Source organism: Helianthus annuus, chromosome 5 (assembly GCF_002127325.2).
Source record: "Helianthus annuus cultivar XRQ/B chromosome 5, HanXRQr2.0-SUNRISE, whole genome shotgun sequence".
Classification (NCBI taxonomy): Eukaryota; Viridiplantae; Streptophyta; class Magnoliopsida; order Asterales; family Asteraceae; genus Helianthus; species Helianthus annuus.
In genome coordinates this window covers 23,639,410-23,711,498 of record NC_035437.2, presented here as the reverse complement: position 1 = coordinate 23,711,498, position 72,089 = coordinate 23,639,410, and the positions used below count along the sequence as shown (strand labels likewise).

At 37.6% G+C, this 72,089-nt stretch overlaps 1 protein-coding gene, 1 long non-coding RNA gene and 1 other non-coding gene across 3 annotated transcripts; 2 read left to right on the top strand and 1 right to left on the bottom strand.

The window, feature by feature from the left end:
• Positions 1-20,874: 20,874 nt before the first annotated feature.
• Positions 20,875-21,695, bottom strand: LOC110940170. The gene is made up of 2 exons (XR_002592866.2): positions 21,366-21,695; positions 20,875-21,288 (listed from the first exon to the last, which is right to left on the bottom strand). It is a non-coding gene; the product is annotated as an uncharacterized LOC110940170 (long non-coding RNA).
• A 28,908-nt stretch (positions 21,696-50,603) lies between these two features.
• LOC110938639 (glutamate receptor 3.1) lies at positions 50,604-71,829 on the top strand. The gene is made up of 5 exons (XM_022180832.2): positions 50,604-50,811; positions 69,618-69,889; positions 70,172-70,487; positions 70,606-70,988; positions 71,240-71,829. The coding sequence occupies exons 1-5, from the start codon at positions 50,616-50,618 to the stop codon at positions 71,591-71,593; spliced, it is 1,521 nt and encodes a 506-aa protein (XP_022036524.1). The 5' UTR covers positions 50,604-50,615; the 3' UTR covers positions 71,594-71,829.
• LOC118492889 lies at positions 57,057-57,162 on the top strand. The gene has a single exon (XR_004894890.1). It is a non-coding gene; the product is annotated as a small nucleolar RNA R71 (small nucleolar RNA).
• Positions 71,830-72,089: the final 260 nt, after the last annotated feature.

Genomic DNA, 72,089 nt, shown 5'->3' with positions numbered 1-72,089 from the left:
GCAGTAGACGACCACCTATTGAACAAGAACACAGCGTAAACAATGGACCAATACTTCAAGTGCCCATTCCAAGAAGAAGAAGAACCATGTCTTATGGTTGTTCTTACAAAGAATTCTGGTCCTGTAAACCAATAGAATTCTCGGGCAATGAAAGAGCCATTGCAGCTCTACGCTGGATAGAAAACACTGAGGTAGTATTGAAAATAAGCAAGTGCGCAGAAGAGGATAAAATAATGTTTGCCTCCAATCTATTTAAGAATTCAGCTTTAGAATGGTGGAACACTATCCTCCAATCTAGAGGAAGTGACAGAGTCTATAATATGGAATGAGATGAATTTAAGAATATGGTGGAAAGGAAATTCTGTCCGCCCAATGAAAAGGAACAGATAGCAAATAAGTTCTTAAACCTTAGAATGACTGGAGTGGATAGTAAGGGTTACACTACTACATTCTTCGAATATGCTAGAATAGTGCCAACCCTTGCATCAACCGAACCAGTATTAATCTCACGTTACATCTCTGGATTAATCAATGAAATTAGGCATGTAGTCAAGGCAGCTAGACAAACTATAGAAGAAGCAGTAGAACTAGCAAATACCTTGACTGATGAATTAGTGCGTACCCAAGAAGAGAACCAGAGTAAGAACCTAGCTCAAAAGCTTACCCAAAAATTTCGCTATGGAAATTCCAACCGTGGGAAAAATGTAGGTTCTACTTCTGCTCCTTACTGCAAATATTGCAAAAGAAAGCATTCTGGGAGATGCTCTATATACTGCATTTTTTGCAAAATATCTGGACACAAGGAAGAAGACTGCAAGAAGAAACCTAACAACAGGATATGCTACAATTGTGGAGAGCAAGGTCATATCAAGCCAAACTGTCCAAAGCTAGCTCCAGCCACGAACAACAAGACTACTAAAAACGCTAGAGCATTTGTTCTGACAGCAGAAGAAGCAAAACTGACCCCGGACGTGATCGCCGATACGTTTTTAGTTAATGAAGTTTTTTGCTAAATTATGATTTGACACTGGTGCAAACCAAAGTTTTATTAATACTTCCTTTTGCAAACTTCTCAATCAACCATTAACTAAATTCCCACAAGAATGTCTAGTAGAAACAGCAAATGGGGAAACCATTAAGATCACCGAAATCTTGCAGGAAGCAAGAATAGAATTTTTAAACTAAAAGTTTATTGCAAACCTTTATCCAATGAATCTGGCAGGATTTGATGTTGTATTAGGAATGGATTGGTTAATAGCCAATAAAGCCAATATTCTATGTGATCAAAAGTCAATCCAAGTAAATTCACCAAAAGGTTAAAAGATCACAATTAAAGGAGATAAGCCGTTTAGGTCCACAAAATTCATCTCTGTGATGAAAACAGCAAGTTGTGTAAGAAAAGGATCATTAGTGTATATGATTTCCATAATCATTAACACTAAAGAAAAAGAACTGAAAGAGATTCCCGTAGTATCTCAGTTTCCAGATGTGTTTCCAGAAGAATTACCAGGACTACCGCCGGACAGGGAAGTTGAATTCAGAATCCATCTGGTACCAGGGACAACACCAATTGCCAAAGCACCCTACCGTTTGGCACCAGGAGAAATGCAAGAGTTAAAGAAACAGCTGGACGATCTTTTGGAAAAAGGATTCATATAGCCAAGTTCATCGCCATGGGGAGCACCGATCTTATTTGTTAAAAAGAAAGACGGGTTGATGCGTATGTGCATTGATTACCGTGAATTGAATAAAGTCACGATTAAAAATCGGTACCCATTACCTAGAATCGATGATTTGTTCGATCAATTGCAAGGAGCTCGATTCTTTTCTAAGATCGATTTACGTTCAGGATATCATCAATTAAAGGTACAGGAAGAGGACATTCCTAAGACCACATTTAGAACAAGGTATGGCCATTATGAATTTACTGTCATGCCATTTGGTTTAACCAATGCCCCAACTGCATTTATGGACATGATGAACCGAATATGTAAGCCATATTTGGATAAATTCATAATTGTTTTTATAGATGATATTCTCATTTACTCTAAGAGTAAAGAAGAACATGCAGCGCATCTGCATGCACTCCTAAATTTGCTGAGTAAAGAAAAGCTTTACGCTAAATTTTCGAAATGCGAATTCTGGTTAGAAGAAGTACAGTTTCTTGGACATTTAGTAAATCATGAAGGAATTCATGTGGATCCTACAAAGATCGAGGCAATTACTAAATGGAAAACTCCTTAATCGCCAACCGAGGTTAGAAGTTTCCTAGGATTAGCCGGTTATTATAGAAGATTTATTCGAGATTTTTCTAGAATAGCCATTCCCTTAACTAAGTTAACCTGTAAATCTGTTAAATTTGAATGGGGACCAAACCAAGAGGAAGCCTTTAGAATTCTTAAGCAAAGATTAACCAACGCACCCATGCTAGCGTTACCAGAAGGAATTGAAGATTTGTAGTCTATTGTGATGCTTCTATGTTAGGTTATGGATGTGTGTTGATGCAACGTCAAAAGGTTATAGCATATGCGTCTAGACAACTTAAGAATCATGAAGAAAATTATTCAACCCATGATTTAGAATTAGGAGCTACAATTTTTGCTCTAAAAATTTGGAGACATTACCTTTACAGTAGTAAGTTTACCATTTTTACCGATCACAAGAGTTTAAGATATGTTTTTCAGGAAAAAGGAGTTAAACATGAGACAAAGACGCTGGATGGAAATTCTTAGTGATTACGATTATAATATCCAGTATCATGCAGGAAAGGCAAATGTAGTAGCCGATGCTTTAAGTCGAAAGTATCATGAAAAAAAACAAAAAGAGTACGCTCTCTTAAATTAAATCTACAAGTAGATTTAAATGAACAGATTAGGAAAGCACAAGAATCAATAATCAAGGATGATACTGAAAAATTAAAAGGAATGATTAAGGAACTAGAACAAGGAAGATATGGAATATGGAGATTCCATAAGAAAAGAATGTGGATACCCAAACTAGGAAATCTATGCCACCGAATACTAGACAAATCCCATAAGTCTAAGTATACGATGCATCCTAGAAGTGATAAGATGTATCAGGACTTAAGAAAGAACTTTTGGTGGATAGGAATGAAAAAGGATATAGCAGCTTATGTTGCCAAGTGTCTAACCTGTTCACAGGTCAAAGCTGAACATCAGAAACCCTCAGGATTATTGCAGCAATTAGAAATGCCGGTTTGGAAATGGGAATTGATAACAATGGATTTTGTTACCAAATTACCCAAAACAAGAAAAGGTAATGGAACAATTAGCTAAGCTATATAAATGAAATAGTTTCATTACATGGAATTCCTTTATCACTTGTTTCTGATAGAGATAGCCGTTTTACTTCTCATTTTTGGACAAGTTTCCAAAAAGCGATGGGAACCAAGTTAAATCTAAGCACAGCTTATCATCCTCAAACAGATGGACAAAGCAAAAGGACAATCCAGACAATGGAAGATATGCTTAGAGCTTGTGTAATTGATTTCGGAGGAAATTGGGACGATCACTTACCATTAATAGAATTTTCCTATAATAACAGCTATCATACCAGTATCAATGCTGCACCATTCGAAGCACTTTATGGACGAAAGTGCCGAACTCCAGTCTGTTGGGCAGAGATTGGAGAAAAGCAACTATCTGGACCTGAAATAGTATAAGAAACAACAGAAAAGATTATTCAAGTCAAGGAACCACTAAAAGCAGCACGTGATCGACAAAAGAGTTATGCTGATAGCAGGCGAAAGCCGTTGGAATTTCAAGTAGGTGACAAGGTGTTATTAAAGGTCTCTCCTTGGAAAGGAGTGGTAAGATTCATCAAGAGGGGAAAGCTAAGCCCCAGGTATATTGGACCTTTTAAAATTATTAGAAGACTAGGACCTGTAGTCTATTAGCTACAACTGCCAGAGGAAATGGCAGGAATACATGATGTATTTCATGTATCTAATCTCAAGAAGTGCTTAGCCAATGAATCACTAGTAGTGCCTCTTAAGGATATAGAGGTAAATGAGAAACTTAAGTTTGTAGAGAAGCCACTACAAATTGAAGACAGAAAAGTCAAGAACCTCAAACATAAGAGATTGGTTCTAGTTAAAGTGAAATGGGATTCTAAGAGAGGACCAGAATACACATGGGAACTTGAATTAGAAATGCAAAGGAAATATCCACACTTGTTCCAGTAGGCCTCGAGGACGAGTTCTAAAACAAGGTGGGGAGGATATAACAACCTTCCAAAATTATTTCCGACACCCCTAATATATTTAGAATGTCCCAATATGCCTTAAAATGTACCCCGAATACATATAATGGCCCTAAATACCTCTATATAATTAAAAATAAAATAAAAACAATTTATGAGGATCGCTCGCGGGCCGCGAAGACCTTAGTGGTCTCTTACGCGGGGCGCGACAGCTATGGATCAGGGCGACACCCTGAGCTGCCACGTGGCAGCCTCGTGTCAAACCTAGTTCGACGAATTAGCACAGCTAAAGCCTACACCCCTCTGTCGCGGGCCGCGAAGACCCCTTTGTGACATATGTGCTTGTAATCATTGTAAACAGTTCAGTTATCAATGAAATAAAGTTATTTGATCCCAATGTTTGTTTGTTTATGTTTGATGATTTTCATGTTTTGACTTTTATTCGATTTTAAACTCTATATCACTTTCTAGAGAATTATACGCAAACTGGTGCGTAAACGTACTTAGTTTAATGTGACAAATACTCCAGAACATCAATTTATGCTTAACATACCTTAAATAACCTTTACATAACTTAGAAATAAGTTTTGAAGGTTTTGGTATGGCAAAATCAAGTTAATTCGCTTACAGGGACAAAAATTGACAAACTATGAAAGTATGCCAATTTGAACTGTAACAAACATTCTGGAACATGCCCGTAAGTTAAACACACCTTAAATATCCTTTACATAGCTTAGAAATAGGCTTTGATGGGTTCGGTGTGCTAAAACAAACTTTTGGGACATTTAGGGACTAAAAGCGTCAAAAAGTGCATAAGTTTGCATTTTCGCGCATAACTTACGTTCTAAATACATCCGTACATCCAAAAATTTATGTAATCATTAAAATATTATGATGTTTTAGTGATTGGCTTGTCAAAAATCCATTCGTCGCGCAATTTGGACCGTTTTTGCGTCCGTTACGACTTCTGTCGTAATCAACCGAACAACGCAATCGTACGGCCAAACAAACCGACATCCGGCATATTTTTGAGCATGTTTCATGTTCCCTTTACTTTAACATCCTTATAGAGCTTAAAAATGGGTTTGACGGGTGTTAGAAGTGCCAAAACACGACCTTACGCGCACAGGGACCAAAGCTGTCAAAATGAAAAATATGCTGGTCTGCAGGGTCCTTACGGACCGTATGGGTATGCTTACGGTCCGTAAGCCATGCCCAGATCAGTAGAATTGCATTCCAGCCATTTCAAGCTGTTACCCACCTTTGCACATGGTTTTGTTGAGTCTATGGCCTGGTTTAGGGGCTCCCCTGGTTTTCTAAAACTATGGGCTCGATGTGTACGGCTAGGATTGAATCTCAGATATCGAGGAACGATCTTAACGGTTCTACAAAACCTATAAACACCCCCACCCATTTCCTCACATTTGAATATGATTCTACACTCTCTAAGTGGAAGTATATGCTTCCTACCTGAGAGTGAATCGGGTTCGAAACTTGCGGGGACCTTCTGTAAGTATTCTTTGGCGTTTTTCGTTCATTTTAGTGTTAAAGTCAAACTGCATTTGACTTTCTGCATAGACCAGTTTATGGTCAACGCGAAGTTCATTTGAACTTCATAACGTGAGCGTAATCACGATGGTTATAGTCCCTAGTGACTATACCTACTGATTACCACGTTATCTAGGCTCAGTGACGAGTCGTAGTTTCGGCCAAAATACGTTTTCTCGCGTATTTTGTTACCAAACTACTCTAGGGTATTAAAACCATTTGTTTTAATACCAAACCTGTTTTCTAACTTTACTAAACATGTTCTAGCATGTTTAGCTCGTCGCTTTTAGATTTGTGCTTGTTTAGGATCGTAAAGGTAAGCAATCTAATCAATCGCTTATACTTTCGAACCCAACCCATTTGGTCGATCTTCAGGATTCGAACAAACACTTTAGGTGACCATAGTGTATAGGGAATAACCTTCTGAGGTTATATCTTATGGTCACGTCGTTTAAATAGTTGTATGATAAGTAGTTCTTATGCCTTAGGTAAATTACCAAATACTTTTTTTGCGCTAAAATTCATTTTAAGCCTATGTAACATAACTTTTGACATATAAACTGATTTGGCAACAATATTAAACATGTTAAGGCATATCTTACTTGTCATAGGACTAGTTAGGCATTCCGAACGCGTTTTACGCGAACGACGCGTTAAAGTGGCATAAGCTACCTAGACGGGTCGTAACGGGTCAAAAGCACTTAGGATAAGTTTCGTTTTAGTATGTAGGCTTTGTTAAACCATGTTACATAAGTTCCCACACTTATTTGGTTTACAAACCCTCGTACTACCCGATCCTCCGAGAGGTCCGTTTATTAATATAGATACCTATATTAGGTGCCATTTGTATCCGTGATCTTCTAGCTTTGCTTGGTGGATATCTAAAGTCTATTGAGCAATCTCAAGTGAGTACATAGTCCCCTCTTTTACTGTTTTTCAAACATTTTGGGGTGAAACACATGTGTCTACTTGTTACTTTCATGCTTTCCATGTTTTCATATCATATGCTTGTTATGTTCTATAGTACACATATAGTACATGTTTTCATTGTGTTTTTGCTATGTATGTCCATTGTGTACATACTTAGTACATCGTTTTACATGACATTTTATGCTACGTATGTTCGTTTAGCACATACTAGTGCATTGTTTTACATTACCTTTTTCATGCTATGTATGTTCATCATACTTAGTACATTTGTTTTACATCACATGCTATGTATGTTCATCATGCTTAGTACATTTTCATCACATGCTTACATTTTGGGTATAACATTTGGTTTGTTTAAGTGGGACCATATACATTCATTAACTTTGATCACATCGCTCGTTAGTAGGTAATGGTACCATAGGAATTCACAACTCCCGTTCCTGACATCCTAGGTATGTTTGGATGGAAGGAATGACCGAATTCGATTAAACATAACACAGATAGACCTTTAATTTGTTTAAGGGTTTATCACCACAGTCGCAAGGCTTGGATGTATGCATTTTCACAATACCGCATAAATGTCTGTATTCAGTATAGCATGCATTTTCACAAAACATAACATTGATTTAAACCACATTTTACTTCAATACATCGTTTTGTGCATTTTTACCTATGGTTTAGTTGATACATATTTCACTTGCCATACATGACATTTTGTTTACAAATTACATGATTGATATTTGACATAGACATTTTGATATTGATATACACATTTCTTGGACAACATTTTTACATAAACATTCTTACATGGCTTTTACAAAGACATTTGACAAATAGTTTAGACTTGGGCAATTTACATTGGTGGTTTGTTTGGGTAAGTGATTTAAGTAACGAGACGTGTGTAATGTGATACAAGCATGGTGGATACGCCGCTGATACTTCCTATATATAAGTGATAGTATTACATTACATGTCGTAGCGTTATTTAAATCATTCAATTTGGATTTATACATTTTTATACAAATAACATATTTTTCACAAGACTTTGTTTTACAAAACAAGTTTATTTTATACAACTTACTTTACTTGGTTATTCATTTAACCATACATATTTTTTTATTTATACATATCATCTGATTTTACCGCTTTTCAAATGGTTTACAAAACAAAACAATTTACAAGGTTCATGACTGAATTTTCTTAAACCTTTCCTTAAACTTAAGTGATGAACCCTATTTTCACAAAACCTATGTATCTCACAGGCATATTTATGCTGACATACCTATTTTCACATGTGTTTCAGGAGCAAACGCAAAGGATGTTCGTGATACACTAGGGTGGACTTAGGCCTTAGTGACATAAAATGAAGTTAGACTAGTTAAAACTTGTTATGTACTCCTTGTTACATTTTGTTTAAGACATTGTAACTCTTTGGTTTGATGAATAAAATATAAAACTTTGTATGCCATGGTTGTGAAACAATAATTCTGTTACAACACTCCCCGACGTTTCCGCCACGATTTGATGTTTTATGTGGTCGGGGTGTGACAAAAGAGTTGGTATCAGAGCCATTGGTTAGAGGGAATTAGGTTATTAGTAATGCTTTGACCTAGACTATAACCTTTCTAGGACCCCAACACAAGTTGTCTTGTGTTTAGATCTTAAAACATGCACCGCACCTATCCTTAGGTGATCACCAAAACAAGAACCCAATTTTCTGAAACGATTTTTGAAAAACAATCTTCTGTTTTCAAATGATTTATTATATGGTTTTGAACCCTTTGATTTTTCAAATTGATTTTTGAAAATTTATCATTTGTTTTTGAATGATTCTTTTGGGCCTTGTGCCTTCCAAGTTTTCAAAATATCGTCTAAGTTTTGGGTCCTAAAATAGTGTGAACACGTGCAAACTGGAAGGGTGAATGCCTGTACCCTGGGTTTTCTGTCTAAGGCTAGAGTGTTCGTACAAATCCACATAATCGGACAAGTCACTCTTACCTGGGAACTCTTGGGGTGAGTGTTCACTTATAGGCGAGCATGTCTTCGCTAAGCATTATTTATGGACCCATTTACTTTGATTAGTCACTGTGTGTCATTTGTTTGCTTTGTGATACAGACGAATGACCACCATCCTTGCTTTTGTTGATTTTGTTTCATCTCGTTCTTTTCATCTAATCGTCTCACTCGTTTCCTCTCATGTTTTCCCCTTTTTAGCATGCCTCCTCGTCGTGAAAACCCGTTAACCAATGCCGAAATGGCAGACATTCTGGCACAGCACATGGCTGCCGCACTACCAAACATTATCGCTCAGGTGAACCAAGCCAACAACAATCAGAATGCTCCTTGTAACTTCAAGAGCTTCAATTCGGCTAAACCACTCAAGTTCAGTGGTACCGAAGGGGCAACTGGGCTCCTTCAATGGTTCGAGAGCATTGTGAGTACATTTCGTCATGTACTGTGTCCTGAGAACCGGAAGGTCGAGTTCAATTCCAGCGTATTTCAGAAGAGGGCTTTGACATGGTGGAACGGGGTTATGAGAGACCGTGGTGCAGAAGTTGCTCTTGCACAAACATAGGCTGAACTGAGAACTCTTATGATGAGGGAGTTTTGTCCTCGTCATGAGCTGCGAACATTGGAGAGGGAATTTGATGATCTGAAGCAGGAAAGTGGTGAGCACCGGGTGTATACTGATAGGTATGAAGAGTTAAGCTTACTTTGCCCAACTATGGTTACCCCACTCGATAAGGCTATCGAGAGGTACATCGATGGTCTACCTGACTCTGTGCAAGACATCGTTACTGGTAGTAATCCTACCACTGTCCGTCAGGCGATCGAGTTATCTGTGACTTTGACTGAATCGCAGATTCGAAAGGGTAAGTTGCACATGAAGGGTGACAAGAAGGGTAAGAAGCAGGAGTCTGATAAGAAGGATAGCAAGAAAGGTAAAAACAAGCAGGGTAAAGATTCGGGTTCTGCAAAGGGTTCTAGGAAAGCGTAAGGCTTCCAAAAATTCTGTCGTCACTGCTCAACAGAACCAGGCAGCTGCCAATCAGATAGCGCAGCCTCCAGCAAAGAAGCGATATGAAGGGAATGCACCTTTGTGCAATAGGTGTAATAGTCACCATCATCAGCAACTTCCATGCCGTTTCTGTACCAACTGTGGGAAGTCTGGACATCTTGAAGAATTTTGTCGTTCTGCTCGTAATCAGGTTGCTCAGAATCGAGCTCAACAGGTAGCTCAACCACCTAATCAACAGCAAGTTGCACGACCTCACTATCCTCCTGGATCGTGCTTTAATTGTGGAGACCTGACCCATTATCGAAACCAGTGTCCAAGGCTGGTTAATGCGAATCCAGTTCAGGCTCAGGCTTGTGGACGAGCTTTTAACATGAATGCACAAGAGGCGCAAGCAGACAATGATGTGGTGAACGGTACGTTCTTTGTTAATAATCAACCTGCGTCTGTTCTTTTTGATTCAGGGGCCGATAAGAGTTTTGTGTCGTTGTCTTTTGAGCCTTTGCTTCGCGTGTCTAGAACAAAACTAGGTAAGCCATTGACAGTAGAAGTTGCTAGTGGTGAACCCGTTGTTCTTTATTTTGTTCTTCGCAACTGCCAATTGAACCTTAACAACCATCTCTTTCCTATTGACCTCACGCCAATGCAACTTGGAAGCTTCGACATTATTGTGGGTATGGATTGGTTAGCCAAGCATCGCACAGAGGTAGCTTGTTTTGAGAAGATCGTTCGTGTGCCGCTTTCGTTAGGTTAGATACTACAGGTTCGTGGTGAGAAACCTGTTAGTAGCCTCAAGCTTATGTCTGGTTTTCAAGCTCGGAAGTATCTGCGAAAGAACTATGTGGCCTTCTTGGCACATGTTACAGCAGATAAGGGCCAAGGTAAGTCTATTCAAGATATCCCTGTTGTTCGGGATTATCCAGAGCTGTTTCCTGAAGAGTTACCTGGTCTACCTCCAGCACGCCAAGTCGAGTTCCGTATTGATCTCGTACCTGGTGCAAATCCTATTGCCGGAGCTCCATATCGTCTTGCACCGTCTGAGATGCAAGAACTGTCTAAGCAGCTTCAAGAGCTTTCTGACAAAGGATTTATTCGTCCTAGCTTTTCTCCTTGGGGTGCTCCCATTCTTTTTGTCAAGAAGAAGGATGGATCTTTCAGAATGTGTATCGATTATCATGAGCTGAACAAGCTTACCATCAAGAATCGATATCCCCTACCTCGCATTGATGATCTCTTTGACCAGTTACAGGGTGCTACTTGTTTCTCGAAGATTGATCTTCGTTCTGGGTATCATCAGCTTCGTGTGCATGAAGAGGATATTCCCAAGACAGCTTTCCGCACTCGTTATGGGCATTATGAGTTCACAGTCATGCCATTTGGTTTGACCAATGCTCCTGCTGTTTCATGGACTTGATGAATAGGGCTTGCAAGCCTTATTTGGACAAGTTCATCATCGTTTTTATCGATGACATCCTGATTTACTCTAAGACGCAAGCTGATCATGAGCAACATCTTCGTCTTACTCTGGAACTCCTAAAGAAAGAGCAACTTTTTGCCAAATTCTCCAAGTGTGAATTTTGGCTTAAGAAAGTTCAATTTTTGGGACATATTGTCAACGAACAAGGTATTCATGTAGATCCCTCCAAGATCAGTGCGATTAAGGATTGGGATACGCCTACTACTCCTACTGAGGTTCGTTCTTTTCTTGGTCTTGCGGGTTATTACCGCCGCTTCATTGAGAACTTCTCGAAGATTGCAGTTCCCTTAACTGCTCTAACTCAGAAGAACAAACCCTTTGAATGGGGTTCTAAGCAAGAAGAAGCATTTCAGACCTTGAAGCAGAAGCTTTGTGACGCACCTATTCTAACTTTGCCTGAGGGCAATGATGATTTCGTCGTTTATTGTGATGCATCGAAATTGGGTCTTGGCTGTGTTCTGATGCAAAGGAGCAAAGTCATAGCCTACGCATCAAGACAATTGAAAGTGCATGAGAGAAACTACACCACTCATGATCTTGAGTTGGGTGCAGTTGTCTTCGCTCTCAAAATCTGGAGACACTATTTGTATGGCACAAAATGTGTGGTTTTTACTGACCACAAAAGTCTTCAGCATATCTTCAATCAGAAAGAACTCAACATGAGGCAAAGACATTGGGTCGAACTCCTAAACGACTATGATTGCGAAATTCGCTACCATCCTGGTAAAGCGAATGTTGTGGCTGACGCATTAAGTCGTAAGGAACGTACTAAGCTTCATTGTGTTCGTGTTCAAGCTGATATTCAATCTCAATCCGATATTCAAGCACGCATTTCTCAGGCTCAGCATGCTTGTGTTTCACAAGATTTGATGGGTAAGGAATTACCCTATCACATTAAGCCTAATCTTGTGCTGAAGGAAGATGGATCATATTATTTCATTGACCGTTTGTGGGTCCTAAGCCAAGATGATCTTCGCACCTTGTTTATGGATGAGGCCCATAAGTCTCGTTATTCTATTCATCCTAGCTCAGACAAGATGTATAAGGATCTTCGTACTCGGTATTGGTGGCCTGGTATGAAGAAATACATTGCCTTGTACGTTTCAAAATGCCTTACTTGTCTTAAGGTTAAGGCTGAACACCAACATCCTTCTGGTCTTTTGGAGCAACCAGAGATTCCGGTTTGGAAATGGGAAAACATCGCTATGGATCTCATTACTAAACTTCCGCGCACTAAGAAAGGTCATGATGCCATCTGGGTAATTGTTGATCGTCTTACTAAATCAGCGCATTTCTTGCCAATCCGTGAGGATTTTTCTACTGAAAGGCAGGCTAAAATCTATGTGAATGAAATTGTATCTCGACATGGTGTTCCCTTGAACATTATTTCTGACAAAGATGCTCGCTTCTCTTCTCGTTTTTGGAGAACCATGCAATCTGCTATGGGGACCCAACTTAATATGAGCAAAGCATATCATCCACAAACAGATGGCCAAACTGAAAGAACAATCCAGACTTTGGAGGATATGCTTAGAGCTTGTGTGATCGACTTTGGTGGTAGTTGGGATTCACATCTTCCCTTGATTGAATTCTCCTACAACAACAGTTATCACTCCAGCATCAACATGGCTCCTTTCGAGGCTCTCTATGGTCGAAAATGTCGTTCACCAGTCTGCTGGAATGAGTAGTTGAGGCTCAGCTTACTGGACCTGACCTCATACTGGAGACAACTGACAAGGTTAAGAATGTTCGTGATAACTTACAGACAGCTCGAAGCCGTCAAAAGAGTTACGCGGACCAACAACGCAAGCCCTTGGAATTTCAAGTCGGTGATCATGTATTACTTAAGGTCTCACCTTGGAAAGGTGTGATCAGATTTGGAAAGAAAGGAAAACTTGCACCTAGATACGTTGGACCATTCAAGATCGTCGAAAGAATCGGTAAGGTAGCCTACAGACTTGAATTACCTCCTGAACTTGGAAATGTTCATCCAACCTTCCACATATCCAATCTCAAAAAGTGTCTAGCTGATGAGAACCTCCATATACCGCTCGACCAAATTCGTGTTGATAAAACACTACATTTTGTTGAGAAACCTGCGGAAATTATGGATCGTGAAGTCAAATGGCTTAAACGCAATCGCATTCCTTTGGTTAAAGTTCGCTGGGAATCTAAACGCGGACCTGAGTTTACTTGGGAACGTGAAGATCATATAAAGGCGAAGTATCCGCATCTTTTCCCACGAGTTTCCTCTAAACAAATTTCGGGACGAAATTTCCGCAAGTAGGGGAGACTGTGACATATGTGCTTGTATTCATTGTAAACAGTTCAGTTATCAATGAAATAAAGTTATTTGATCCCAATGTTTGTTTGTTTATGTTTGATGATTTTCATGTTTTGACTTTTATTCGATTTTAAACTCTATATCGCTTTCTGGAGAATTATACGCAAATGGGTGCGTAAACGTACTCAGTTTAACGTGACAAATACTCCGGAACATCAATTTATGCTTACCATACCTTAAATAACCTTTACATAACTTAGAAACAAGTTTTGAAGGCTTTGGTATGGCAAAATCAAGTTAATTCGCTTACAGGGACTAAAATTGACAAACTGTGAAAGTATGCCAATTTGAACTGTAACAAACATTCTGGAACATGCCCGTAAGTTAAACACACCATAAATATCCTTTACATAGCTTAGAAATAGGCTTTGAGGGGTTCAGTGTACTAAAATAAACTTTTAGGACATTCAGGGACTAAAAGCGTCAAAAAGTGCATAAGTTTGCATTTTCGCGCATAACATACGTTCTGAATACATCCGGACATCCAAAAATTTATGTAATCATTAAAATATTATGTTTTAGTGATTGGCTTGTCAAAAATCCATTCGTCGCGCAATTTGGACCGTTTTTGCGTCTGTTACGACTTCTGTCGTAATTAACCGAACAACGCAATCGTATGGCCAAACAAACCGACATCCGGCATATTTTTGAGCATGTTTCATGTTCCCTTTATTTTAAAATCCTTATAGAGCTTAAAAATGGGTTTGACGGGTGTTAGAAGTGCCAAAACACGACCTTACGCGCATAGGGACCAAGGCTGTCAAAATGCAAAATATGCTGGTCTGCAGGGTCCTTACGGACCGTATGGGTATGCTTACGGTCCGTAAGCCATGGCCAGATCAGCAGAATTGCATTCCAGCCATTTCCAGCTGCTACCCACCTTTGCACATGGTTTTGTTGAGTCTATGGGCTGGTTTAGGGGCTCCCTTGGTTTTCTAAAACTATGGGCTCGATGTGTACGGCTAGGATTGAATCTCGGATATCGAGGAACGATCTTAATGGTTCTACTACACATATAAATACCCCCCACCCATTTCACCCATTTCCTCACATTTGAATATGATTCTACACTCTCGAAGTGGAAGTATATGCTTCCTACCTAAGAGTGAATCGGGTTCGAATCTTGCGGGGACCTTCTGTAAGTATTCTTTGGCGTTTTTCGTTCATTTTAGTGTTAAAGTCAAACTGCGTTTGACTTTCTGCATTGACCAGTTTATGGTCAACGCGAACTTCATTTGAACTTCATAACGTGAGCGTAATCACGATGGTTATAGTCCCTAGTGACTATACCTACTGATTACCACGTTATCTAGGCTCAGTGACGAGTAGTAGTTTCGGCCAAAATACGTTTTCTCGCGTATTTGGTAACCAAACTACTCTAGGGTATTAAAACCATTTGTTTTAATACCAAACCTATTTTCTAACTTTACTAAACATGTTCTAGCATGTTTAGCTCGTCGCTTTTAGATTTGTGCTTGTTTAAGGTCGTAAAGGTAAGCAATCTAATCAATCGCTTATACTTTCGAACCCAACCCATTTGGTCGATCTTCAGGATTCGACCAAACACTTTAGGTGACCATAGTGTATAGGGAATAACCTTCCGAGGTTATACCTTATGGTCACCTCGTTTAAGTAGTTGTATGATAAGTAGTTCTTATGCCTTAGGTAAATTACCAAAATACCCTTTTTGCGCTAAAATTCATTTTAAGCCTATGAAATATAACTTTTGACATATAAACTGATTTGGCAACAATATTAAACATGTTAAGGCATATCTTACTTGTCATAGGACTAGTTAGGCATTCCGAACGCGTTTTACGCGAACGACGCGTTAAAGTGGCATAAGCTACCTAAACGGCTCGTAACGGGTCAAAAGCACTTAGGATAAGTTTCGTTTTAGTATGTAGGCTTTGTTAAACCATGTTACATAAGTTCCCACACTTATTTGGTTTACAAACCCTCGTACTACCCGATCCTCCGATAGGTCCGTTTATTAATATAGATACCTATATTAGGTGCCGTTTGAATCCGTGATCTTCTAGCTTTGCTTGGTGGATATCTAAAGTCTATTGAGCAATCTCAAGTGATTACATAGTCCTCTCTTTTACTGTTTTTCAAACATTTTGGGGTGAAACACATGTGCCTACTTGTTACTTTCATGCTTTCCATGTTTTCATATCATATGCTTGTTATGTTCTATAGTACACATATAGTACATGTTTTCATTGTGTTTTTGCTATGTATGTCCATTGTGTGCATACTTAGTACATTGTTTTACATGACATTTTATGCTACGTATGTTCATTTAGCACATACTAGTGCATTGTTTTACATTACCTTTTTCATGCTATGTATGTTCATCATACTTAGTACATTTGTTTTACATCACATGTTATGTATGTTCATCATGCTTAGTACATTTTCATCACATGCTTACATTTTGGGTATAACATTTGGTTTGTTTAAGTGGGACCATATACATTCATTAACTTTGATCACGTCGCTCGTTAGTAGGTAATGGTACCATAGGAATTGACAACTCCCGTTGCTGACATCCTAGGTATGTTTGGATGGAAGGAATGACCGAATTCGATTATACATAACACATATTGAACTTTAATTTGTTTAAGGGTTTATCACCACAGTCGCAAGGCTTGGATGTATGCATTTTCACAATACCGCATAAATGTCTGCATTCTGTATAGCATGCATTTCCACAAAACATAACATTGATTTAAACCACGTTTCACTTCAATACATCGTTTTGCGCATTTTTACCTATGCTTTAGTTGATACGTATTTCACATGCCATACATGACATTTTGTTTACACATTACATGATTGATATTTGACATAGACATTTGATATTGATATACACATTTCTTGGACAACATTTTTACATAAACATTCTTACATGGCTTTTACAAAGACATTTGACAAATAGTTTAGACTTGGGCAATTTACATTGGTGGTTCGTTTGGGTAAGTGATTTAAGTAACGAGACGTGTGTAATGTGATACAAGCATGGTGGATACGCCACTGGTACTTCCTATATATAAGTGCTTGTATTATATTACATGTCGTAGCGTTATTTAAATCATTCAATTTGGATTTATACATTTTTATACGAATAACATATTTTTCACAAGACTTTGTTTTACAAAACAAGTTTATTTTATACAACTTACTTTACTTGGTTATTCATTTAACCATACATATTTTTTTATTTATACATATCATCTGATTTTATCGATTTTCAAATGGTTTACAAAACAAAACAATTTACATGGTTCATGACTGAATTTTCTTAAACCTTTTCTTAAACTTAAGTCATGAACCCTATTTTCACAAAACCTATGTATCTCACAGGCATTTTTATGCTGACGTACCTATTTTCACATGTGTTTCAGGAGCAAACGCATAGGATGTTCGTGATATGCTATGGTGGACTTGGGCCTTAGTGACATAAAATGAAGCTAGACTAGTTAAAACTTGTTATATACTCCTTGTTACATTTTGTTTAAGACATTGTAACTCTTTGGTTTGATGAATAAAATATAAAACTTTGTATGCCATGGTTGTGAAACAGTAATTCTGTTACAACACTCCCCGACATTTCCGCCACGATTTGATGTTTTACGTGGTCGGGGTGTGACACCATTAAGGATCTTACCCGGGCCGCGAGAGACTGGTCGGACAGAACTATAAATAGAGGCCATCAGCTTTCATTTTCAGTCGCTCACATTTCGATCTTTCTCTCTCAATTCTAAAGTGTAGAATTAATACCCGGGTATAATACCCCCCTAAATAACGAAGTTCTGCCTTGTTGTAAGTATCATAACCCCCGGTTACGTATTAGATACACTGCCCGATTAATTTAGGATTCCGTAACGGCTGTTGAGGCTCTGCCTGACGTAGTCGTTGGAGTTCTCTCTCGGGGAGGGTATAACTAATGTAAATATTGGGTTATTATACTAACGCGTGTGCATTGTTTAATTAATAGATTATAACCAGGAAAATCACAGGAAAAACCCTAAAGTTGCAATGTGAGTAATCTCCTTTTTATAAACCTTTTTGTAAACTATTTTTACAAAATCTTAAATCTTTTACAATGTGATTAGCAGTGATTGAGTCTTTGTAATTCTTCAATTACTGTCGCTATGTTGGGGTTTTGTATACAAAATATGGAACATGTTACCATTGGATAATGAGATAGCCAATGTGTAATATGACCCACCAGTCAGGATTGACAGTACTGAATGAGTAAGTGTGTAGATACAAACATTGTAATCGCTCTCAATACTGTGAAATAATAAAACTCTTCTTGATTAAATTGGGATTCACTCACCAGTATTTCCCACTAACAAAATGTTTTTAAACGCATCAAGTAACAAAATGTGAAAGCCAAATAGAAGCCAGTTGGACAGCACTGAAGGCTTGGAAAAGTGGCTATAAAAGTTACCTAAATAAAGAAAATGTGTTATTTCAATAAAATAGGGTTTATATAAACCAGTTTGTAATGAAAAACTTGGGTTTTATCCCAATATATTTATTAATATAAAATGTGGTGTTTTACTCTAATAAAATATTTCGTAACTACGGTCCTGATGATATTTACTCTGCCAAATAATGATAAACACCGATACCACTGAATCTGATCTCACGGCCGCCCGTTCCTGGGTGATTAGGGGACGGGAGTTGTGACAGACTAACATAAATGTCTTAGAGACACTAGTTTTAGACACAACAACACTCTGTAACATTCATGTTCTGTTCTCCGTTCAGAGTGGGCTCGTCACACCCAATAGATCTATCCCATTGTTCCTCGGTACTTGATTTTTCATTAATGGCCCCTTAGTTAAATCCTTATTCATAGATGGTCTAGTTGGTTTCATCATTTCCCAGCTATACAAATCATAACATGTATACATCCCCGAGCGTTTAAAACTATAAAAATGTTTAAATAAAAGGGGAAAACATGAACTCACTAATTTGCGTTCCCAGCAAATCTCATTTCGATTTTAGATTCGTTTGTTTCTCGACCTACGAGTGTTCTAATGTCATTAGACACTTAGGTTTATGTTCGTTCATCGTACAAGTATCTCATCTTGAATTCGTTATTATACTTGTATTTGTTTGCTTTATTTTTTTATGTATATATAGGAGAAGGATCCGTTAGGAATCGCCCTTTATTGCGAGAACCGCGAGAACCAATGTGAACACAACCAAAAATACCTAAAAATAGCTAAAAAACACACAAAAAAGTTTTTTTTTAATATTTTTTATAAAAAATCGCTACTTTTAGTAGCAAAATTTTATTTAAAAAAAAATTTCTTTACTAAAAGTAGCGATTTTAATGAAAAAAATATTAAAAAAAATTGTGTGTTTTTTTGATTTTTTTAGGTTTTTTGGGGGTTTAGTTTTAAGCATCTTAGCTTGGGAAGGAGGGGGGGGGTGGGGGTTTGAGTTTTTTTTTTTTTTTTTTTTTTTTTGGGGGGGGGGGGTTTAGTTTTTAGCATTTAGCTTGGGGGGGGGGGGTTAGGTTTTTTTTTTTTTTGAGGGCGGAGGGAGTTAGTTTTTTTTAGGTTTTTTTAGCTATTTTAGGTTGCGTTCACATTGGTTCTCGCATGAACCATATATATATATGGTAAGGTTCATGCGAGAACCACCTTTATTGCGAGAATCGCGAGAACCAATGTGAACACAATCAAAAATGCCTAAAAATAGCTAAAAACACACATTTTTTTAATATTTTTTATAAAAAATCGCTACTTTTAGTTTTTTTTTTGCTACTAAAAGTAGCGATTTTAACATAAAAAAAATTAAATTTTTTTTAGATTATATTTTTAATTTGTTTTAGATTTTTTTATAGATTTTTTTAGGTTTTTTGGGGGTTTAGTTTTTAGCATTTTAGCTTGGGGGATGAGGGGTTTAGGTTTTTGGGGGGTGGGGGAGGGGGGTTTAGGTTTGGGGGGGGGGGGTGGGGGTTAGGTTTTTTTTAGGGTTTTTGCGGGTTTTAGTTTTTAGCATTTAGCTTGGGGGGGTTAGTTTTTTTTTTTTTTTTTTTTTTTTGGGGGGGGTGGGGGTTAGGATTTTTTAGCTATTTTAGTTTGTGTTCACATTGGTTCTCGCGGTTCTTGCAATAAAGGTGGTTCTCGCATGAGTCTTACCCTATATATATATATATATATATATCTATATAGGGGACCGCTAAAATGATAACCACATCGAGTTGTAAGAACCGTGAGAACTACACTGTACGGGACGAGGTGGACCAAATTTTTTTTTTCATAAACGTAGATGCGTGTATTATAAACACATTTGTAAAAAAAATTCAAAAAAAAATGTCGTGTGTGTAGTTTTGAGCACCACAAGTTTGTGTTTACGGCGTAAACACAAACTTGTGGTGCTCAAAACTACAGACACGACATTTTTTTTTTGAATTTTTTTTACAAATGTGTTTATAATACACGCATCTACGTTTATGAAAAAAAATTTGGTCCAACTCGCCCCGGATCAAGTAGTCTCACAGTTCTTACAACTGGAGGTGGTTCTTATTTTAGGGCAATTCTATATATATATAGCGGACCGCTAAAATGAAAACCACATCCAGTTGTAAGAATTACAACTGAGAGAACCACTTTCTAGCCTTTAGATCAAGAAAATGGATGGATGAAATTGAAAGTAACTAAAATTAATATTAAATAGATTTTGTCTTATTATGTCTTTAATATTTTAATTTAAAAGGGTAGTATAGTAAAATTACTCTATTTTGTCTTTATTATTTTTTTACTACTTTTTTGTTTTATTATATTACTTTTTATTTTTTAAAAAGAATTTTTTTATTAAAAGCATTTTTTAAATTCAGATATTTTTTTAACAAAGCGAATTTTTTTGGCGCGCCGGTTTTTGGCGTCCCGTTTTACCGCGGCGTTTTTTACGTCTCGTTTTTTTCGCGGCGTTTTTATGCGCCGCCCCTTGTTGTTTACGCGCCGTTTTTTTAAGCGTCGTTTTTTACACGTTTTTTACGCGCCGTTTTTTACACGTTTTTTTACGCGTCGTTTTAACGCGCCGTTTTTTCACGTTTTTTAACGCGCCGTTTTTTACACTTTTTTACGTTTTACGTTAAACTTTTTACGTTTTAAGTTTTACGTTAAACTTTTTACGTAAAAATTTTTACGTTTTACGTTAAAAATTTTACGTTTTACGTTTTACGTAAAACTTTTTACGTTTTACGTTTTACGTTAAAAAGTTTACGGTTTACCGATCTCCACAAAACAAAACAACAATTTACCTCACACGTCCAAAGCTAACATCTCCTCAAAACAAAAACCACAATTTACCCTAATAAAGTTTTTTTTCATCCACATGAATCACCATATCAAAAAATCATCAAACAAACTAAACATATGGCTTATAAACAAAATATGAACCATTAAAAAAACTTATACTTCAAAAGCAGAAAAGAAAAAAATAGAAACAAAAACCTTGCTTTGTTGCTTCGTCATTTGTACCAAATTACGAACTTCTTTTTCATTTTTGGTTTAAGAAAAATAGAACAAAAGTTCAAATCTTGAAAGTTCTTTGACGAATATCCACAAAAAGCACATTTGCACTTTTTTGCAAAATAATAATAATAATAATAATAATATGAACATGAAATTTCCTCTTCAAAACCCACCCTTTTGAACTTTGCCGGAACACCAGCTGAAACACCACCACGATCATCGTTCATCTTTGCCGGAACACCACCTGAAGCAACACTCAAAGAGCCGGAGAATGGTGGATCTGGAAGTATCTAAAAGAAAAAGAGGGTGTTCGAGGCTTACCCGGAACCAACGGCTGTTGGTGTTGAAACCGTCATTATCGTCGTTCAAATCGGAGGATGGAGGCCAGAAATGGGTTTAGAAGGTCCGATTTAGGGGGTGTGCACCTTCTTTTCGCCGGAAAACATGTCACCGTCACCGCCTACGCGGCGCCACCCTATCTCCGCTATCTCCGGACCACCGTGGCCCGTAGCCGGCCGTCGCCTGCTCGCCAGAGGTCGGCCGGAGTCTGGCTGTTCTTGTTGCCGGTGAGGAAGGTTCAAGAGAGAGAGAGGATTAGGTATGTGTGTGTGTTTGGGGTAGGTGTGAAATGAAGAAAATAGAGAGAGATGAGGGATTTAAAATAGAGAGAGATGGGAGATGTGATGTAATGAATTAAATGAAGAGAGAGGGGAGATTTGACATTTGAGGTAAATGACCAAATTACCCTTTTTTTTGATTGGTTGAGAGTGGTTCTCGTGGTTCTTACAACTGGAGGTGGTTTCTATCGCGTACGTTGGGATGATCGCGTACGTATCGTACGATAAGCCCTAATGTACGTTAACTAACCTCTCTCTCTCTCTCTCTCTCTCTCTCTATATATATATATATATATATATATATATATATATATATATATATATATATATATATATATAGAAAACGGGATCAGGAGAAAACACTCAAAAGTGTGAGAACGGTGAGAACGCTTCCTGACCTAACACGTGTCATGCCATCTTGTTAGGCCGCTTAGAAAAGGACGGAGGGGCTTTTTTGTCCTTTCATCTTCTGCTTTTCCGAATATCCAAGAAAGCATATTAGCCATCTTTGTTTTTTTTGGCGTTTTACAGTGAGAGGTATTTAGTAGTATTGGCGTTTGTTTTTTTTTTTTTTGGTTTAATCAAATGGAAGTTGCTGAGATGTATCATTTTATAGGGTCTTTTTTTGGCGCCAAAGTTAGGCGGTGCGTTATTATAATAAAGTATTCGTCTTTTCAGTTACTGTTTGTAATTATTGTTTTTGACAAGCTTTATCTCTGAAGTATGTAACACGTCCCATCTTTTAAGTTTGCCGTTTTAGATTCTAATATAATAAATTTTACCTATCTTTAGTTTTTCTGATTTGAATTTACTATTTCTAGGTACATTTTAAAGTTTGTTTTTTATTTTTTATTTTTTTATTTTTTATTTTTTTGGGTTTTTATAATACTTTTTCAAACTAATTTTATTATAGTTTAGGAGTTTTGGGGGGCGTTTAAGGGGATGATATCGTTTAAACAAGCATTTTGGTTGTTTTTTGTTTTTATTATATATGACGTTTTTATTATACAACAGTCAACTGAAAAGGAAAATAAAAAAAGAATACATAAAAAAAGTTTTTTTATAATACTTGTCCAAAGTAATTTTATGATGGTTTGATAAACGCCAAAGGTGTAAGACATTTGCCTTTTTGGCGTTTTTATTAGATATGGCGTTGTTAATTAAATAACAATCAACTGAAAAAGAAAATTAAACAAAATAAATATTGATCTTCAAATCTTCACTGTCACCAATCTCTTTCTTTTTTTTTTGAAGCATCTTCACTGGCTGTTTCGACTTTCGTATGAAATCAGCCTCTTTTTCTATAATTTTTGTCCATCTCATGCAGCAAAATGTTATTGAGTTTACACCCTTTCAGCCAAAATATTATCTTTTTTGGTGTTTTACCAAGAAATAGAACGCCCCAAAATAAACCATCTTATCATGCTAAAATCAATAAAGTGTTGTTGTATGGTGTTGGATAACATTGTTAATCCTCAGTTAAGAAAGATAACTGACAATGTTGTCCACAGCATACAGCTACACTTTATTGACAGCAATATATTTGATGTTTGGGTTTTCTGGCGTTTATCAGTCGAATGTTATATATTAAATATGGCGTTTGTGGTTTTTGTTTGTGTTTTTTTAATTGAAGGTCTGAGTTGTTGTATATATAGGATTTTTTTGGCGGTTTTTTTAGGCGGGATTTTACTATAATTAAGTTTGGCGTTTTATATCTAATGGCTTCTTTAGCAGAATACTGTGTGATTTTTGTTTTGGCATTTTATTTTCATGATATGGCGTTTTGTTTGGAGTAGTCTAAAGACGCTTTTACCCTTATTGAAGCGCGTCCACGTAATAAAATCGATGTTATTTACGAAAATGCCACCGCGCCAATCTAGTCCATAGATTGTTTTGATCGGACGATTGATAAGCGTTCTCACACTTTCTACCGTTTTCTCTAAATCCCGACCCTATATATATATATTATATCCTTTAAGTTTGAAAGGGCCTAGCCCATGAGTTAGATATGAAAGTCCAATTCAAATGTTTAGTACATATGGGCCTAGCCCAATTGACTTTGTATGTGTGGGTCTAGCCCATTTCATTTAACTAGTGTGGGCCTAGCCCAATTTGTTTAAAGTGGATCAAACCCAACTAGTTTGTAAGAGTGGGCCTAGGCCAATTTTAATTATAAAAAGGTGGGCCTAGCCCAAAAATAGTTTACAAAAGTGGGCTCAGGCAAATGTATTCTAATAAAAGTGGGCTTAGCCCAAGAATAGTTTTACAAAAGTGGGCTTAACCCAAAACAACTTGTAAAAAGGGGGCTTGTTCATATTGGGTTACAAAAGTGGACTTTAGTTCAATTTAACTAAAAGATAAGTTAGCCTAATTTTAGTTTTAAAAGATGGGTTAGCCCATAAGGTTATTAAATTTAGGTTGATCCATATTTTATTACTTACTAGTAAAAATAATAACTTCTAACAATTTAGTTTAATAAAACTAATAAATATTTTGTATAAGTTACTAGTAAAAATAAAGTGAGTGTCGGTTTGTTTGTTTGTTTTCGATCGTTTCCTTCCTGTCGTTTTGGTTCATACGCGTCGGCCGATTCATTTGTATCTTCCGTCTCGTTTATGTTGTATATTTTGTCCGTGCCATATATTTTATTTTGTCCGATTTGTCAAAAGGGTTCGAATTGTCCAAAGTGTCCGAATTATCCGATTGTTTGTTTATGTCCAAGGATGGACATTCCATTTTTATAGTTTTCATTTTTTAAGTGTTAATATATATTTTTATACTTTATGTAAGTGTATATTTTTGTATTTATTCCTACATGAACTAAATACATAATATACACACAAAATTTATAATTGTAATACTTGATGAATCTTTAAAGTATATATTTTATCTAAAATATATACTTTCCATTAGGAAATCTTTATAAAATGTGAACTTATAACTTCTTGTCCGAAAATCCGTTTAAACAAGTTTAAAGATCCCAAGTTGTTTTCTAGTCACCAAATCCTTCGTTTAACGCCTTTTGATCGTAACCGATTTTATAAAAATTTTGCCATAGTTTCACTTAAACTATTGGACTTTTCCCAAGTTTAAACAAACTTGTTTTTAAATTATCTTCAACTCAAAACATCATCAAGTATTAAGAATCATCTTATCTTGCCAACAATAGTGTCATGAACTTGTTGTAGCTTTAAACTTTCCTAAAAAGGAAACTTTATTTATGATTTTTACCAAAAAATTGTAGATTATTATTTTATATGTAAACTCATATTTTAAGTGATTCATGAAGTCATTTTAAGTAGAAATATGTGTTCATAACAATTGCAAGAACAAGTTCATATTCATGATCTTTCCAAAAATGAAAACTTTAACTACCCATTTCAACAAAATTTCTAGTTTATGAGTTTTAAATAATAATCCATATTTTGTATGATGCATGTGACCTTTTTAAATTCAAAAATTTATGTTCATAACATTTTGTTGGTGAATCTTGCTAGATCTAAACATGCATGTGTTTAGATCATACTTTTAAACAGGAAGATACAAGATCAAGTTTTCGACATAAACACAACTTTAAGATTATCAAAAATCATCAAAAATAACATATGATCATATTAGTTTGTTTAGTTTTTGTTAGTGATTCTTATGTTCTTTAAATAATCTTCAAGATGAATACTTGTACATTTGTGTTTAAACATAAATCACAAAAATGTAAGTACAAGATTTGAAGCTTACTACTAGCACTTGCTAGGGATGAACAAGAAGAAAAGATGATGAAAAGATGATGATATGAAGATGGTGATGATCCAAGAACTCCAAGACTTGCTAAAATGCTTCAAATGTATTTCCAAGCTTCACCAAAGTCTTGAATCATCCATGCAAGCTTGAAAATAATATGTTTTGAATTTTTGAAAGTGAAGATGGTGGGTGTTGGAGCTTGGCCATAATTACGAGGGGAGAGAGGAGAAAGATGAAAAGTTTTGATGTTTAGGAAAATGAGAAGTAGGATGAGTGTTAGGATTAGTTTAATTGATTTTCTTTTGATCTTCTCTTACACTAAGGTTATACGTAATGGGGCGGCATGTGAGGGCGGTATGACCCATAGCGCCGCCATAACCCCCCGCACACCAAAACTAGGGGCGCCATGTTTCAGAAATTTGGGGGAGGCGGTATAATTATCGCGCGGTTATGGGGGAATCTTTCAAAATTTGGACCAATCAAATTTAAGCATGGTTTTTATAATTAATTAATAAAATTGAAAATTAATAATTAGGTAATGATGGATAGGGGCGTTATGACTACGGGCTCAAGTGATATAACGCCCCATAAAGCCCATGTGTGACGTGGCACGACACGTGTCGCATAACGCCCCACAAGGGGCTTTATGACTACGGATGACCTAACTATTCATGCAAGCTAGCCAACACATTGATCAAGATTTGGTGGTCCCCCACATCTTCCAAAACCGTGAGTAATAAGGGGAAGGTGTGTTTTGTTTTTTTTTTTTTTTTTTAAATCTTGTTTATATATATAAACTTCAAGATCTTGTTTATTTTATATAAAAATTTTTATAAAGTTTCAAGGTTCAACATTTTAAAGTAATGTGATACTAGGTAAAACGAATCCACTAAAATTATTAGTTCGTTGTTCGGTTGAAAATTTTGGTTCAGGTCTTCTATCGGGTTAAATACAGACAATGTGTTTTACTTGTATAAATTCATGAAAAAAATTGTTTATGCATGATGTGTGTAAAATGCAACATATAAATTACATCAAATGAGGCATAAAACTAACCCTTTTTAAGTACTAATGTTGGAAAAAGTGTATTTTTGTCTTCCTTTTGTATTTTCAGGATTAAATGAGCTCAAATTAACAAAAGAAACAAAAAGACAGCAAAATCTAACATAATTACAAGAAAAGGAATAAAAGTGGACTGCCCGACCCCTCGACAGCATCCTCCCAAGCAAAACAGAGAAGGCAGAAGACTGAACACGCCCCGTGCTCAGCGAGCACGGGGCCGTGCCCAAGAAGCAGCAGAAAAGACAAACCTGTAGAAGCTTCTATTGCTCACCACGGGGCCGTGCCCAGTGAATACGGGGGCGTGCCCAAAGTACTGCAGGCGCATTTATTGTAATTGCGAATTACAATTAATGAAGAAAGATAGTGTCAGACGGGCATGGGGCCGTGCCCAGCGGGCACAGGGCCGTGTCCAGGCTTCTGTTCAGCCTATAAATAGGAGTGCATGGAGCCATTTCAACTCATCCCTTGGCACACCACCTTTCTCACACTTCACCCACCACCCACCACCACCATAACACCATCATCCACCACCATCATCCATTGTCCATCATAGAGTGTGTGAGTCGTCTCGGGATCCAAGATTGATCGTAAGAGTTCTTGACAATCAAGGCCATGTTTGCCTAAGTCTCTTACATCACTTGGTGAAGACAAGTGTTTAGTATAATACTTTTTATTTTTAATCTTTTGCACTTCTTAATTGGTTTTGTATTAATGACTTTAATAACTAGTTTCTTATGTTGAAGGTGATTCTTACTTATCGTTTGTCCGTGGTGTCTTGGCATTGTTTTACTGTCTATATAAAATAAAAGATTTTCACCATTCATATCTCCACGGTCTATATAGAGGTATGTTGGCTACCTGGTCGGGGGTTAAGGGAACGGTTTGGTAAGGGTCTTGCCCTTGTTCAGCGATTAGAGGTCCTGCAAGGGACCTGGGTCAAATTTAGTAGGACCTCCTTCAATACCCAAAGGTATTGGATGGCGGGGGTCCAAACTCTTTGATCCCCTCATAAGTTAACTACTATTAATAATATAACCCGGCTATTTAGGATTGTATCCCTGCTGACTCAGACTACTTAGTCGAGGGTAACGTCACCTCCAAAAGAGGGGCCTACCATAATTTGCATTAATAACTTAATTAATTATCTTTCAATAATCTGACCCTTTAGGATTGTATCCTTGCTGACTGAAACTACTGGGTTGAGGGTAACGTCGCCTTCAAACGAGGGGCCTACTACAATAACTAAGATAATCTCTTAAACAAGTGCAAAAGTGCGAAAATAATCAAAGGTTATACTAACACACGAGTCGGATCCAAGTGATTCATCTTGTCTATCTGTTTTTATTTTTATTTTATTTTTCAGCATTTAGTTAGTTTTATTTTCTTAGTTTAAAAATCTTTTTCTAACATTTTGATTTGATTAGACGTTGAGGATATACCGGTACTAAAAGCTCTTGTGTCCTTGAACGACCTCGGTATCTTACCAACACTATACTACGTCCACGATGGGTGCACTTGCCCATATGTGAGTTTAATGTTAGTAAATATCGTGTTTTATAAATTTAAAACTTGGCTAAAGTGTAAAAAGGGCTTAAAATATATACCTAAAACATATTACACCTAACGCACATCAAGTTTTTAGCGCCGTTGCCGGGGACACATGGATTTTAAGAAAGCTTAAAATCAACGGCCTAATCAGTTTTTCAAAACCTTTTTAAAACGTGCGCACATTTTTCTGCATTTTAGATTAGTTTGCATTTACAAGAGCCTGAACACGGGGCCGTGTTCACTGAACACGGGGCCGTGCTGCATACTTTTAGTTAAATACCCAGATACAGAGTCTGAACACGGGGCCGTGCTCACTAAATACGCCCCCGTGCTCAACGAGACCAGTAACTTTAATCAAAACGCCCAGATGCAGACCCTGAACACGGGGATGTGTTCACCAGACACGGGGCCGTGTCCAGCCTCTGTTCCCATCTTTGTTTCTGTTTCCTGGTCCCGAGACTCAGTTGTGGTCTGCTGAGTGATTCTTATGGATCAATACTCAGGAGGTTACAACTACACCTATGAGGAGGATGATTATATGAGAGAATATTGCACTAATTGTGGTAACCCGCACTCGGCACAATGTTGTAACTTATTTCAACCATCCACTTCACACAACTATTATGAGGAGCCCAGGTACGAGCCATCAACTTCATATACATCCTATGAAGACAAAAGGTATGAACCTCACCCCTCATACTCATATTTTGATGAACCAAGATATGAACTCATACGCTTATTATGAGGAACCATGGTGTGAACAACCCACCTCATATGAGTACTATGAAGAACAAAATTACGACCCTTATCCATCATATGCTTACAATGAAGGACAATGGTGTCAACCATCTACTTCATATGGGTACTATGAGGAACCAAGGATCGAACAACCGGATTTAAGCCATGATGATCCCGATCCTTACTCTATCACCGACATAGCTGATAGGATAATAGAAAACCTTAAATTTATCGAACGTTGCATAAAAGAATCTCGCGCAAGGGAAGAGGAGTCCGTGTAAGTGAAGAGTTAAAAAAGGAAGAAACGATAAATAAGGAATTAAAAATGGAAGAACAAATAAGTGAAAAACCGACACATGAGTTAGACAACGAAAAAGGTGAGGCCGAAAACGATAGAATTCAAGAAGAGTCTAATTTTGAAGAAATTAATCTCTTGTCACCTTCTTTCGAAAATCATTGTTTAGTACCAACTCATGCTAAGTTTTTAAAAGAGTTAAACACTAACACTAAAATTGAAGAAATGGTAAGTGTTAAGTTAACTAATGATCAAACTTCACTAATAAAAGAAGATCCTTTTGAAATTAACATTACACCGGTTCCATGTTTATTTCAAAATTCATTTATTAGTAATGTCACTATTGATAAAGATCTTTGTGTTAACATAATGCCTAATTACATTTTCAAAAAATTAAGTATTAGTGATTTTACTCCACTTCAAATACCCATTTTTCTATCCAATCGGAAAGTAATACAATCAATTGGTGTAGTGGAGGACGTCTTGGCTCAAACAAATCAAATGGTAATCCCAACCGACTTTGTCATCCTCGATGACGCTCCTCTAGTGTTGGGACGACCTTTTCTAAAAACTCATGAAGCTTTGAAAAGCTGGAAGTTTAGTAATCTACCTCTTCAGTTAGGGGCATTCAAAAGGAGCATAGATCTTGAGCGTTCAATGAAATACCCTTTTGGCAATAATGACCCCCTAATTGAAGATGAAGATGAGCCACCCGATACAAGTGAAGAAGTTGACCACTTTGTTGAAGAAGAGGTCGCCATAGAACAAACCTTTAAAGTTCTTGATCTAGAAGAGCCACAAAATAAGGAGTCTCCTAAAGACCCACCCATTGAGCTCAAGGAACTTCCGAAAGGTTTGGAATATGCTTTTCTAGGCAAAGATGGTAAATTACCTGTAATTATTTCGTCTAAATTAAGTAGTGTAGAAAAAGAAAAATTAATTAATCTTCTTAAAAAACACAAAAATGTGATCGCTTGGAAGCTTGTAGATATTAAAGGAATAAGTCCTTCTATGTGCACGCACAAAATTTTAATGAATGATGACTACAAAACAGTAATACAACCACAGCGTAGAGTAAATCCAAATGTGCAAGAAGTGGTTAAAAATGAGGTTATCAAACTACTTGACGCCGGACTAATCTATCCTATCTCCGATAGTCCGTGGGTAAGTCCCGTCCAAGTAGTCCCAAAGAAAGGAGGTATGACGGTAATAATTAATGAAAAGAATGAATTAATACCCGTCACAAGATGGAGAGTTTGTATAGATTACAGACGATTGAATGAAGCAACAAGGAAAGACAACTTTCCTTTGCCCTTTATTGATCAAATGTTAGAACGACTATCCGGTCATAAATTTTACTGTTTCTTGGATGGTTTTTCAGGTTACTTTCAAATTCCAATAGCACCTGAAGACCAAGAAAAGACGACTTTCACATGCCCCTACGGAACTTTCGCCTATCGACGCATGCCATTTGGTCTATGTAATGCACCTGCAACTTTCCAACGTTGCATGGTGGCCATCTTCCATGACATGATAGAAAAGACAATGGAAGTCTTCATGGACGACTTTTCTATCTTTGGAGATTCATATGACCAATGCCTCGATAACCTTGAACGAATGCTATCCCGATGTTAGGAAACTAACCTCGCCCTTAACTGGGAAAAATGCCATTTCATGGTAACGGAGGGAATAGTACTCGGTCACAAAATCTCGAGCGAAGGTGTTGGACCGTGTTCCGACCCTGAACAGTCAGTTGAGATAGTTCATCTTCACGTATAAAGGCGGAATCAATATATGCGAAGTAACACAGCTTTTCCTTTTCAATTCCTTCTCTTCTATTGCAATTTGAATCAAATTTGACAGAGTTTTAGCTCCAAAACAATGAAATAGTTCCGCTTCAAGTACACTAACAACTAACTATAGATTCGCTTCAACTACCTATTTATACCCTATGTAGTTCCGCTTGAAAGACATGCCTTTCAAACGAAACCTTTGCAATACATAATAAGCGAAACCTAATCGACACACAAGCGAAACCTTTAACAAACATGTTCACTGAAGCGAAACTACAACATAAAACATGTTTTTGACTTTCCAAACCCTATGTTGACCAAACTTGACCTAAGACTTCATGTAGACGCAGTCAACAGACATTCCATGCATCAACAGACTCCCCCTTGGATGTTGACGTAGTCTTCAGCAGTCTTCAGCTCCTGAGTCTTTGGTCTTGGTCTTTTCACCAACTTTGTCTTCACATTATTCAATCTTCACAGGTTTAGAATCACATCTTAACTTCATCTTCAAACTCCCCTTTAGCTATTGATCCAGACTTCCCCTTTCACAGACTCCCCCTCTCAGTATGCTGGGATCTGAGGTATCTGGTTCAAGCTTTGACATTTAGCTTCCGTTGGGAATAATGAAGTCCAAACCTGTTACTCAACCAATAGCATTACAATCTATTTTCTCAAACAATAAATCACTAACACAATCAGCTTCAGAAATCCACTCAAGTATTCAGGTCCAAATTAATGACCCTGATACTCAATTAATCTACCAAGTTCAACTTAATGACCCTGGTTGATCATTTGACGAATCAAACTGATTTTATAAAAATATTTTTCATATTTTCTAAAACAATGTAACAAGCATCAACTTAATGAACTTGTTTTAACTTTGAAAACATTTCAATCTCTGACAAAGTAAGCTCTCCTCATTCTTCAGCTCAGAATCTCCTGCATCTGCTTCAAATCTCGAGAATCAAACAATCAACTTTCCACTCTGGTTTGTCTAAAATAAAGCAGAAATAAAATCTTTTTGGATTTTTAATGTGTTCTAAACTAAGAAATGAAATAACAGAAAACTTAAATTGCAGAAAGTAAAGAAATTGAACTATATACAAACTTATTTTTGGCGAGCGTGTCAGGGAATCATATCAGCTTTTCAGACAAATTACTAATACCGTTAAGCTTAATTACATACTCAGACTTAAACAATTCACCTCGATTGTCGATATACTGATCCATCTTAAATTCTCACACAGATTTCAATCTATTCAGGATATGATTTAGATGTTTTATGAACTTAGCTCAATTTATGTGTCCCACCTCTTGAATATACTACCGTATCCAGAATCCCAATATTCAGTCTTACAGGTAAGTATACTACAATGATATCTGTACATAAATTAGGTATGCGAGGGCCGAGGAATCTCAGGTCGATACTTCCGTATACGCAGAGAGATATCAGCTTAGACTTTTCAGTATGTCCCTTTAGAGGATCTTTTAGCTTACAACAGCAGCGACTATCAATTTTATTATTTCATCTACATGCTGAGGGTTTATGCTATGTTTCAAGCATTTGGTGAAAGTATTATCCAAGGACTAGGTCAGAACTTCCGTTCAGCAGAAGTCCCGGAATAATACCCCAGACATCATTGAGTATAAAAACCTAGTATATCAGAATACGAGACCTTTCAAACGAGATTTCAGGGGTTACCTATATATCCAAGTAGTGTTCCTCGCGAATTTCACAAGTTTGAAATTTTAGGTTTATATCCCAAATAAATCTACTAATTGTGCGAAAACCTATCGACACATCATCAGTGAGGCTGTTTAACTCATTTAGTCTATACAATTCTTTAGCATACTGTAATTGTCTAGCCGATGTACTATCATTTTCCCTATATACACAAGCTCTTTTTCAATTTTATCATGTTTTTGTATTTTTGCATTTTTTACTGTTTTTGTATTTTCTGAAAATAGACTATATACAACTATCTATACTCCCCCTAAATACCAAAACACGTAAAAAATCGACAAACCATTGCAAATTGTTTCTCGTCTTCATCCACAACAGTACTCTCATCAACGCTCACAATTCCATCCGACACCGAAAGCAATTTCATACCATTAAGTTTTAACAAATGTTGAAACCGATTTTTATCAAAAGCTTTGGTATGCAAATCAGCTTTTTGTTCGTCAGTGTGGACTTTCTCAATTCGCATCAACTTTTTCTCGAAGCAATCGCGAATAAAGTGATGAAGAATTTCTATATGTTTAGTTTTAGCGTGATGTACTGGATTTTTAGTTATATTTATTGCGGCCTCATTATCAACAAACAGAGATGTGTTAAGAAACTGCAAACCGTAGTCGCGCATCTGTTGCTGTATCCACAGGATCTGAGAGCAGCAACTGCTAGCAGAAACATACTCCGCTTCACATGTAGATAGCGCCACAGACGTTTGTTTCTTACACTGCCAAGTAACCAATCTAGGTCCAAAGAACTGGCATCCTGCAGTTGTTGATTTGGTATTTACTTTGCAGCTTCCGAAATCCGAATCGGAATACCCTTCGAGCATAAAATCGCCTTTTCTAGGATACCACAACCCCAATGTGGGTGTTCCTTTCAAGTAACGGAATATCCTCTTGACAATGATCATGTGCGAAGCTCTCGGGTTAGATTGATATCTTGCTGCGAGGCACGTTGGGTACATGATATCAGGACGTGAAGCAGTTAGATACATCAAAGAACCTATCATGGAACGGTAGAACGTTTCATCAGCCCTGTCTCCAGTAAGATCTGGGTGAATCCATGATTAGTTGCAAGTGGGGTAGCAGCAGGAGTAGAACTTGACATTCCAAATTTCTCTAGAATATCATGCACGTACTTCGTCTGGTAAATGAAAATTCCCTCAGGTAGTTGTTCAACTTGTAAACCCAGAAAGAATTTCATCTCCCCCATTGATGACATTTCGAATTTTTGCTTCATCACCTGTTCGAAATCTTTGCACAATTTCTCATTCGTTGACCCAAAAATTATATCGTCTACATAAATCTGAACGATCAGAAGGTGTTCGTCGACCTCTTTAGTGAAGAGAGTGGCATCCACTTTCCCTCTGATAAAGCTGTTAGCGAGTAGGTGTTGAGACAAAGTCTCGTACCAGGCTTTTGGTGCCTGATATAGACCATACAACGCTTTGTCCAACAGATAAACTTTGTTCTTGTGGATTGGGTCAGTAAAGCCCGGCGGCTGACCGACATAAACCTCCTCTTTGACCTTCCCATAAAGAAACGCCGATTTAACATCCAACTGATAAACTTTAAAGTTCTTCCAGGACGCAAATGCTAGGAAAATTCTGATAGCCTCTAGTCGTGCTACAGGAGCATAGACTTCCGTAAAATCAATCCCCTCCTGTTGACTAAAGCCCTGAACAACGAGTCGAGCTTTGTTCCTTACAACCACTCCTCTGTCGTCTCTCTTACACTTGAATACCCATTTTGTATTGATTTTCCTTTGACCATCCGGCAAATCCACTAACTTCCACACTCCCAACTTTTCAAACTGACTTAACTCTTCTTGCATTGCTCTGACCCAAGAGTCTTCAGTAAGCGCCTCTTTGTAAGTTCTCGGTTCAACCTGCGAGATAAAACAACTTAATGAAAATTCAGTTTGTAAAGGTGCTACTGTAGAATAAAAACATGTTAAGCCCTGGTCTATTTGACATCTAGTGCGAACGCTTGAATGCAATTCTCCTATGATCAACTCCTCTGGATGATAAGAAAGAGTTCGCGGCATCACTTCACTTGGAACATCTACATTTCCCTCCAGATTAGTAACATTTTGTTCTGCATCTTGTTCACCAACTTGGTTTGTTTGACTTGATAACTGGATCTGCTCCCCCTCAGAGTCTGAATCACCATGGTCAAAAACTGGCATGTGTTCAGCTTCTTGATTATCATTCATCTCCAGCTGATTACCAGGAGCAACTTCATCATCATGTTCACCAGCATTGCTAGGACCTGCTTCATCATCATTTGAAGTTTCCTGAGGTCTTCTAGAATACTCCGCTGGGAACCTTAGCTGCGACTCATATTCTCGCAAAATATCCAGCTCATCAAAGAAATCTTCATCTTCCTCTGATTCCTCTCTCATGTCAAACGAATCCCAAAGTTTGTCATAATTATATTTCCATGAATCTCCAGGACTTTGTGGCGGCATAGTGTAACCTTGACATTCAACATTCGCTGCTTCAATAATCCGCTTTTCACTTGGAACGAAGACACGCCGCATTGGATTGGCGTAACCAATAAATATTCCCTCAATGCACTTCGAACCAAACTTTCCATTAGGCTCTATAACTGTACAGGGTGACCCGAACGGTTCTATATACTTCAAATTTGGCTTGCGGTTATTGATTAGCTCAAAACACGTCTTGTTGAACTTCTTGACAGTAAGAACCCTGTTGAGCGTATAGCATGCGGCGGAAACAGCTTCAGCCCAGAAATTAATTGGTAATTTTGAGTCTACGAGCATAGTTCTAGCCTTCTCGATTAGCGTCCGATTTTTTCGTTCTGCGACTCCATTCTGCTGCGGAGTGTACGGAGCACTAAACTCATGCAGTATACCTCGTTCATCACAAAATTCTTCCATCTTACTGTTTTTGAATTCAGTACCATTATCACTTCTAATTCTACTGATAGGCCTTTGGTACAGATTCTCAATTCTCTTAAACAACGCCATCAAACTGTCAAATGTTTCGTCTTTCGATTTCAAAAATGAAACCCACGAAAATCTGGAATAATCATCAGTCACGACCAAGCAGTAGTAATCTCCTGTTATACTCTTGATGTTCACTGGACCAAACAAATCCATGTGAAGTCTTTCCAAAGGTCTTGAAACTGAATTGACTTGCTTTGAAGGGTGTGACTTTTTCTTCTGTTTGCCTTTGACACAGCTTATGCACTCCCCTTCCAGATGAAAACCTTTGAGATGAACTCCTGTGACGAAATCATTATGCACCAAGTGATTCATCTTCCTTAGGTGAATATGCCCCATCTTTCGGTGCCATAATCTTGATTCTTTCTCCGTTGCTCTGGATACAAAACAATGAGCCTGACCCGTGGTTGTAGTAGCTACGCTCATGTCCAACACGTACAGATCATTGACTCTTGGTGCCCTCATGATTATCCATTCCTCAGGTATCACAAATCCAGGTTTCAATATCAAACATTCTTTGTCAGTGAAGTGAGTAGTATACATCCTGTCATAGATTTGGGAGATACTCAACAGGTTGTTCTCCAGCTCAGCGATGTAGTTAACTCTCTCAAACGTTACAATCCCGTTGGATAACGTTCCTTCACATATAATCTTTCCTCCTCGATTACCCGCAAAACCAACATAACCACCATTAATGTTTCTCACATCATACAGCAACACGGTCTTCCCTGTCATGTGTCTTGACGCTCCATTATCCATGATCCACCTGGATACAAGTTTTGGAAGATCTTGTACAAAACAAATCATCACTTAAACAACTTCAAGAAAGATGCCGATTCATGCTTCGCGATCCAGGAAGCTCCGGCAATTCAAATTGTTTAGTCAAACATGGAGTCCACCCAGGCCTCATCAGCCTTAGGTGTAACTTTGACTCTTGCAATTTGAATTTTGAAATTTTCAGCCTTGAGAGGTGGAAAATTTGCATCATAATCAACCGTAATTGATTCTTCAGCCTTTTTCACTTCAGAAGTTGAAATTTTCTTCTCAACTTTTGGTTTCTAAACTTGTTGAGATAATGCAACCCTTTTGTAAAATTTGTAGTTTTGAGTTACCAACTTCTTTATGGGTTCATTTTTCACACTCTTTTTCTCAACAAAGATTGGAGTTTTACCCTTCACATCAACTTTCTTCTGTGGAGTCTTCACAGTTTCAGTCTTAGGCTTCACACTGGTACACTTTCGTGCAATGTGACCAACTTGATTACATCTGAAACAAATTCGAGTATCAGCCACTCGACTTGTGCCTTCAGACTGAGACTGAGAAGCTCTTTTCTCAAAGAACTCTTTGTTTGATTTTGAAAAAATTTCTTTTTCTTCATCAGCAAGTGAACTTGAACTGTTCACAAACTGTTTCTTCCCGACAAATCTCTTGTTTGGAACATTTCCTTTCCGATACGATTTACCCCCTGATAACCACCCGACCAGTTGTTTCTGTTGTTATTAAAACGCGATGGATTAACAGATTTCTTGTTGTAAACCTTTTCTTTCTTAAACCTCATTTTACTCTTCGTTTGACTCAATTTGTTCACTTCTGACAATTCGACTTCGACCAACTTGAAAACATTTGTCAATTTGTTCATGTTTACATTCTCAATCGGAAACTCTGAATCCGAAAAAAACTTATCCGATCCCAACATCTTGTACATGACAAGATCAGGTTCATCATTTAAGTTGTTCTTGGACTTTTGTTTCGGAATGTATTTTTCCAAGAAACACCCATCTTCCTCAGTAGTATCACTATCCATTTTAAGCACATTTTCAACAACACCTTTTACAATATCATTTTGAACACTATCGTCATCGGAAGACGTGAACGTGGCATCAATGTTCTCTGGAAGTTTAACTTCACTTTCTTCCTCAAGTTCAACCAACACAGATTGTTTTTTCGTGTAGTTATCCAGAATCGGAGGTGGAACTTTATGAAAACCCACCCCTGTTCCATCAGAATACACGTCTTCGCGAGCTTTGTTTTTCCCGATGGGTTTGGGAACAATGTGCTGCAACACAAAGCTTGCGGAACTGTAGTTGTTAAGCTTCAACTGGATTCGCTCGTTTTCGATTTCAGCCTCTTGAACTTTAAGTTTCAATTTAGCGATTTCATCCAGTTGTTTGTTAATTGATTCTTCTTTTACTCTCAGCACATCTATTAGATGTTCATTTTCTTTGAAAGTTTTACCATTTCGATCATCACTATCTTTTACTATGCCTTTGAGTTTTTCAAATTTTTCAGAAATCTGACGGTTTTCAAGAATTAACTTTTCATTTTCATTTTTAACTCTTTCATGTTCAATTTTATCAGTTTCAATTTGAGTAGTTAATTCTTTAATCCGTTCAGTTGAAGCTTTAACCGTTTTGTCACGCGCAAGAATCTGATTCTCAACACTTCTGACTTTCGCTGTCAGATCTTTAACTTTCTCACTGTTGAGATACGTGACAGTGTTACAAAATTTGCACTCTTTGAGGCAATTTTTGCAATCAGCATTTCCTTCGATCTTTTTACCTGACGCATTTGTTGACGAATTTGGACTGACCTGGCCTTTTGACTCAGACATGGAGTTAGAGTCTACCTCAAGTGCTTTAGCAGCTAGCACTTTGTCAGCCATTTTTCACAGGTTCTGTGCAGTCAACTCCTGCGTTGTATCAATAATGCCGGTATCAATCTGTTTTGCTTTCTCGATCTCTTCTTTATCTTTCTTCTCTTTCTCTTCTTTCTCCTTTCTCTCTTTTTCTTTCTCTTCTTCTTTCATTTTCTCAGTTGGAGTTCCCCACCATTTGTGTTGCCAATATTCATCATCTTCTTTTATCTCCTTAATGATAGCTTCCAGATCGAGCGTTTTATCATAGATTGCAATGTTCCCATATTCATCCAGATAGCACTCCCTGTCCGGATCCCATCTTCTCGCTCTTCTAGCTTCCAGATAGATACGAGAAATTCTGATGATTATGTTTTCAGCAATCATTTTCCGATAGCAATACTTCTGCTCTTCAGTACGATCATCTTCCCACGGAATAGGTTCATCGTTTGTCGCCATGAATGCGTAACCAACCGCATCTTCTTCCGGTAAAACATCTTTACTCCAATCATACCCCTCATCATCATAAATCACCGCTAGAGCTCTAGATTTTTCTCTGCTATCTTCACCCTGTTTCAATCTCGGCTCGGATTTATTCTGATGGTATATTGCCTTCTTGTAGTAATCGTCCCTATAAGGATTCTCCCACTCATCAGCATAGGCATTTCTGCATTCTCGCTTAAAGTGACCCTTCTGCTTACACTTGAAGCATGTCACTTTGGATTTATCGAACCCCAGCTTGGTAGATGGACCACCGATCGTCTTTCTCCCGGTAACTTCCATAAAACGTTGTGCTCTACGAACAACACTTGCCATAGCCCAACGAATATCGATTAGCTCCATTTCTTCAGGATCTATTTGGTCATAGTCCTCTTTCGTCAGGTTTGTATTGCCGATCTTCCCAGCTACCAACCCTTCATATGATTCCAACACCGACACCAAGAAAACCATTTGTTGCTTAGCCGACTCCTCGTCAAAATTCTGAGCATTCTTCAAATCTATTACGATATTGCACTGAAACTTTGCATCAGAATGACTTGGAGATGATGAAGATCCACTGTGATAACCACTGTGACTTCCACTGCTTTGACTGCTTTGACTTTCTTTGCTTGCTGTCGACACATTCTCAGCTGTAAATGCAGTCTTGGGAGAAGTAGCTTTCGGCATCATACTCTTTGGATAGTAAAGATCCAAATTCTATTGATAAGATGAGTGATTGACTTTGTATGTCTTCTTCAGCTCTAACTCGTGACTTTCAAGTCTCTCAATCACCAAATCTGGAGTCAACTTTTCAGGCTCAATAGTTTTTTTCAGCATAAGGGCATAGTATCTCCAATCCACCTCGTCTGGTAATGAATCGAACAGTTTGTCAAGAAGTTCTTCATCAGAATACTTGATCTCATGTCTTGCTAATTCCTGCTTTAGATGACCGAACCTTTCTATCATTTTACAAACCGACTCGTTCTTGAGACAACCAAACATATCAAACTCTTTCCTAAGAAGTTTCTTTTTACTTTTTACAATTTCAGTACTTCCTAGACATTTCTTTTCTAGCTTTTGCCACAGATCTTTTGCATTTGAATAATCAATCAACGCAATGATGTCTTCTCGAACAGACTGGAACAACAAAGCTACACACTTCTGTTCTGCTACAAAACCATCAATCTCTTCAGCTAATCTTAACGCTTCACCATTTTTGTTTCCATTTGCATAACCGTTCTTCAAACTTTACCAGCTGGGAAATACGAATGCCATCAGCCAATCTTCAAACTTCCTAGACCACCTATTATACTCCTCGATAGTCATAAGCTTTGGGGGTCTATTGAATGTTCCGAAGGCACTCTCCGATTCCCAAGCTTCCTTTTTCTTCTCTTTCGGCGGATTCTCATTTTCTTTGCTTGATGAAGTATCATCGTTTCCGGAATTTCCCGTGAAAGCGTACATGTCGCTGAATGGGTTCAAGAAAATATCATCCATCGTGAAAGTACCTGCAAAATCAATCAACACTTAGAAAAATTTTCAAGTTTTTGACAAAAGTGACAAACAAGCGAAACAGTGTTACTGATAACCGAAATCAGAAGCGAAATCAGAATGACAGATAAGCGGAACTAATCAAGTTGTCACAACAAGCGAAACCACTAGTGTTCGTACAAGCGAAACTATCAGACTTTCACTACAAGCGAAACTAATTGTTTCTTCAAGCGAAACCAATCAAGCAAAACGTCCAAATAAGCATAACTAACTGGCAGTTTCAAGCGAAACTATGTCATACAAGCGGAACCTTCAGGCGGATCTAGGTCTTACAAGCGAAACTAGGTCTTTTCAAGCGAAACCTTCAATGTCCGTTTAAGCGGAACCTAGTTCTAACCAATTTTCACCATGTTTTAGTCTGAATTTTAACCTGAGACTTTCTAGGATTTGTTAATACTGTATAACACACAATATAGTCAAAATTCAGGCCATTTCAACCGTAGGAACCACTTCAAACTGAAAAAGTATGAGAGAAAGTGAGTAGAAATGAGAGATTTCTGCAGATTCAAGCTGTAGTAGTATGAACTCCTCGTCCTGAGCTCTGATACCACTTGTTGGACCGTGTTCCGACCCTGAACAGTCAGTTAAGATAGTTCATCTTCACGTATAAAGGCGGAATCAATATATGCGAAGTAACACAGCTTTTCCTTTTCAATTCCTTCTCTTCTATTGCAATTTGAATCAAATTTGACAGAGTTTTAGCTCCAAAACAATGAAACAGTTCCGCTTCAAGTACACTAACAACTAACTATAGATTCGCTTCAACTACCTATTTATACCCTATGTAGTTCCGCTTGAAAGATATGCCTTTCAAGCGAAACCTTTGCAATACATAATAAGCGAAACCTAATCGACACACAAGCGAAACCTTTAACAAACATGTTCACTGAAGCGAAACTACAACATAAAACATGTTTTTGACTTTCCAAACCCTATGTTGACCAAACTTGACCTAAGACTTCATGTAGACGCAGTCAACAAACATTCCATGCATCAACAGAAGGAATGGAAGTTGATCGAGCAAAAGTAGACACTATTTCTCGATTACCTCCACCCTCCTCCGTTAGAGCAATCAGAAGTTTCCTAGGGCATGCCGGATTTTATAGAAGGTTTATCAAGGACTTTTCAAAAATTTCAAGACCTCTAACAAAATTACTTGAAAAAGATGCACCTTTCATCTTTGACAAGGATTGCAATCAAGCATTTCAAACCCTCAAGGAAATGCTAGTCAATGCACCTATCATGATAGCACCTGATTGGAAATTACCTTTCGAAATCATGTGTGATGCAAGTGACTTTGTTATTGGAGCAGTCTTGGGACAAAGAAAAGAAAAGCATTTCCACCCAATTTATTATGCTAGTAAAACACTTAATGATGCACAAGAAAATTACACAACTACTGAAAAAGAATTACTAGCTGTGGTATTTGCTTTTGATAAATTTCGTTCTTACCTTGTTCTTTCTAAAACTGTAGTCTATACAGATCATGCAGCTATCCGGTACCTTTTCAAGAAACAAGACGCCAAGCCACATTTGATCAGGTGGATTCTACTCCTCCAAGAATTTGATATTGAAATCAAAGACAAAAGAGGAGCAGAAAACACTGCGGCAGATCATCTTTCACGCCTAGAAGACCCAGCTTTGGAAGCAACAAGGGACGAGCAAATCAATGAAAAATTTCCAACAGAATCCCTGGAAATGGTGGAAAGTAAACAAGAACCATGGTATGCCGACTACGCTAACTACTTAGCTAGCGGTATAGTCACCAAAGGATGGTCACATCACCAAAGAAAAAAGTTCTTTGCCGATGTGAAGCATTACTTTTGGGAAGACCCCTATCTTCTCAAAATGTGTGCTGCCCAACTCATCCGAAGGTGTGTCCATGGTGGCGAAGCACGAAGAATTCTCCGCCATTGTCATGAAGGTCCATATGGAGGACATCATGGTGCTGCTAGTACCGCACGAAAGGTATTTGATTCAGGATTTTATTGGCCAACCATTTACAAAGATGCGCAAGATCTTGTAAAGACATGTGATGCCTGCCAAAGATCAGGTAATATTTCTTCCAAAAACGAAATGCCTCAAAATGGCATTCTCGTTTATGAAATTTTTGATGTGCGGGGACTCGATTTCATGGGACCCTTTCCACCGTCAAAAGGAAACAAATATATACTTGTGGCGGTTGATTACTTGTCTAAATGGACCGAGGCCGAAGCTCTTCCAACAAACGATGGAAGAGTAGTGGTAAGATCTCTGAAAAAATTATTCCCTCGTTTTGGAACACCCAAAGCATTAATAAGTGATAGAGGTACCCATTTTCGTAACCATCAACTCGAAAAAATCTTAACAAGATATGGGGTCTATCATCGGGTCTCAACGGCATATCACCCTCAAACAAATGGACAAGCCGAAGTGACTAACAGAGGTTTAAAACGAATACTTGAAAAAACCGTAGGTTTAAATAAAAAGGAGCTGATAAACTAGATGATGCTTTATGCGCCTTTCGAACTGCTTATAAAACCACTATAGGCACAACCCCGTATAAGCTCGTCTATGGAAAAAGTTGTCATTTGCCAGTAGAAATAGCTCACAAAGCCTACTGGGCAATAAAAAGTGTAAACCTAGACTTAGAAACTGCAGGTAAAAATTGATTTTGTCAAATGGATGAATTAGACGAACTAAGGAATTATGCATACTCCAACTCAAAAATTTATAAGGAAAGAATGAAAAATTTACACGACAAATATATTAAGCCTAATGAATTTCGAGTAGGAGACCAAGTTCTGTTGTTTAATTCACGACTTCGATTATTTCCGGGTAAACTAAAATCTAGGTGGTCAGGACCTTTTTCCATCACCCATATTTTTCCTCACGGTGCAGTAGAAATTAAAGCTCGAAATGGGATTCCATTCAAAGTCAATGGCCAACGGCTAAAACTCTATCGAGGATCCATTGAGGATGAGGAAGAAGAGATCTCGCTTCAAACGGTCAACGAATAAAAAGCATCCACATCATACCTGGTATGTTACGAACAAGTGAGTATACATCGAAAGCGGTAAGTCTTTTAATCATGCTTATTGGGAAAAACGGGCACTCACACGAGCACACATAAAAAAAAATCAAAACTTTGCTCAGCACGGGGCCGTGTCCGCTGGACACGGGGCCGTGTCGGCGCAACTATCGGGATAAAACCCTTTTTTCATAACAGTTACATCATTCCACACGCCCCGTTTCCCCGAAAAAGCTCTGGTCCAAGGCGATTTTCTGCAGATTTTCGACGTTACCTCTAGATCTAACAACATCAAGGTATGATTCTATCATCATTAGTAGTTAGATTAGTTACTTGCATGTAGTTAAACATAAAAAATTTGGAGAAAAATCTATGGTTCTTGAAGTTCATCCAGATCGAACCTCAAATTTTTGAAATAATCTGTTAGTATTAGTTTAGATTAGTGTAATGGGAAGTAAATACACTTGTATTGTTGATAGATTTGCCCGATTTCTCACAAAAACCTCAAACCCTTGTTTTTGAACCGAAAAAGATAAAATTGAAAGGGTAAACGGTTTGTTTTGAGAAAAACGGCACTTGGGGTTTCATTTTCGGGGGAAACCGCACCTACTTGGCCAAAAATTTTCATATTTTCGGGACCAGGTCGAAAAATGAAGTTTTTGAGTAACAGACGCCTGGACACGGGGTCGTGCCCACTGAGCACAGGGCCGTGTCCAGCTCACTGTTTGCAGTTTCTTTCGAAAATCTCACTGTTTCATGCTAACTTTTGGTGTATTCTTCCAGATGTCGAAGTTCATAAGATTTAACGCAAATGAGCTCGATGCAAGGGCTAGATATGGATGTTTCAAACAAGACCCGAAGAATACCCAAGGCAAGCGTGCACGGACCTATTAACCTTGGTGAACCAGCTCGACCGATTCAACAACCTTGTTACCAGACCACTAAGGGTTGCCTTGACCACTCGACTTCGATCGGTACATCAATGCACTATGGAATTCTACAGTACTTTCACCTTCACTTCAAGGTGTGACCCGTTTGACAATGAGGGGGTTGCATTTCGATGTGGTGGGACATGGTACTCGATCTCTATGGCGCAATTTGGGGCAATAGTGGGACAGTATACGGAAGAAGATTCGGGAAATGAGGAAAACACCGGGGGATTGCGAGATCTAGATGAAAATGAGCGCCAAGCCGCATGGGCCCAAATTGGTGAAGGACACTACAACCCCAGCAGCACAAAGAGTACTAAGCTGAGGGATCCGCTTTATCGCTACATTCATAGGCTCCTCACTTACTCTCTTAGCCAAAGACATGACAGTAGCGGCGTTGTTGGGTTAAAAGATTTGGTAGTCCTTCACTGCATCCACAACCGGAGGCCCCTCGATGTTCCATATCTCCTGCTTCGAAACATGCATCTGAACCGTCTTGCTCGTGCACCAACCCCTATCTTCTTTGGAGGATGGGTGTACCGCCTCTTTAAGCACTTCACGTGCATTCCTAGGTCCTTTGAAAGGAGCCCATGGTCGGGACGAGTTGATATACACATTTGCCGCGCCATGAACCTAATTTATGAGGCGGAAGACGGATCAGTGAGCTTTCAAAGGATGCAAGGCCATGCGTGGAACCCACAGGAGGCCCTAGTCCTTCACGCTCCACCTCCCCACTACCAGTATCAACCCCATGGTGATCCGGGCCAATCCTCCTCCCAAGGAGGCGGTTTTCCTAACCTTTGAAAGTTTACATGATCTTTTGCAGGAAAACCTCATGTGCACCAGGAACACATACAACCTCGCCAACAACATATACCACCAGGTCGGAGCTATTGAGCGAAGCATCACCGATATACAAGACGACATCGGGAACATCCGGGAGTATATGGCGGGTCATGGGGACGGAGGTGACGACAGTGATGAAGATATGGGCTAGGACGTTGAAGAAGGAGCAGGAGCGGGTTGATGGTGAACCCACAGGTTAAAGTCCTTTTTCTATCAAAACAATTGACGGCCTGCGTGCCGAGTGTTAGACAATTTACTTTCCTTAACTCCTTTTTATTTTCTGCTTTATTTTTCTTTTTACTTTATGGTTTAGATGATTAACTTGATAATTTAGGACGTTCGGTATTGCTTGGTGTGGTGTTTACTGATAAAACAGGTACAAATGAGGCTTATAGTGCTAAACATTAGCACTAATAAAAGCCGGGACAGAAAAAACGGAGAGAGAGACCTGTTTTTCGGCCCTACAGACAGTCCACACGGGGTCGTGTCCAGCCGACACGCCCCCGTGCCCACCTCCCAGACCTGCTGTTTGTTTGTTTTTCTGCAGATTTTTGCCAGACACGGGGTCGTGCCCAGCCAACACGCCCCCGTGTCCATCTTCTGTAAGTTTTCATTACTGGCAGTTGAACACGGGGTCATGTCCAACGAACACGGGACCGTGTCCAGACTGCCAGTAACATAAAATTTTGCTTTTAACACTATTTTACACATTCTGTCAACCTAAAAATTTATTTTTGGGACACATTGAGGACAATGTGTAATTTAAGTGTGAGGGAGATGCTAAAATCTTGAATTTTGCAAGTCCTAATAACAAGCCTTACACAAAACTTTATTGGAACCGCTAATCACCCCAAAGTTTTTTTTTTCAAAATTTTCAATTTTTTCTTTACTTGTCTAAGTTTAAGTTGGGAATTCTAAGTCTAGCAAGGTTATATTTTTATAAGTTTACAACCGATAGCGTCGTGATAAAAAGAACCAACATAAGAAAATTATGAAACGGCATGACAAGCTTAGTTAAAATTTGATTATATATACTTGATCACATAAAAACCCATTCCCACAAAAGTGAGTTTTGAGCCTTTATTGAGCATACAAATATACATCTTTACGCTAAATGCTCATGTTTCGTTTCTTGTGTGAATAGCCGCTTGGTTCTTACGACTCTAGAACTTGCCACGACAATTCATTCCCGGTCCTTACGAACTTAAACCCAAGTAAGTAAATGATGGAGGCATTAGGACTAACCCTTTTTCTTTCAACACCATTATTTTCATTTTTCTTTTCACCTACCCAAAATTCCCCCTAGTTAACACCTTTGAGCCTAAACCTTTTCATTTCTTAACCCAAAACCCTTTTTACCCACCAAAAACCCTTTTTATTTTTACCTTTTATTTTAGTAACAAGCTCGGTTTTCGTGTGACTATTCAAAAAAAAATACATATTTTACAATGAAGTTGGAAATAAACAAACAAAGCTCCTCAAACAAAAGCTTGTTTGAATAAATACTTCATTAAAAATAGAAAGTCACAAAAACAAAATGTTTTACGAAAACCGACGCTTTTTACGCCTTTTCGCCCTTTTCAACTAACCACTAACCCAACTACCCACCTTTAGCCCAAGCCTAACCCTTCACCCAAAAAGTCCTCGTGATATTTACAAAGGTATAAAGTTAAAAAGGAGGAGGATTGATTGCTTGGCAAGCTTATGGTAGGAATAAGTTCTATGCCGCTCTCGAGTGATTCACTAAAAATACACCTTCGGCCGAGTGTGAGTGATTTCCCCTGTGAGGTATGTGAACTTGTATATAAATGAAATTTTAAAAAGGTATGTTATGCCCTAATAAATAATTTATCTTATGAAATGTTTTTAATAAATCATGACGAATAGGAGTGTAAATAAATAAAAATAAAACCTAAACAATCTTGGAAAATCCCGACACTCTATGACAAGCCCAAAACCTTCTCTTCTACCCATTCCATTTGGGAGTGTAAGCCACATATTAAAGAGTTTTGCTTGAGGACAAGCAAAGATTCAAGTTTGGGGATATTTGATGTGTGTAAAATGCAACATATAAATTACATCAAATGAGGCATAAAACTAACCCCTTTTAAGTACTAATGTTGGAAAAAGTGTATTTTTGTCTTCCTTTTGTATTTTCAAGATTAAATGAGTTCAAATTAACAAAAGAAGCAAAAAGACAGCAAAATCTAACATAAATACAAGAAAAGGAACAAAAGTGGACTGCCCGACCCCTCGACAGCATCCTCCCAAGCAAAACAGAGAAGGCAGAAGATTGAACACGCCCCGTGCTCAGTGAGCACGGGGCCGTGCCCAAGAAGCAGCAGAAAAGACAAACCTGTAGAATCTTCTATTGCTCACCACGGGGCCGTGCCCAGTGAACACGGGGGCGTGCCCAAAGTACTGCAGGCGCATTTATTGTAATTGCGAATTACAATTAATGAAGAAAGAGAGTGTCAGACGGGCACGGGGCCGTGCCCAGCGGGCACGGGGCCGTGTCCAGGCTTCTGTTCAGCCTATAAATAGGAGTGCTTGGAGCCATTTCAACTCATCCCTTGGCACACCACCTCTCTCACACTTCACCCACCACCCACCACCACCGTAACACCATCATCCACCACCATCATCCATTGTCCATCATAGAGTGTGTGGGTCGTCTCGGGATCCAAGATTGATCGTAAAAGTTCTTGACAATCAAGGCCATGTTTGCCTAAGTCTCTTACATCACTTGGTGAAGACAAGTGTTTAGTATAATACTTTTTATTTTTAATCTTTTGCACTTCTTAATTGATTTTGTATTAATGACTTTAATAACTAGTTTCTTATGTTGAAGGTGATTCTTCCTTATCGTTTGTCCGTGGTGTCTTGGCATTATTTTACTGTCTATATAAAATAAAAGATTTTCACCATTCATATCTCCACGGTCTATATGGAGGTATGTTGGCTACCTGGTCGGGGGTTAAGGGAATGTTTTGGTAAGGGACCTGGGTCAAATTTAGTAGGACATCCTTCAATACCCAAAGGTATTGGATGGCGGGGGTCCAAACTCTTTGATCCCCTCATAAGTTAACTACTATTAATATTATAACCCGGCTATTTAGGACTGTATCCCTGCTGACTCAGACTACTTAGTCGAGGGTAACGTCACCTCCAAAAGAGGGGCCTACCATAATTTGCATTAATAACTTAATTAATTATCTTTAAATAATCTGACCCTTTAGGATTGTATCCTTGCTGACTCAAACTACTGGGTTGAAGGTAACGTCGCCTTCAAAAGAGGGGCCTACTACAATAACTAAGATAATCTCTTAAACAAGTGCAAAAGTGCGAAAATAATCAAAGGTTATACTAACACACGAGTCGGATCCAAGTGATTCATCTTGTCTATCTGTTTTTATTTTTATTTTATTTTTCAGCATTTAGTTAGTTTTATTTTCTTAGTTTAAAAATCTTTTTCTAACATTTTGATTTGATTAGACGTTGAGGATAAACGGTACTAAAAGCTCTTGTGTCCTTGGACGACCTCGGTATCTTAACAACGCTATACTACGTCCATGATGGGTGCACTTGCCCATATGTGTGTTTAGTGTTACTAAATATCGTGTTTTATAAATTTAAAACTTGGCTAAAGTGTAAAAAGGGCTTAAAATATATACCTAAAACATATTACACCTAACGCACATCAATGCACATGTTTTATCATCCAATTTATTATTCCAACTTTCCGGACTAAAAAATTTATTATTTCTGACACAGTTCCTGTACTGGCTTTTTTGTCAGGTAGTTTACTGAACTAGCTATGCAGCTTAACAAAATGAGATTATTTATGATAAACAATATTTATGTTGGGTTTTCGGAAAGTTATTGTTTCGTTCTGCGGAATGCTATACACTTACGCAGGATTACTGTATTTTTCTACGGACTTGGACAATTTGGTTTTTAATTGGAATTTTCTAGATAATATAAAGCACATGTTATATTTAGACGAAGTTTTTATAGAATGTTTGTGCAGACATATCTTTATGTCTCGTTTTTGTCATGCCAGACTGTATCGCGACCAATACTGACAGGTATTGTTTGTTCGTGTTTCTGCCGCCAGTCTAGGATATAGTTTCATTCGTACTCAATCGTGACAGGATTGTTATCATACTAAACTATGATTTTATACGATCCTAGACATTTTAGGACTTAATTAAATAAATTCAGTTCGGAAAACGCGTAAACGTATATTATAATAGTTGTTCAGGTTGTACGGAATTACCGGTATTTTGCCGAGTGTCACAATGATTTATTAATTTGCATTATGTTTGCAGTTATTTTGTGAGAACATGTATTGTTTAATGTTACCCACCCACACTAAACTCTCCTATTTCTGGTTTAACAAAGGTGTATTCTTCTACTTTGCAGGTCCTAAATTGCAGGCCCTAGGTGGCAGTTAGCCTTTTAATTGTTCCCCATTCGACCTGGTAATGTTATGGTTTTCACTTATGTTTACTTGCTTACTAACATTGTGTACCAAAATGAATCTGAGATGGGCCTTTGGTAAGCGTTCAACAAAGTTTAGTTCTTATTAAAATGGTGAATCTGCACATGGTCGTCGTTTGCGTAGGGTATCATGAATGTTAAGCGTCAGTGATAGGTGATTGCTCCGTTTCGTCTCAAGAACACACCCCCACTTTCTGTGCTCCTTTACTTTGTAATAATGGCTTAGTGTTAATGATTTTGATGTGCTCTCGGCACCTTTAACATATCGGAAAACTGTAAAATACAATCGCATGATTTTGAACGTCGATGGGTCGGCTAAACTTTCTTAAAGATGGTCGTCGTTTGCGTAGGGTATCATGAATGTTAAGCGTCAGTGATAGGTGATTGCTCCGTTTCGTCTCAAGAACACACCCCCACTTTCTGTGCTCCTTTACTTTGTAATAATGGCTTAGTGTTAATGATTTTGATGTGCTCTCGGCACCTTTAACATATCGGAAAACTGTAAAATACAATCGCATGATTTTGAACGTCGATGGGTCGGCTAAACTTTCTTAAAGAAATTGGGTTTCGCCCACAAAATGGGGGTCGGAAAATTCTAGTTGGTTACATTATCAGTCTGTAATTCCACTTTCGTTGAAGCTTTTGATACAAGTAACTTTATTTTTTATCCAAAAAGATGTGACTAGCCCGTTTACTTTCCCGGCCTTTTAATATTTACGCCTTTTCCTTGTAATTTCAAGTGCCGACCTTTTAATTCAACATTAATAAAAGAATCCAAGATCGATCTATAGATAACTTGTACAATTATTTTAACCAAATGACAACTACTTTTCAATTAACGAATTCAAGGTCCAACAATTGAATTAATAATGCCTCCACGTCATTTCATAAACTATGTTTGTTATGTTTTGTGTTTAGCTGCTGATCAAGGTTACATCTATGTATTAATTAATGTGAGGTCAGCGATTTAACTTGTCAAAACACACAACCAGTTTCCTCTCTCTCTATTACTCTATACATAAACCAAAACTGTTTGTGTTTGAGGCAAACCAATCCCATATAAAAGGAGATACATATCACAAAGATTACTGAACGAGTTCGCGACAAATTAATTTGATATATAAGGGATGGACATCAGAAAACGTTTTATGTTCTTTCACTTCTTTGTGATCTTTATTTTGTTAACTTGTGATAGTCATCTACCTTCAGAGTTCATGACCACTTCTTCAGCAACGACAAAAGAAAGCAGTGGAAAGTTTTCTAGTATTCACATGACAAGATGGATCCAAGAACAAATCAACGGAACCGTAAACATATGCTCAGGTATGCAACGTCATGTGCTACTTAACTCCAGCAAAACATAGTCTTGAATTTATCTTTACGTTATTTAGTTTGTTTCTAATTGCTATACACTAATATTTTATAACTAAATTATTTTTTTTTGAAAAATATGTATAGGTTAATATATGCAAAATACACATAACTAATTTTTTTAACATAATATAATATCATAACTTTTTTAGTCGGTAATAAATTGTAAATACATATATATCTCTTTATAAATCACTTTTGTGGATTCATGTTTAAAGGAATGTCATATAGTTTTCAATGCATGGTACTGTATAATGTTTTTCAAGCATGCTTGAGGGATATATGTAATTTGGCAAGTTTAAATGGATATATAAAATTGTAGTTATACAATATAAATTCTAAAACCATTTGGAATTTTTAAATTTATGTGAGTGAGTTAGTACTGGTTGTGAGTGAAAGACGGAGAAAATGTTACTATTCATCTGTAAATCTGTAAGTATATTAGAACATTGTTCATCCCTTATAATTTTTTTAATATTTTTGAAAGTGGTTGTGAGTGAATAAGAGAGAAAATGTAATAATTAAGGTATAAAAATATCATTTTGGGGGGGGGGGGATATTGTACGGTTCTCCCAACCGCTGGAGTGATCCCACTCCACAAGGTAGCTTAGCCCCATAGCTGTCTGGCGGTTATTACCCAACCGAAAGCGAAAGCCTGGAGTTTGGCCACTGGGAAGAGGTGGGTGAGGCTGGCCACTAGGACACCCCAAGTGATTTAAAAATATTATTTATTTGAAAAGAAAAGAGAGAAAAATTAGTGATTTTTAATATAATTACATGGATAGGATATAAAGTGAAATGGTACTAACTTTAACGTTATTTTACTAATTTCGTGAAAATAACGTTAACAATGGCAGATGGTTAATCATGCATCATGTGGTGACGTTGATAGCTGAAGGACACGGGGGTACATGCACCAATCAGTCTCTGTCCCGATTGTTTGAGTGTTATGTGTCTTAGGTCCAAGGTTTGATACAAAACTACAATCGAGTCGGGGTCTCACTGGAAGCAGCCTCTCTATTCCTATGGGGTAGAGGTAAGGTTGTCTATATCTACCCTCCTCAGACCCTACCTTAGCTTTGCTATTGGTGGGATTTACTGAGTATGTTGATGATGATGATGGATAGGATATAAAAAATTAATTGTGAATGCTCTAAGGGTATAAGGAGTGGTTAAACACTTTAAAGTGGCAAACCAAAAAACCGACCAATGAGAGCGCGCCATGTCAATTAGGCAAAAGTGTTTAAACTTTGGTGAAAAATGTTGGCAATGGTTTAAACACTTGGTGAAGTGGTAAACTATTTTTTTTTAAAAAAAAAGGAAAAAGGTGTGATTGGTTGAGATAGGAATGGACCCCACCCACAATACCCTCCCTCTCTCTCCTTCTCCCTCTTGCCGAATCGGTGTTCCATCACCGATTTACCCAACCATTTCGGCAAACTATATGTTGGCGGTGGGGTGGCCACACTTTACCGAATCGGTAAAGGTGGTTTACCGAAACCACACCGTATGCCCTAAGTTTAATATATACCATACAAGTTTTATCTTCAATATAGTTAAAAGGCTGTGCTATCTCTTTTGGTCGAGTTGTATATCTTACCTTTTTCAGAAAAAAAAAAAGTCAACAAAAACACACCATGCATGAGATAGACGTGTTATCCAAGGGGAGACAAGTATTCTGTTTTAAGAGAAACCATGTTGAAAATGAATCCTAAGCCCCTTCTTCTTATGTTCTTGTTTTTATTTCTTTCAATTGTAACATCCACTATATTAAAATTTTCTTTTGTATTGCAGTTTATTTTTAAATTTTTAGTGTGAGTAGTTTCACATGTATTTTTGATGATCGATAATCATGATCATCCGAGTTCTAGTCAACCCCAAGTCGCAAGATATGTTTTACGTTTTCAGTTTATTTAGTTTAATGGGTCGAACAATTGTTATGTTATTTATCTCGGGCCAAAGCCCAATGACGTGTCGTAGCGTGCACGGATTTTTAATATATTTTTAATACCTTTTTATCCTTTTTATCAAGCTTTAAATTTATAAAATATGATATAAAACTATCACTCTTTAGAACATGCTAGGGCAAGTTCACCCATCGTTGGCGTAGTATATGATGGTAACATACCGAGTTCGTCCAAGGACACAAGAGTTTAAAAAAACGGATTATCGTCGACGTCTAATCTAACCAAATATTGGGAGAAAAATTTTGTTTTTACTTTTAAATAAATAAAAATAAAGAAACAGAATAAATAAATAAAACAGATTGACAAGATAGAATCACTTGGATCCAACTCGTCATTTATGTATCCTTTGATGATTTCATCGCTTTGGGTTTTTCAAGAGATTATCTTAGTTATTGTGGTATGTCCCTCTTTTGGAGGCAACGCTACCCTCAGCCATATTGGTTTGAGTCGGCAGGGATACAGTCCCACAAGGCCAAATTATTAAAAGATTATTAAGTAAGTTATTAATGTAAAAAGTGACATGTCCCTCTTTTGGAGGCAACGCTACCCTTGGCCATATTGGTCTGACTCAGTAGCGATACAGTTCCGCAAGGCCGGTTTAAAGTTTTAATAGTAGTTAATTTATAATGGATTACAAGCCGTTCTTACTTCCCACGATTTGATGCTATCCGCTTCAAGGGAAGTCCTACAAAGCTTGAATCGGCTCCTCGCAGGATCTATACACTGAACGAGGCAAGAACTTTGCCCAACCACCATTCTAACCCCCTTCCAGGCGGTTAACGCGCTTTATGTAGACCGTATAGACACGAATAAAGGAATCAACAAAACATTAAAAAATGATTAAGTAAAGTTCACCTTCAATATAAAAAAAGAGTTATTAAATTCATTAATACAAAGCCAAATAAAAAGTTACCAAAGCTAGGAAATTAAATGTAATACATAAATGATTTTGTCTTCACGAAGTGATGTAAGAGATTAGTCAAGCATGACCTTTGTTTGACAAAAACTCTTACTATCGATCTTGAATCTCGAGACTACACACACTCTAAGGATGGATGATGGATGAAAGTGGTGGATGATGGTGGTATTGTGGTGGTGGAGTGGTGGCAGGTGTGAGAGTAGTGGTTTGCCAAGGGATGGTTTGCAAATGAGCCAAGCACATCCTTTTATAGCTGAAAACAGTAGCTTCACACGGCCCCGTGCCCACCAGGCACATCCCCGTGTCCTTCCATTCTCTGTCTTCATTTAATGTTGTTGTCAGCCCATCAGCACACATGGCCCCTTGTGTCATCGCCATGGCCCCGTGTCTTCTATACTTGTTGTACGAACCCATATTTGCAAATTTGAGAGTTGACCACGGCCTGTGCTTAGGGGACACGACCCCGTGTCCCTTGTCGTTTTTTGTTTGTCTTTATTCTCTAGGAATCTTGAATGGGGCACAGCCCATGCCCAGCTGGCACGACCCCGTGCTTGGGTTGGTCTTGTTATTTTTTTCTTTGGGGTAAAGCTTTGAGGGTCGGTATAGTGTGCCAACTTTTTTTCTTCGTATTTATGTTGGTTTTTGCCGTTAATTTGTTCCTTTTGTCCGTTTAAGCCCTTTAATTCTGAAAATCAAAAGTAAATAAAGAAACACACTTTTCCCAATATTGGTACTAAAAAGGGTTGTTTTTATACCGCATTTGATATGATTTATATGTTGTATTTTGTGCATATCAAATACCCCCACACTTGAATCTTTGCTTGTCCTCAAGCAAAACTCTTTTATAATTTCTTACACTCCCAAATAGAATGGGTAGAATAAAAGTTATGATTTTATTTAGAACCTTTAAGAAAAATAAATAAATACAAGCATAACATATATTTTAAAATTTCATTAAGCTATATATACATTCACATACCTCACAAGTGGTCACCCAACACTCTGATCGAATATGTATAAGTGAAATGCTCTATGCCAGTACGGAACATACTCCTACCATAAGCTTAACAATCAGTCAAACCTCCTCCTTTTTGACTTAATCAACCTCCTCCTTTTTGACTTAATCTTTGCAAATATCAAGAGGACTTTGAAATGGTAGGTTCTCTTTTGAAAATTTTATTTGTGACTTTATAAACTAAGTAAGTGCTTTTAAGCAATAGATTTGCTTATTAATTTTAAGCACTTTAAAGAATATTTTATTGTTTTTTTTTTCGACTCAGTCACATATTTTTGCGTTTTTCCAAAAGAACCGATTTTTACTAAAATAAAAGGTGTAAAGATAAAAATATGGTTTTTGCGTGATGGTAAGTTGTGGGTTTTGAAATAAAAAGTTTTACACTCAAAAGGGATTATTAGGGGGGATTTTTGTATTTTTGTGGGGAGATAAAAATAAAAATAAGGTTGAAATGGAAAAGAGTTTAAAATCCTAATGCCTCAATCATATACTTACTTGGATTAGTCGGTAAGGATCGGGAATGTTTTATCTTGTCAATTTCTAGATTTGTAGAAACCGTACGAGCTATTCACCCAAGAAATGTAGAATGGGCATTTAGTATAGATGTGATAGTGGATGCTCGTTTAAAGGCTCAAAACTTACAACTTTTTGGGAAAGGGTAAAAATGTGAAAGTATATATACAATCAAATTTTATAAATTTGTCATATCTTTTTTTATAATTTTTTCTTGTTTGTATCACGGCGCTCTCAGTTGTAAATATTTTTATAAACTTGAACCTTTTTTTAAAACTTGATCCCTTAACTTAAACTATAAACAAGACAAAACAAAATAAAAACAAACTTTGGAAAAAGATTTGGGGTGTTTTAGCGGTTACAAATAGAATTTTGTGTAAGCCTTGTTTTTAACAAACAATTTTCAAGTTATTAAGTTTTCCCCACACATAAATTATACATTGTCCTTAATGTGTCAAAAATTGGTTAAATTGATTAAATGTGTAAAATGTGTGTTAAAAATAACAAAATTTTTAGAAAATAGTCACTTGACACTGCCCCGTGTGTGGGAGCCACGACCCCATGTCAAAATTGCGAGCATCAATTTTTCTAGAAAGCAAACATGGGGGCGTGCCCATGGGACATGACCCCGTGTCAAGGTTCCTTCTTTTGTGGGAGTTTGTTGAGGAGTGTCGCCGAGTATTCTTCACTTAAATTGGCTTGTTGTATGGATTCAATCTTCCTCTTGTGGGTGAGAAAGTCCCTCATGAACTTGGAATATTTTGGCATTTGAGTGAGGACTTCTACAAAAGGGAGATTGATGTGAAGTTGTTTAAGTAAGCTCACGATCTTGGTGAATTGCTCGTCGGTCTTTTGCCGTAGTAAACGACCTGGGTAAGGGACCGGTGGTGGTTTGGTTGGCTCGTTGTTTTAAGGTTGAGTATTTTCTTGGCTTTTAACAATGGACGTGTTTGGTGTGGTATTTTGAGGTGGTGATGGTTCGTTATTGGGCCCTACCTTCCGGTTCGTTAAGTTGATAACATTTACTTGGGCTTTTGGGTTTGGTTCGGTATTACTAGGCAAGGCTCCTTGTGGTGTTTTGGAGAAATTTTGGGCTAGTTGGCTTACTTGTTTTTCAATAGTTTGCATGCTAGCCCATTGGTTCTTAAGTTCGGCATCGGTTTGTAGGAACCCCTTCGCGTACCTTTTTTTGGATTCGGAGAAAAGACAAGTGATTAGATCCTTAAGTCTTTCTCTTTCTCCTTGTTGGAAGCCTTGATGCTCATTTCGGGGTTGTTGTTGAAAGTTAGATCATTTATTTTAACTTTGTTGGTTATTACCCCCCAATTCCCTCCAACTAAAGTTGGGATGATTTCGCCACTCGGGAGTGAAAGAGTTAGTTGGAGCTCCCGGTGGGCGTGGTCGGTTATTTAGGTAATTTACCACTTCCGTTTGATTTTCTAAATCTCTCATACAACTCCAGTTTTCATGGGGGCCGCTGCATCCTTCGCAAGTCATAACCGAAGCCGTTTCATTGAATTCAAGTTTCTTTATTTTCAAAGTTAAGGCTTCGATTTGGGCTTGCAAAGAAGTGGTTTCATCCACTTTGTGGGTGCACGGGGCTATGGATTTTGAACCCCTAAGAGTATGGCATTGAAAACTATTTTGAGCTATTTCTTCAATTTGATTATAAATTTCCTTGGGACGTCGATTCCCAAGGAGTCCCCCGGAGCTGTAATCAAGGATTTGCCTTGTGTGTGGTAAGAATCCATTGTAGAAAATGAACACTTGTTGCCAACGTTCAAGACCATGATATGGATATTTCCTCAATAACACCTTGAACTTTTCCCATATCTCATACAATGATTCCCCGTCGTCTTGAGAGTAGGAGTAATCTCGGTCATGAGTTTAGCGGTTTTAGCAGGAGGGAAATATTTGTAGAGAAATTTTTGGGCAAGTTCATCCTAAGTGTGCACGGACCCACTTGAGAGGGTGTTTAGCCAAGGTTTTGCTTGGTCTTTAAGGGAAAAAGGGAACATACGGAGCTGGATAGCATCGTTGGAGGCTCCGTTGATCCGGAATGGGTCACGTATTTCCAAAAAATTGGTAATATGTAAATGGTGATCTTCATCGGGTAGGCCATTAAAGGTCGCGAAATTTTGGAGCATTTGGATTAGGAGTGGTCGAAGCTCAAAGTTATTAGCATCGACATTTGGAGGGTTAATAGCGGCTCCAAGATTACCGACCATATGTCGTAGGTACTCCATGAGTGTTCGTTGATCCGCCATGGGGAGGTTTTGAGTTGAGGCTTTTTGTCGGTTTTTAGCTTGAAGTCTTTTTCTCAAAAAGCGTCCAGGTTCGTCGAGGGGCACTTTTATGTCTTTGTCGAAGGTGGAGGTCATGCACCAGGTTGTATTTCCTGTGAATTAGACAGAGTTGCGTGACTTTCTGCGAAAAAAAAAACAAAAAAAATGTCTAATCAGAAGAGTAGCACAGCCCCGTGCCTATGTAGGCACGACCCTGTGCTGTCCAGAAAAAGTTTCTGTTTCTCAGGTTCCCAGCTGGAAGTTTGACACGGCCCGTGCTCCTGTAATACGGCCCTGTGTCTCTGTTCCAGTCACAAGAAAATAGCTCTTCCCAGGTACTGTAGTTCTGACACGGCCCCATGTTGATTAAACATGGCCCCGTGTTATTCCTGCAAAAAGTAGAAAAATAGGAGAAAAAGAAAAATTAGGAGAAGATAGAATCAAGGCCCCGTGTCCTTCCCTTCTCTGTCTTCATTTAATGTTGTTGATAGCCCATCTACACACAAGGCCCCGTGTGTCAACGGCACGACCCTGTGTCTTCTGTACTTGTTGTACGAATGCAGATTTGCAAATCTGAGAGTTGATCATGACCCGTGCTTAGGGGACACGGCCCCGTGTCCCATGTCGTTTTCTGTTTGTCTTTATTCTCTTGTTATCTTGAATGGAGCATGACCCATGCCTGGCTGGCACAGCCCCGTGCTTGGGTTCTAGTCTTGTTATTTTTTGTCTTTGGGGTGAAGCTTGGAGGGTTGGTATAGTGTGCCAACTTCTTTTCTTCGTAGTTATGTTGGTTTTTACCGTTAATTTGTTCATTTTGTCCGTTTAAGCTCTTTTAATCCTAAAAATCAAAAGTAAACAAAGAAACACACTTTTCCCAACATTAGTACTAAAAAGGGTTGTTTTTATACCTCTTTTGATATGATTTATATGTTGTATTTTGTGTATGTTAGCCAACATGTCGCTTGAGTCGAATATTATACAGAATCCTTAGGGTTAGTTTGTTTAGTTTAGGCTTAATTTATGAAACGATGTGTGTGTATGGATATAACCGTACAAACAGTTATCATGGGATTGACATACCGATTCACAATCGATGTCTCCCTCCAACACACAACGTTTCATCAAGAATTTATAAGGTTTCAACTTTCAGTTCTTGTATGCGTGTTATGATTGTTTTGTTTCAATATATCGAAGATATACAAGTTCTGTTTGGCTATTCGGTTACTTTATTCATTCAGTTTCATTTATCATGTTTATTTGATTATGTATTGGTGTGAGAAGTGTTGTGATTTCATGGATGATTGTTATCATCCCTCTACTCCGAAATCTTGGACCTGGGAATCCTGTGACAATGATACTAACATTGGTATTAGAGCCAAAGGTTCTTTCATGATCAAGGTGGAGGAGAGTGAAGACCGTTTGAGGAAAGCAAGGGTTAAGTCGAGTGGAATCGACTCTAGCGATACCGGTTCGAACCCAAGAAAGTGCATCCTGGGCTGCAACAAAATGAAGAATGTTGTGCAGGAGAAGCCATCTTCGTGTTCGTGGAAGTCGCCTATAACGAAGTTTCCTAAGAAAATGGTGCTCAAGAAGTTTTTCAAGAAACTGAGTCTCAAAGGCAACGCACCGGTCAGAAGAACACGCAAGGCAGGAGTTCGTCATTATACATGCAAGTAGTATGGACATATTGCATCCATTTGCCCGAGTAAGTACATAAATCTCAGTCCTTTACCGGTTGAAAATGATTATACTGGGAAGGCCAATTACGAAGGGGAATGGGGAAATATGGATAGTTGATCCATCTTTCAAGACTCACATGACAGGAAACCGAAACTTGTTCAAAGTGTTCAAAAGACACTTGGGGTGTTGAAGAATTAAAAAAATTAAGGAGTTTGTGTTTGTGCATGGTATTGGTGAAGTTAGGATCCTGGTTGTAGGATCGTTTTCACGACCGAAACGAGTCGTTCAGAGGTGTTCTACTCAATACGAAAGGCAGAAACAGACGTATCGAGTTGGATTCAGCTAGATATTCACTTTAACTGTCTTTTTGATTGATTTGACAAAGTTTTACAGCACGTTGACACTTCAGCAGCACTTCGGCTCTTGAATCACAGTTCAAGACTACTTCAAACGAAATCAGGACACACCTATTTATAGGCAAGGTAATTTCGCATGGAATTGCCCACACGAAATTAGATTCACACGAAATTACAATTTCGTGCGAAATTACCAAGTAATTTTGTGTGGAATTACCAAAATGTAATTTCGTGCGAAATTACCTTCAGACCCATATTTGACAGATTTCTCGTACTACGTCACGACCGAAACGAGTTGTTCAGAGGTGTTCTACTCAATACGAAAGGCGGAAACATACGTATCGAGTTGGATTCAGCTAGTTATTCACTTTAACTGTCTTTTTGATTGATTTGACAAAGTTTTACAGCACGTTGACACTTCAGCAGCACTTCCGCTCTGGAATCACAAGTTCAAGACTATTTCAAACGAAATCAGGACACACCTATTTATAGGCAAGGTAATTTCGCATGGAATTGCCCACACGAAATTAGATTCACACGAAATTACAATTTCGTGCGAAATTACCAAGTAATTTCGTGTGGAATTACCAAAATGTAATTTCGTGCGAAATTACCTTCAGACCCATATTTGACAGATTTCTCGTACTACGTGCCTGATCTATCTATATACATACAAGACTCGATACAAGACGAAGTCGACAGACGTATGCACTAACAGACTCCCCCTCGGATGTTGACGAAGTCTTCAGTGTCGAGTCTTCAACGTCTTCAGTCTTTATCAGTCTGTTCTACTCTTCCTGAAGTATCTGACACTGTAAAACCTTCTTAATCTCCTCTTCTCTTTATCAACTAAGCTCCCCCTCGAATGTTGATTCCTCATCTTCTTTCTCTCTTTTATCAGGATCTGAAACTTGGCTCTTTTGGAATCAGAATTGTGACCTAGCTCTTTCTTCAGGTATTAAAACCTAGCTAACCTGCACAATCTCTACCTCACAATAAATTTCACAAATTTAAAATTTGACAAATTTATAAATCACTTGCAGAAACCAATCAACCAAGAAATGATTTTACAATTTTAAATCTTTGATAAACCACATGTAGAAATAGAATGATTTAACATTTAAAAGCTTCTGATGATCACTTGTAGGCAAAACTTCCAAAATCTTTTCTTATTATACACAAACTCCCCCTCACGAAATGTTCATCATGTTTAGCACTTGGAATTTTGAAAATCAGCTCTTCAACATCAATTGTCGAATATATTTTTGAATTTTTCAAAATTTTATGCTAAAACACACTTAAAATATTTTTGGATTTTTTTTTATCAAGATGCAATAAAGAAATATAACTTCTTCATTTTTTTCATTCTTCTCTTCCTGATCTACCCTCTCGCATTTTACTTCTTTCTGATTCTTAGCTGCTCGCTTCTCCTTTAGCTTCTCAATGCTTTCTGCAAAATAAAATTGAAAACTTTCAGGAGATAAATGAGTTTTTGCAATATTAATATGCATTTCTTCCTCATCATCACCACTGTCATCAGTTGGTGATTGATCGAAAACTATTGTTTACTTCATCTTGATTCTTCTCATCATCAGCGGACACTTTCATCCATTCTTTCATCAAATCTGGCTCTTTAACATTTTTTGCAATGAATGCTCCAAGCTTTGTATCGGGTGGAACACATTTGTCCCAGCTAAAACCTTCTGCAACTTTTTCATCTTCTTGATCAATTATACCAAAATAAGCTTTCTTATTTGCTTCTTCGATCATTTTAGCATGAGCAGTTTGTGGTTCCTTTTGTTGATGCGGTTGATGAGCAACTTGTTGATATATAGCTTTTCGATAATAATCATTACCACCAAACGGATTCTTTGCTCCACTTGCTTCTTGATTTTTGCATTCTCTCTTAAAATGTCCTTTCTCCCTGCATCGAAAACAAGTAACTTTAGATTTATCAAAACCTAAAGTAGAGACATTTGCATCCAAGAAATCATTTCTTCTTGTAATCATATTGAATTTTTCAGCTCTTCTCAAAACACTCGCTAAACACCATTTAATGTCCATGAGCTCCATTTCTTCTGCATCGATCTGATCGTAATCCTCTTTTGTCAGCATAGGATTTCCGATCCTTCCTGCAACCAATCCCTCATAGGATTCTAACACTATAGCAAGTAATGACATGTGACTTTTGGCGATTTCTTCAGAGAAATTTTGACCATTCTGAAGATGCAACGCGATGTTGCAATGTAAAACTTGACCATTACTACTATTTGAGCTTTGGAACTGATGACTTGGTGTTGAATTTTCAGATTAACACTCGGGTATGAAGAAAATCCACTGCTGCTATTTGAACTTTGATTTATAGATCCAGATGAGTTTTTTGCACTAAAAGCAGTTTGAATCTTTGGACTTACTACAACATCCTGAACACTCCCTTTGAAATACATCTTAACATCTTGTTGTGCACTTGGATTGCTCATTCTAGTAATTTTTTGTTGCTCAAGATATTGTCCTTCAATCTTTTCGATAAACTCAGAAATTGTCAAACCATCATATTCTCCAGTGTTCTTTAAAATCATCAAATACGTACCCCACTCTTTCTGAGGTAAAGCATCAGCTAATTTGTCGACCCATTCCTCTCGCTCTTTGTTTATACTTAACAAAGACATTGAACGCACTAAGTGACAATATCTTTCAATCAATTTCTTTGTATCTTCTCCCGGCAAACTTATAAATAAATCAAATTCTTTCTTTAGCAAAGATTTTTTACTCTTGATCATTTTCTTACTTCCCTCAAATTTAATTCGAAGTGCTTCCCAAATTGAACGTGAAGTCTTATCATGTTGGAGCAACATGAAGATGTCTTCTTTAATAGCTTGCTGGAGTAAACTAATCATCATCTTTTCAGCTTTGTACATATCTCGTTCTTTATCCGTAAATTCAAAAATCTTTTTGTCAACTCCCAAATCTGAACGTGGTAGTACATACTTTTTCTCAACACATTCCCAAGATCTCAAATGATTAGCTTGAACCTAGTTTTCAAACCGATCTTTCCAACCATAATACTCCTCAATGCTCATTAGCTTTGGGGTTTTTTGCAAAGTTCTAGTCTCATTTTCCAAGTTCATGTTTTGAGCAATGGCAGCCGGAGTAGTCGAGGATGTAGCAAACGCGTTATAGAATTCCTCTTCCATGATTCGGTAACAAGTTTCAAAATCAGACACTTTCAAGCGAAATTATCTCTCTCAAACGAAATTTCTCAAGCGAAATAACTTCTCAAGCGAAATAACCTGCACAACAGTTTCAAGCGAAATAACACCTCAAACGAAATCAGAAGTTTCAAACGAAATAATGATTTCTTTCGAACTGACCAAACGAAATATAATTTCGTGCGAAATTACACACAGATTCAAACGAAATCAACCTTTTTGGAACGAAATAGTAATTTCGTATGAAATATCTCAAGCGAAATACTAATTTCGTACGAAATTAACACCAATTTCAAACGAAATCAATCACAAAATGTAATTTTGTGCAAAATTAAGATGCTATTCCATGCGAAATTATGCTGATGTCATCATGTCGGTCAAACTTTTGTCAAATTGATCAGGTTTTAGCTCGATTTTAGGTCCAATTCTCTCAAGGCTTTGTTAAAACACAGTTTCGCATGTAATGTGTGAAATTCAAACCATTTTATCCGTTAAAACTTATTCAATTTAGAAAAGAAGGTGTAGAAGTCAGAAAATCTGATGAAATCAAGCTGAATTCGGTAGAACTCCTCCTCCTGAGCTCTGATACCACTTGTAGGATCGTTTTCACGACCGAAACGAGTCGTTCAGAGGTGTTCTACTCAATACGAAAGGCGGAAACAGACGTATCGAGTTGGATTCAGCTAGATATTCACTTTAACTGTCTTTTTGATTGATTTGACAAAGTTTTACAGCACGTTGACACTTCAGCCGCACTTCGGCTCTGGAATCACAAGTTTAGAACAACTTTTATACCAAGGGATCGAAATGGTTAAGACAAGTGGCTCGTGTGTTTTGAAAAAAATGTTTAGTGATCGTGCTAAAGGTGTAGATATATTTGAAGATAAATTGGAATAGGATTTAGAGCAAGAATACCTAGATAAGTTTTATGAAAATAGAGATGTGGAAAACGGTTTTCTTGATGAGAAAGCAAACTTGTAAGAATACGTTGAGGAGTTCTTCGAGAAGGAGTTTGAAATTGAGAGGCAAAGGCAAAAAGAGAAGTATGGAAAAGGCATGTTTACTTAGAAGGTTTGGAGGAAAACCCTTTAGAATCTCGCGATGTGTTACAAGAGAAAGCGATGTTAATTTCACAAGACGAGGGAAAAGTGATAGATAATGATCTAATCATCAAGAGTTGCCTAGACTTGACCGATTTGATCATGTTGCATGAAGAATTAATTAGCCATGAGTTATTCTATGAAGTGAGTTTCGAAAAGATGTAAATTGGTTTGTGCCATGTTTCCTTGGCATTTGCAAAAGCCGAAACGCCTCCAACATTACTGAATGGGAAGCCCATAAACTGATTATGGTGGTTTCAAGAAGTTGATAGAAGATGACACATGGAACAAGATTGCACTGCAATGTGGCTTTGATTGTGAAGACGCTCAAGAAGTAAAGATCACGTATGTGAGGTATGTTGAATTATTAGAATTGTAATTTGATATGATGAAGATCAAACGCAAGGAAAATACAAACAATGGAAGTGAAGATTATGAAGTGGGTCCAAGCAAAGCAACAGATGATGAAGGTGTGAAGATAGAAGAAACCGAAGAGGAAACGGACATGGTGATAATACTAGAAGTCACCAGTAAGAAAGACGAGTAGGACACACAAAGAACAACTACGGATGCTCTGATTTGTTAGAATCTAACTTAGGGTTTCGAAGAATGAATATGAAAGTTCACAAAATGAATTGATAATGATGATAAACATGATACATAGTTTATATACTGATACATCATTAGCGATAACCGCTATAACTTAGGTTTAATAATAATAATAAAACGAATAATAAGAGTTATATTATCTAGCTTATAATTATAAATGTGCATATCTAACACCCTCCTGTAAGCTAGATCAGCGCAGTATCATATGTAGCAGGTTCTTAAGACAAGAGAAATCTTTCGGTTGATGAGCCTCTATCATGATGTCAGCCACTTGGTCCTTTGTTGCACAAAAATTTACTGCTACTACTTCCTTTTTGATTAAGTCTCTGATAAAGTGATACTTGACCCATATGTGCTTGCTCTTCCCATGGTATACTGGGTCTTTTGCTAAGCAGATAGTAGATTTATTATCACAATATATAGGTATTGGGTAATCTTCCTTTCCTTGCAATTAGTCTAGGAATCCCTTTATCCATGTTGCTTGACAGCCGGTTAGAGTTAGTGCCATGTACTCTGCTTCTGTTGAAGATAGTGCTACTACCTTTTGCTTCTTTGATTGCCAAGATATTGGTCCTGATCCTAGGTGAAAAATATATCCGGAAGTACTTTTGCTATCATCTATATTCCCTGCATAATCACTATCACTAAAACCCACGAGCTTCATTTTTCCTCCTTTAGAATACGTGATTCCCTGTTCCAAAGTGCCTTTGATATATTTTAGTATGCGTTTTGCAGCTTCCCAGTGACTCTTCTTTGGACATTCCATGAATCTACTTATTTTACTTACTGCAAACATGATATCCGGTCTCGTGTTTGTTAAGTACATCAGACTTCCTGCTAGACTTCGATACACACCTTCATCTATAAACTCTTCCGGATCATCCTTTGACAATTTGAGACCATATTCCATTGGTGTGGAAACCGTGTTACATTGAGCCATTCTATATTTTTCCAATAAATTTCTCATATACTTCCTTTGGGATAGAACTATATTACCATTCTCATATAGTACTTCCATACCGAGAAAGTAATGTAATCTACCCATGTCAGTCATCTCAAATTCCTTCTTCATTGTGTCCTTGAATTCAGAAATTAGCCTCATAGAACTGCTTGCTATAATTAAATCGTCTACATATAAACATATCACTAGTTTTCCTTCCTTAGTGTCCTTAATATAGAGAGTATGCTCATAGGTTCATTTTTTTTAAACTTGTGTTGCATGAAATATGTTTCTACTCTACTATACCACGCCCTCGGTGCTTGTTTCAAACCGTATAATGCTCGTTTGAGATGACATACCTTTTTCTCTTCTCCTTGTTTGATGTAACCTTGAGGTTGTTCTATATAAACTTGTTCTTTCAATTTTCCATTCAAAAACGCTGTTTTTACATCCATTTGATGAAGGTGCCAATCATGTTGAGCCGCGAGTGCTAACATTAATCGAACCGTCTCAAATTTGATTACTGGTGCAAATACCTCCTGATAATCTATTCCATATTTCTGCTTGTATCCTTTTACTACTAGTTTGGCCTTGTATTTGTCCATGTTCTCTTTTTCATCGTATTTCGTTTTATAGATCCATTTAACACCTATTGGTTTTTGATGTTTTGGAGGATCTACAAGCTCCCACGTTTGGTTTTTATAAATAGACTCCATCTCTTTATTCATTGCTTCGATCCATCTATTGTCCTTGCTAGCCTCTTCATAAGTTGTTGGATCGGCACTTGTTGCATAAAGAACAAAATTTACTACTTGATTCTCATTGTATTTCTGCAATACTTCTGCTTCGGTGAGAGCTCTTGTGTCTCTGTATAGACTATCAATGCTCCTCGTGTTAATAACTTCATTCTCCAAATCCGTAGAGGATGAATCGTTCCCATGATGCTGTGACCGGTCTGCTTCCTAATTCTCTTCCCTGTTTTCAAGCGGTCCGGAGTTATCAAACCCGTGCTCTTGACCAGATTCTGGTTCCTCTTGAGTTCTGCATAACTCTGTTTCCCTTTGAACTGGACTTGTATCATCATTATCATTGACAATAAACGGGACATCAGACGATTCTGAGTCAATAACCCGTCTTTTGATTTCATCAAATATTACGTCATGACTGATGACGATCTTATTGGTTTGTGGATTATACAGCTTGTATCCTTTGTTGTTTTCAATGTATCAAACAAAAATCGTCTTTCCAGTTTTATTATTTAACTTATCTCGATGTTTTTTAGGAACATGAGCATAAGCCAAACAGCCAAACAACACCTTGAGGTGTTCTACATTTGGTTTCCTGCCATTCCATGCTTCATAAGGAGTAATATTGGGTCTTTTTTTGTGACAGTTCGATTTAAAATGTACGTAGTACATGCTATCGCCTCTGCCCAATAACAATTCGGCAATTGTTTGATGTTCATCATGCTTCTGCTCAACTCCATTAACGTTCTATTCTTCCTTTCTGCTACCCCATTTTGTTGGGGAGAATAACTATTTGTAAGTTGATGACGTATTCCATTCAGTTTCATGTAATCTTGAAATGTTTTACTACAATATTCTCCTCCACGATCAGTTCTTAGTGTTTTAACTAAGTGATCGGATTGTTTTTCATTTAAGGCTTTAAACATTGAAGTAATTCAGTGCCTCCGATTTATATTTGAGAAAGTAAACCCAGGTTTTCCTTGAATAGTCATTGATAAAGGTAATGAAATACTTGCATCCTCCTATCGATTCAGTTCTCATGGGCCCGCATATATCTGAATGAACTAGTTGTATGGGTTTATTAGCTTGACATGTTGTATTCTTCGGAAATGGTTTTCTCACTTGTTTTCCTGAAATGCATCCTTCACATATGTTATCATCTTTTATAATCTTTGGTAAACCGAGCACTAACTCCTTGTTTCCCATATCGATTAGTGTATCCATATTCACATGACCATAACGTTTATGCCATAGAATTGACACATCTTTCATTGTCATGGTCATTGCAAAATTTAAATCACTTTCGGGGCGAAGGGGAAACATCTTGTTATTCGTCATTTTGATATCACCTATAGCTTCATTACTTGCATCCTTAATGATACATCGATTTTTCTGAAATAAGACTTTATATCCTTTTTGTATGAGTTGCCCCACACTCAATAGGTTATGTTTCCACCCTTTCACATAAAAAACGTTTGGTATCTTCCTAACTCGTCCTCTGATTGAAATTGAGACGTCTCCGCCGCCTAACACTTCCAACCTCTTGTCATCACCTGTTCTTACTTCTTTCTTTAATGATTCATCCAGTCTAGTGAACAAATCTTTGTTTCCTGTCATGTGGTTGCTGCAGCCACTATCTAGATACCCACAGTCATCTTTGACTGTCTCTTCCATATTGAAAATCATAAACATATTGTCATCTTGTTCGTCGGTTTCATCATCTTTGTGAATTAACACGTTATCAGATTTCTTGCTTTCTTCTTTTCTTTGACAAAACTTGGCTGTGTGGCTAAGTCATTGACAGTTGTAACATCTGATCGAATTCATGTTTCGTCCTCTACTTTTACCCCGTCCTCTTCCTCCTGCATCACTTCGAGATTGCCTGAATCTGTCATGGTTAGAATTCTGCATTTGGAATGCACGTTCCATGGGAGTGTCTTCATATCGTTTCAATCTTAATTCAGGAGATTGAAGAATCCCCATTAATTCTTCGGTAGACATGTCCTCTAGATTTTTCGTTTCTTCTACAGCGATTACCACCGACTCGAAATTTCGAGTCAAACTTCGTAGAATTTTTTCTACAATTCGTTGTTCGCTAATTTTCTCTTCATTCATTCATAACTGATTAACGATAAGGATCGTTCTATTGAAATAATCTTCAATAGACTCTCCTTCTTTCATTTTTAGTGCATCAAATTCACATCTAAGAGTTTGAAGTTTTATCGTTTTTACCCGGTTTTCTCCTCTGTATGATTTGTGCAGAATACTCCACGCCTCTTTTGATGATTTTGCAAGGACAATTAGTTCGAATATTGTATCATTCACAGATTGAAAAATAATATGTAGTGCCCGTTTGTCTTTCTTGATTGAATCTCTATAGACTGCAGTCGCCTCTTCGGTGGGATTCGTTCCCAGATCTTGATATCCTTCATCAACAATGTTCCATAGTTCTTGCGACTCGAGTAAAACTTAAATTTGAATATGCCAGTGGTAGTAATTCTGTCCTGTAAGTTTGGGAATCTGAGTTTGAATTCCTTGTGCCTGGTTCATGTTTTGATCGATGTTTGTGATTGTGGGAATTTGATCGATGTGGCTCTGATACCACTTTGTTAGAATCTAACTTAGGGTTTCGAAGAATGAATATGAAAGTTCATAAAATGAATTGATAATGATGATGAACATGATACATAGTTTATATACTGATACATCATTAGCGATAACCGCTATAACTTAGGTTTAATAATAATAATAATAATAAAACGAATAATAAGAGTTATATTATCTAGCTTATAATTATAAATGTGCATATCTCACATGATTAAGGGGGAGAATGATGATTGATAATCATGATCATCCTAGTTCGAGTAAAGCCCAAGTCGCAAGACATGTTTTACGTTTTCAGTTTATTTAGTTTAATGGGTTGAACAATTGTTAAGTTTTTATTTATTTTGGGCCGTAGGCCAACAAGTCGCATGGGTCGAATATTATCTAAAGTACATTAGCGTTAGTTGTTTAGTTTCGGCTTAATTTGAAATGGTTAACATGGGATCGGCATACCGATTCGCAATCGACGTCTCCCTCCAACACACAGCGTTTCATCAAGTATTTATAGGATTTCAACTTTCAGTTCTTGCATGCAACTTACGATTGTTCAGTTTCATTGTTTCAATATATCAAAGATATACAAGATCTGTTCGGTTATTCGGTTAGATTATCCAGTTTCATTTGGTTTCTTTTATCAAGTTTAATTATTCGATTATGTATTGGTGTGAGAAGTGTTGTGATTTCGTGGATGATTGTTGTCATCCCTCTACTCCGAAATCTTGGACTTGGGAATCCTATGACAATGATACCAACAATTTTCTTTTTTCCTCTGTATATTACTCCAATTGTGTCATGTACGTTTTTTGTCGATAAAGATATTTTAGGGACGAAATGGAAGAATGATTTCAAGAAAACACACAATCAGTGTCGGACATTGAAGGTATGGGTGCCAAAGAAAACCGTGTTCACTGAATTCGTAAATGTCAACGACAATGGTGAACTGAAAGGAGGATTCTCCATAGCTATATTCTGCTTAGTGTTACAAGAAGTACCTTTCAGGATTCAACCTGTTTTTGTACCATTAGTGGATGAAATGGGCAGAAGCAGGGATTCCTATGATGAGCTTGTTCAAAAAATTGAAAACAAGGTATGCCAAATTTTTAAACTTTATTATATATTAAGTTGCCTAATTTGAATCATAATATTTTTTAAATCGGACTTGAAATTTCTACAAAGGCAAAAGCACATCACCTCATCTACTTAGATTACTTGGTTCTTTCTTTTCTTTTTGTAACTAGCTAGTTTCGTATAATTGATCACACACAACATTAATTAATAATATTAATATGGGTTAGAGAAAACATATATAACTTTAGTATCATCTTGTTGACTGTGGTTAATAATTTTATCTCACCTTTTTATCCTTCAGAGTTGCGAAGCTGTGGCTGGAGACATTACTATCACAGCAAACCGAACAGAATATGTTGATTTTACAGTACCATATATGAGTTCTGAAATATACATGCTTGTTCCGGCTGCACAAAAATGGAACCAAAGCCTGGTGACTTTATTGAGACCTTTTTCGCCAAGACTTTGGCTCACAATAATTGGTGCTTCTTTATTTATTGGGATAGCTATTGGGATTCTAGAATACCGTGTAGGCAACCCTGAATTTAACGTTCCTTTCTATCAAAAACTAGTTATGATTATTTGGTTTCCTCTTTCGACATTTTTCTTCGATGAAGGTACATGAATTATTAGTATACCTCTGATTTGAGCCTTTATCATGAATTGCCATATTATTTTACTAATGCAAAGAAGGCTTTTAATTGAAGAATGATGTTTCTCATGATTTTGTTTTAGGAAGAATACAAAACAGGTGCTCTAAAATTGTGCTTGTCATATGGCTAACCACAATCTTCATAGTAATACAGATCTTCACAGCATGCTTATCCTCATGGTTGGTTGTAAACCAACTGCAACCAAAAGTGCCAAAACAGTACCATGTAGTTGGATATCAAACTGGTTCTTGTGTTGCAGATTTTGCAAATGATCGGGCGCAGTGTCCCTCAACCATAGATAGGCTACACCCATTATCAAGCATGGATGATTATAAGAATGTTTTGGATAAGGGCATGGTAGATGCCATATTTGATGAGCTTCCTTATGTTGAACTATTTATAGCCAAGTATGGAGATAATTACATGAAGGTTGGACCACTGGCTGCAGAACCTGGATTAGGATTTGTGAGTCTCTCACACACTCACTCTTCCCTCTTCTATGTTTTATTTCTTAGGTAGCTGGATGAGTCTAAGACATGCTAAAGAAATTAGTCAAACGACAAGTTTTAAGTGGTGCTTATCTTGCGTGTACTATGGACATATAGTCACATGATACATGACACGCTGACACACAAGATGTTTCTCTTTTGTTGACTGTGTTTGAACCTTTTTTATGTCATGTACATTACATGACTCAATGTGTTCAATTGTCTCAGGCTTTCTCTCGTGGATCTCCTTTACAACCAGATTTTTCACGGGCCGTTGTAAAAGTAATTGGAAGTCCAGATATGACGCAAGCGAAAAAAGAGTATCTCGGAATTCAAACTCCTCTTCCAGCACAAGCACAACCAGCTGATTCCTTCCCGCAAAGTCTTGACGTTCATAGTTTCTTTTTACTCTTCATATTTATGGGTCTTGCAACTATAATGGTTATTATTTACTCAGAAATCTATCTCATGCGTACAACGGCACCAATCTTTCCTGTGATATCAAGACTAGTTAAACTTTCAGTTCAAACTAGTCCTGCAAACTCAACACAAGTTGTTGAAATGAGCAGTAGCGATCAATAAGCTGTGCTTAATATGCAATATTTCAGCTTATATGGTTAACATGCTTCTATATTCGAAGCATAAATATACTGTTTGTGTGTGTTAATGTATAGAGGCATGCATGTTATGTAAAATTAAATATATTGTTTGTGTGTGTTAGTGTTAGAGTCATGCACGTTATGTACATTTATATTTCATTTTGGACTGGTACATGTGGAACTTCACACTCTATATATAATGTAATACTCGAGCACAAATCTATTAGGATCTAGGATGTTGTTGACGAGCTAAGCCACTCCTGGATGTTGAGCTTGGATATATATGAGCAACAAACATATCAAAGATGTCTAGTGGTGTTGAAGATGAAAACAGAATTCATCCAATTGATTCACTCACAACATTATTAAACTCACGAATTGAACAAATGATTCAAGAAATTAGAGACTCTCAATTGATTGTGGTATCCAACCCTAATCCCCAATTCACTATTTAAACCCAATTAGCAACTGCTAATAAC

What these genes read in the sequence shown, in the direction of transcription:
- LOC110938639 (XM_022180832.2), top strand. Translation starts at nt 50,616, where the DNA reads ATGGACATCAGAAAACGTTTTATGTTCTTTCACTTCTTTGTGATCTTT. An exon ending in AACCGTAAACATATGCTCAG is followed by an intron (nt 50,812 to 69,617) that starts GTATGCAACGTC and finishes TTGTCGATAAAG; the next exon opens with ATATTTTAGGGACGAAATGG. An exon ending in TTCAAAAAATTGAAAACAAG is followed by an intron (nt 69,890 to 70,171) that starts GTATGCCAAATT and finishes TTTATCCTTCAG; the next exon opens with AGTTGCGAAGCTGTGGCTGG.